The sequence below is a fragment of the Culex pipiens genome, chromosome 1, assembly GCF_016801865.2.
Source record: "Culex pipiens pallens isolate TS chromosome 1, TS_CPP_V2, whole genome shotgun sequence".
Lineage (NCBI taxonomy): Eukaryota > Metazoa > Arthropoda > Insecta > Diptera > Culicidae > Culex > Culex pipiens.
In genome coordinates, this window is record NC_068937.1 from 85,656,829 (window position 1) to 85,727,173 (window position 70,345).

At 40.1% G+C, this 70,345-nt stretch overlaps 6 protein-coding genes and 1 pseudogene across 7 annotated transcripts; 4 read left to right on the plus strand and 3 right to left on the minus strand.

The window, feature by feature from the left end:
- The first annotated feature begins 4,021 nt into the window (after positions 1 to 4,021).
- Positions 4,022 to 5,728, plus strand: LOC120425473 (abscission/NoCut checkpoint regulator). Its single transcript, XM_052706104.1, has 4 exons — positions 4,022 to 4,075; positions 4,463 to 4,595; positions 4,649 to 4,800; positions 4,857 to 5,728. Exons 2-4 carry the CDS (start codon positions 4,548 to 4,550, stop codon positions 5,653 to 5,655), a joined length of 999 nt encoding a protein of 332 aa, XP_052562064.1. The 5' UTR covers positions 4,022 to 4,075; positions 4,463 to 4,547; the 3' UTR covers positions 5,656 to 5,728.
- Position 5,729: 1 nt separating this feature from the next.
- On the minus strand, positions 5,730 to 7,805 carry LOC120425472 (nucleolar protein 56). The gene is made up of 2 exons (XM_039590008.2): positions 7,510 to 7,805; positions 5,730 to 7,376 (listed from the first exon to the last, which is right to left on the minus strand). Exons 1-2 carry the CDS (start codon positions 7,510 to 7,512, stop codon positions 5,865 to 5,867), a joined length of 1,515 nt encoding a protein of 504 aa, XP_039445942.1. The 5' UTR covers positions 7,513 to 7,805; the 3' UTR covers positions 5,730 to 5,864.
- Positions 7,806 to 15,762: 7,957 nt separating this feature from the next.
- LOC120425477 (retinol-binding protein pinta) lies at positions 15,763 to 19,199 on the plus strand. The gene is made up of 5 exons (XM_039590012.2): positions 15,763 to 16,160; positions 18,279 to 18,483; positions 18,541 to 18,662; positions 18,719 to 18,814; positions 18,871 to 19,199. The coding sequence occupies exons 1-5, from the start codon at positions 15,943 to 15,945 to the stop codon at positions 19,070 to 19,072; spliced, it is 843 nt and encodes a 280-aa protein (XP_039445946.1). The 5' UTR covers positions 15,763 to 15,942; the 3' UTR covers positions 19,073 to 19,199.
- A 194-nt stretch (positions 19,200 to 19,393) lies between these two features.
- LOC120425478 (MOB kinase activator-like 1) lies at positions 19,394 to 22,891 on the minus strand. Of its 2 annotated transcripts, none has more exons than XM_039590015.2 (3): positions 22,552 to 22,891; positions 20,836 to 20,996; positions 19,394 to 20,763 (listed from the first exon to the last, which is right to left on the minus strand). In XM_039590015.2, exons 1-3 carry the CDS (start codon positions 22,563 to 22,565, stop codon positions 20,291 to 20,293), a joined length of 648 nt encoding a protein of 215 aa, XP_039445949.1. In that variant the 5' UTR covers positions 22,566 to 22,891; the 3' UTR covers positions 19,394 to 20,290. The 2 variants fall into 2 exon arrangements, with proteins under 2 accessions (XP_039445949.1, XP_039445948.1); XM_039590014.2 differs by lacking the exon at positions 22,552 to 22,891 and adding an exon at positions 21,751 to 22,494.
- On the plus strand, positions 22,786 to 24,466 carry LOC120425497 (nuclear pore complex protein Nup50-like; annotated as a pseudogene).
- A 2,492-nt stretch (positions 24,467 to 26,958) lies between these two features.
- On the plus strand, positions 26,959 to 29,239 carry LOC120425494 (FAST kinase domain-containing protein 4). Its single transcript, XM_039590044.2, has 6 exons — positions 26,959 to 27,149; positions 27,267 to 27,483; positions 27,540 to 27,718; positions 27,775 to 28,834; positions 28,894 to 28,963; positions 29,026 to 29,239. Exons 1-6 carry the CDS (start codon positions 27,147 to 27,149, stop codon positions 29,237 to 29,239), a joined length of 1,743 nt encoding a protein of 580 aa, XP_039445978.1. The 5' UTR covers positions 26,959 to 27,146.
- Positions 29,240 to 29,288: 49 nt separating this feature from the next.
- On the minus strand, positions 29,289 to 42,148 carry LOC120425493 (IQ and ubiquitin-like domain-containing protein). The gene is made up of 9 exons (XM_039590043.2): positions 41,669 to 42,148; positions 41,400 to 41,545; positions 41,186 to 41,248; positions 40,643 to 40,910; positions 34,482 to 34,687; positions 34,277 to 34,417; positions 33,805 to 33,968; positions 29,905 to 30,043; positions 29,289 to 29,849 (listed from the first exon to the last, which is right to left on the minus strand). Exons 1-9 carry the CDS (start codon positions 42,076 to 42,078, stop codon positions 29,305 to 29,307), a joined length of 2,082 nt encoding a protein of 693 aa, XP_039445977.1. The 5' UTR covers positions 42,079 to 42,148; the 3' UTR covers positions 29,289 to 29,304.
- Between the last annotated feature and the right edge of the window lie 28,197 nt (positions 42,149 to 70,345).

A 70,345-nucleotide genomic window follows, 5' to 3' on the forward strand; every position in this document is an offset into this window, starting at 1 on the left:
CCAAAAATGTTTTCAGCGTCATCAATGAGCTTGATTTTGAAAATGTTGAATTGTGATACCCATATTGCCACTCTAATAAAATTCTTGTAAATACTCTGGAATTGGAGATATTCCGGGTTCCACCGGAGAACCTGGAACCGGTTCCAAAGTGACCAGATATGTCCAAAATGGTTTTTAGCGTCATCAATGAGCTTGATCTTGAAAACACTGAATTTTGATACCCATATTGCCACTCTAATAAAATTCTTGCAAATACTCCGTGGTTGGGATATTCCGGGTTTAACCGGAGAACCTGGAACCGGTCCCAAAGTGACCAGATATGTCCAAAATGGTTTTTAGCGTCATCAATTAGCTTGATTTTGAAAATGCTGAATTTTGATACCCATATTGCCACTCTAATAAATTTCTTGAAAATACTCCGTAGTTGGGATATTCCGGGTTCCACCGGAGAACCTGGAACCGGTCCCAAAGTGACCAGATATGTCCAAAATGGTTTTCAGCGTCATCAATGAGCTTGATTTTGAAAATGCTGAATTTTGATACCCATATTGCCACTCTAATAAATTTCTTGAAAATACTCCGTAGTTGGGATATTCCGGGTTCCACCGGAGAACCTGGAACCGGTCCCAAAGTGACCAGATATGTCCAAAATGGTTTTTAGCGTCATCAATTAGCTTGATTTTGAAAATGCTGAATTTTGATACCCATATTGCCACTCTAATAAATTTCTTGAAAATACTCCGTAGTTGGGATATTCCGGGTTCCACCGGAGAACCTGGAATCGGTCCCAATGTGGCCAGATCGGTCCAATATGGTATTGGATATTATAATTGTACTGTAACTTGCGTTATGATAAAATTTTAAACAGATTGTCATTCAACATTCGATCCAACATGCATAAAAACTATAAAATAGAGGGCTGAAAAAAAGTTACCTGGTTGGTTTTGGGAATAACTTAGGGTAAGAGCCTCTGTTTTGGACTTTTAAAAAAGCAAAATAATCTAGAGATCTGTCCGCATCTTTTGCTTCTTGAATTTTGAAAATCCGTCCACAGGGAGCCGAGATACAGCTGTTTGAAGTTGGACTTCGCCTTTTTTCGCTTGCATGGTAGTTTAGGTGTTAAAACGTTTGTATTTATCAGTCGCAATCAAACAGGAAAATTACAATTCTATGATTTTTTCATAAAAACATATTACAAACAAGCACCGCGCGAAGAAACGTCAAACGCAATCTTTCCGTTTCTGTTACTTTTCAGCTGCGTACCGCTTAAGAAAAATCTTTTCGTGACCCTTTCCTTGACCGTTTCTTGGGCGTTTTTTTATATGGAGTTTTGCGTTCCTTCCGATCAGCATACCAGCCTTTAGAATTTAAGAATTTCTAAATTTGCTTTTATTCATTGATTTCTTAATTTTGTTTATAATTGTTGTTAAAAGTTTTTGAATAAACATTTTTAATCGATTTAATTTTAAGTTTTGAATATTTTTAATCTTTTTATTTTTTCCTCGAAAGAACCTCAAGCGCGCACACCGTCAATCGCGCTCATACCGAACTGTCAACTTTTCTTGGGGGGGTCACGAAAAGAACACGCAACATTTCTTGACCGCGTTCCTTCCGATCAGCATACCGTACTTAAAACTGCTGTCCCAATTCGCCCCATGTGTCCCGATTGACCCCAGTTTACGGTACTTCTGATTTTGAGTGTACTGAATCATGATTTAAGATTTAATATATTATTCTTTGGCGTGTACACGCTTACCAGGCGATCGCAATTTTTGTGATGAACGTCGCAAAAAGTAGTTCGCTTCAGCCAACTCAGTTTTTGCGATCAGTTTGTTTTGTTTACATTCGCAATTTTGAGTTGGAGAATGTGAACTCAATTTTGCGATGACCCTTAGCTGTTTTTTGGCATTCTTGTGGTGACGAAATGCTTGGGACTTAGCAAAATTTTCATTTCTGTTTTGACAGGTGAGTAGTGCAAACGAGCTAACAACAAAGAAGTTCCCGGAGAAGATCAAATCGGGAAGAGAACCGTGGAAAAGGGTGGTTCGAGTGGACAATGAACTCAACAAGTTCTCTATCCGACCTATCCTCATCTACGGTTCTCTTTCCGTAACGATCTTCTCCGGTGCAAAGCGAAAAAAACTTAAAAGTGGTCCACCTTCTTGTTTTTTTCAGTGACGGAGTGCAGGTAACGCTGATCGAACATCGACCAACTGGAGGAAAACGGCATCTGCCGAGCGGTGGCGACGGCTACCAGCGGCGAGTCCACCCGCCTCCTACGGCCAGCTCATCCGGCAGCGGGGCGTGTTCTTCTGGGTGGCAAAGGGCCGGATCAATTTGCGGTGTCTGGACAAGACTTGGAGGAATCTTGTGAAGCGCGGGGGAAGTCCGGAAGACGTAGCACCTAGTTGTTCTCGGTCAGACGCGGGTGCATCTAATCGACGTCGAAGCCGGAGCCGGAGTAGATGCTAGAGGAGGGAACGGCACAGTTGTTCATTTGGTGACTGGTCAAAGTACCACAACAATATAAGTACTCGTCGGGCGGAACTGGACCGCTACTCGCAGATGCCGGACAAAACTTCAGCGCAATCGTTCCTAAACCAACAGTGCTAAGAACCTGAAATCCAAACCATTCCAGTAACGGCATTACGGTGCACGTTCCGGGTAGGACAACTCAAGTTCTAATCATATCATATTCCGCAGGTTCCGGTGAAACGACGGATCCGGCCGTATTAAAGGAGAAGGCTGCTGAAGAACTCAAGTCTGCGGCATCGCTCTGGCGAGGAGACCACCACTCCGGAAGCTGTCCCAATTGAGAAGGACGACCTGCTGGAGCGTCTGGAGAAGATCGACACCTCGTCACCCTCGACAAAGACAGCCAGCGCCACCACCACCAAGGAAACCGGCGACGGCAGTTCGGCGGCCACAAATGACGTTGACATGGAAAACGACGATTTGATCCAGCGGCTGGAGGCCATCGAAAATGGGGAAGCGGAAGAATCAGCAGAACGACTTTTATCTGAACGAGGAGCAGGCCAAGTACATCAACCGGGCATGCAAGGCCGCTGAAGGGGGCGTGGGGCGATCCGATGCAGTCACCGTCGGCCAGCGACAAACACGCCGATTCTGCAGACGCCGGACGAAGCGACCGCCGCGGGTGGTGGCGAAAAGGGTTCGCGGTCGACGCGGAGCAAACGCAGCAACAAAATCGGGATATCCCACGCTAAGCCGACTGCAAAGACCTCCGACCACATCGATCTCGACCAGTGCCTCGACATCGTCCAATTAAAACCACCGGAGCGCTGACCTACACACCGGCTCGAGGACAAACCTCTTCTCAAAGTCCAGCAGCGAATGCTCCGATTTCCAACGCGACCCACATTCTTCCGACCACGTCTACCGGATATGCCGTAGGTCCAAGCACCCCCGGTGTTCCTCCACCACACACGATTTTATTTTTATCTGTTTATTTGTCTCTCCCGTTTCCAGCTCGTTCTTCCGGCAAAGCACACATTCCAGCCAGCCCGTTTTTCGGCAACTCGTCCGCGTTCCGGAAAGTCACCCTCCCGGCACTGGTGTGTGCGTCCCAGCCGTGGCCCGCGTTCCGAAGAGTCGCCCTCCCGGTAGTGGATCGTGCGCGTCCCAGCAGCAGCCCGCGTTTCCGCAACTCGACCGTGTTCCGGAGGGCCGTCCTCACGGCAGTAGCTTATTTTTCAATGTAAAATGGTTAAAAAAAACGCTTGAAATAAAGAGTAAACTTTTCAATCAAATCAATTTTCATTATATTACATCAAAAATAGTCCTCCCGGAACCGATTTCCGCATTCCCGGTGATTTTCACCCTACCCAACCCATCTCAATTTTGAGATCGCCTTCTGGATCTCAAAATTGAGATCGAGTTGCTCATCTCAACGTTGAGTGGTTTCACTTTTAGCCGGTTTGCGACATCCATCTCAAAATTGAGATCGCCTGGTTAGCGTGTAGGTCCACAATTAATTTTAAGACAAAGTGAACAAGTTTTGTGAAACGTGTTTGTTATGCTTTGATCTGTTTTTGATGGTTCCGGATTTCAAAACAATTGGTACGTTCGTTTGAACAGCCGGTGCGGCACTGAGTGCCGCACTCGTCGGTGCCAGTTTTGGTTCAATAGAGTTATCTACGTGCGCATGTATTGCGTGTACGTACACGAAAAAGATTGAGGTTAAATTTTGTACCGCCCAGCAAAACAAATGGCATGCTAGAGTGTGCGTGAGATCGGCCTTAGATAACTCTATCGAACGTCATTTGTCAGTGTGCGTGGAACTCGCATGAAACTGAAAAAGATATCGAGTGCGGCACTAGAGTTTCAGTTCCAATATGGCGGCGAAACTCGTGCGGAACTAGCGCGAGTTTCTTCAAAGAAACACTTTGGCAGCTCTGAGTACAGCACTCAGTGCCGAACTAGCCATCAAACGAACGTACCAAATGAGTCATCCACAAACTACCAAAATCATTCGAGCTTTGAATAAAATTTAACAATTTAAAATTTCTTTAGTCTTTCAAGATTTTATGGCTTGTAACGGGTGTACAAAGAAGTTTGGACTGTTCTTGAAAGAGGTAATTTTTTTATCAAAACTGAAATTTCAATATATAAATCGCTTTTTCAACAGAACGGTTGTCCCTCTTGCAAATACTCATTCTGCTCCAAGTGCCTAAAATTCCGCATCAAACTAAATGGCAAAAATAGGGACGTTTGTCTGCGCTGTTTCGAGTTTTCAAAACTGGACACCAATTCAAACGCCATCAAGAATGTGACCGAAAAGTAAGTTTTGTACTGTTCTTGCACACGTTTTTATAACATTTGATTCTACAAAACAGAAATTCGTCAATACTGGATGCAACAAGTGCTGAAACTGTCCAGCTGCCGGAAGTGATACAGCCTGTGAGCAACTCGACTTCGCAGCCGGATGCTGACGATCTTATTCGAGAACGGTTAGCGGCCTTGAAGGATCCCCCAGCCGAGGAGGGAACCGCCAGTTCAAGTCCCGCCACCAACCCAGAATCTTCGCTCACGGATATCGAAAAGAGACTTGCCGCTCTGAAAGGCGTTGAGTACAAGGATTATTCCGAAGCGAATAAAAAGTTCCTGCTGCAAAAGGACAACCGCACCCAGGAGGAGCAAATTCGCGATCTGATGAAACAGTTTGCGGAGGAACAGGAAATACACGAAACGGTCAGCGAGTATCGGCTGGCGGCGGTTGACGACATTGAAAAGCGACTGGCGGCGTTGAAGGGGGAACCGGGCGATAAACCAAAGAAACCGAACGGAATCCCGTCGGACGACGAGGAGGAAACCGAGGAAGAAGCTGCGCGAAAGCTTGCGGTACGGTTCCTCGAGGAGGCCGCAATTGACGCGCAAAATCCGGCCAAGGAAGACGGCGAGGACGAGGACGTTTTGAACAATTTGGACATTCCGAAGCCGTTGGACCCGGCGGAGATCGAGGAGGAGCTGCCGTGGTGTACAATCTGCAACGAGGATGCCGTCGTGCGGTGTCTGAGCTGTGACGGGGATTTGTTCTGCCGCGGGTGCTTCCGCGAGTGCCACGAGGACGACGAAGACTATCGCGCGCATAAAACGAAACCGTACAAGGGGAAGTCGGTTCCCGGAGAGGGCTGATCGTTGCTGTTTATTGATGTTGTTTGTTGTTGATGAATAAATGGATTTCGGATAAAAAGCGCACGAAAACAGACTCTTGCTGGCCAGCAATTAAAGTTTATTAGTCTGTCTCTTGCAAAAGATTACTGCACTCTTGCACTATGCAATCTTATAAAGTATTTATAGGAAAAGATAATATGAAAATTGTACTCAACTCGTACTGCCCTCGCTCACTCGTCCGCCGCTTCCTTGTTCTTGTTTTTCTTCTTCTTCTTCTTTTTCTTGGGCTCACCGTCCGCTTCGGGTTCCTCCTCGGCGATCGTTCCGTTTCCGTTGGCGGTTTCGTTCAGCGTTTCATCGGCGGCATCTCCGTTGTTCTCGGCGTCCTCTTGCTTGCGCTTCTTGTTTTTCTTCTTTTTCTTGGTCCCGTTCTCCGTGCCTGCCGGATTGATGAGGGCGGCCGCCTCCATGGCTTCCTTCATCACCTCTAGGTTCTTGCGCGGCGTTTCACCGGACTCGTAGAACTTGAGCCGATCTTCGACCTGCTGTTTGAGCGCCTCGCCGAACACGTTGCTGGGGCTTTCAGTGAAGCAGTCAATACGGGACGCAATCGAACACTTGTTGGCCAGGAATCGCGAAATGCGACCCTTGTTCTTGGCGTTGGCTCGGCCGATGAACGAAGAGTTGAACAACAGACCGTACTTTGGAGTGTTGCTCTTGGTTTTCAGTGCCCGGAAGAGTGCCTTTTCAGCACCCAGAATTTGCACCGTCGAGGCGGGGTATTTGGCCAGATTGGTAAGACTTCCGGCCTTCGAGATGAGCCTGGCTCCGACCTGGTCGCCAATCAGAGACTGCAGATTCGGGGCAACGTTGCCCATTTTAGAGTGAAGATACGCGGCCAGTTGGTGACGATATTCGGACAAGTGAACGACACGCTTGGCAAACATCTCAATGTTCAACAGGTCAATCACCGAAATGTCCATTCCCATCGACATTTTCGACGCATCGATAATGGCTTGGGCCTTTTCCGAGTCCATGACGATTTCCTCCAGCGCCTCCAGACTTTCCGCAGAGAGTGATTTCCGGTCCTTTACGAAATGGGCAACTTTAGCAAACAGATAATTGTCGGGAACAATTTTGACCAGCTCTGGGAAGTGGTAAGAGTACCACTCACGGATCCGCATAGAAAATGTATTAATATCCTTGTCCAGCTGATCGAGCAGAGCGATCGATTGAATGATCATGTTGTCCGAGCGGTGCACGTTGAACTTGACCTTGCAACGCGAGTAGCTATGGCCAAGACCCAGCTGGGCCACGCCGGCACTCTTGTCCGAGAACCCTTTCACCAGCTTCGGGAAATGGTGCCGAATTCCGCGCAAAATTTCCGGAACGGCTCCAATGTGCGAGCACTGGATCTTGAGGGCTTCGCCCAAGGCCGCACCCAGCTTGGCATCGGCCACCCCCAGCGTAAACTTGTTACTCTTGGACGCCTTCGGCAGGACACTGTCCAGGAACACGGACAAATCATCCGGCACGATTCCTTCCGAAATGGCGTTGACATTCTCCAACGCTGCCACTGCGGTTTTGAACGGCGAAAAGCCCAACAGCTTCACAATGGAATTGAACCGCGACAAGTCGGTCACGGACTGCTCTACCTGGGGCAGCAGCATCGCAATCTCCTCAAACTCCTTCACGCTGAACACCGCGTAACCAGCGGCATGCTCGTAAAGCACGTACAAAGCCTAGGTAAATAAAAAAAAATGAGGTTAGATTTAAGAAAACAGTTTTTCACAAAAACATAAAATTTAACAAAAGGATCAATTGCAAACGATTTGTTATACAATTTACCTCAACAATTAACAAAGAAAAACTTACCATTACAAAAGTCTAAAGAAAAACGTTGTTTTGATATCCGCCACACTCAAAGTCGACCCGGACTCCCTCTAAAAAATCTCCCCGACCAAAAAAACCAACACACTTTTTCGTAGTTAATGGAACCGTCTCGTGGTTTACTGCGTCATTGGAAAGCGAAGTTACAGTGACAAAATCGCGAAAATCGATCGGGAAAGGGCGATCGATCCTTCAACAACACATTTTGGGGCCAAACACAAGACGCGAATGCGAGTTTGTGGGCGATTTTGACAGATCGCACCACGGTAGACACCGGAAGCCCACTGAAAAGGATGTGAGCGAGTGCACGACTAAAAGGGATTGCGTGCAGGCGAAGGAAAGCCAAACATTGTACGCTCATAGAAGATAGCAATTTTTGGAGTTATTTTTACATACTAGAGTAATCTACGTTCGTTTGTATCCAGGTTTTTAAGCGAAGATGGCGTTCGAATGTTGAACGTCCGAAATGTCAAAATCGCGCAGTAGCACCAAAATTAGAAAAAAAAATGTGGCTGTCATGCCATGGCACACTTTTTTCGTAATGTTGGTACCACTGCGTGATTTCGACATTTCGGGCGTTCACCATTCGAACGCCATTTTCGCTTAAAAAGCTGGATTGCGTGCACGTACACGAAAATAATGTGAGGTTACATTTTGTCAGCCAGCTAAATCAAATGATGCACTAGTGTGCGTACGCGAAACGTCATAAAGCTCTATTGATGTAATCTTTATTTATGGCCGCATTATAATACTGTTCTCAAAAATGTCCCAAAGCTAGCGAAAAAGATATAATTTAACTCTAAAATGACGAGTTACTTGTCACTGTCCCGGGGGCAGACGGTAATAACAAAATTCATGCCATTTCAATAACAAATACTGTTAAAATATCAGAAAGTGTTATGGAATCTTCTTGAAAAAGCAATTCTTGCATTAGGGTTGAATAACAGTTCATGTTCAAATTAAATCAAATTATTCGCTCTACAGCATTGCCTTGGCGTTCTCGATTGCGAGATTCCTACTCGAAGCTAGGTGTCCGAAGGTTTGATTGTTGAGGCAATTGCAAACCTCTTTTTACACCTTAGCTTCCATCCACCCCGGGATTCGAACTGACGACCTTTGGATTGTTAGTCCAACTGCCCACCAGCGACTACACCGAGACAGGACCCAGGGAGACGACTCCTACACCTGGACTGAGCTAACGACCTAACCTTTTTTTTAGGTTAGTCCGGGGCCAACATTTACTTCCCGTCCGACGGAAGGCGTGATCAGACAAATCTCATCTCGAAAAATGCCACCGGGACCGTCTGGGATCGAACCCAGGCCGACTGGGTGAGTGGCAATCACGCTTACCCCTACACCACGGTCCCGGCTAACAGTTCATGTTATCATAACCAAATTTGTTATTGGTCTGATATTGGTTGAAAGCCAAAACAACTTTGGAATAACATTTTTTTGTTATTGAAGAATACCTCCAACTGATATTGGGATGATCGGATCAGTTGTTAAAATAACAAAGAATAATAACAAAGATTTGTTCAAAGAATAACTAAAAATGTTATTAGTCTGTTATTACCATAACAATCCAATAACAAAAAAACATACCGATGAATAACAAATCTCGTTATAAATAACATAAAATGTTATTGGCCTACACTCAAAAAACCTTTCACCACAAAGTTGCATGAAAATTCCGGTGGCAGCCAGTTTTTGGTCCGGAACAACGTTTTACATGAGTCATGCAACTTCCGCCATGCATTCATGTCAATTCTGATTGATTTTCACGTTGCTTACACTCACACAAATAAATGTCACGTGAAATTCATGCCTGAAAATTTGGAGGCGTGGCTTGCAGTCAGCTGATGGGGAGTTTGCATGGTAATCATGCCACATCCGCATGGGAACTGGCATGGAAAAAATCCATGTGCCTTTTCATGCAACATTGTGGTGAAAAAATGTTAGTGTGAGTGAGTGAGGGAAGGTTGCATGATTTTCATGTCTGAAAATTTCGGCTCGCTTGCTGGAGGATTCCGATGGATCATCACTGCAGTTTCTTCTCGGCGCTTGACCTGGCATGAAGCGCATTCTGTCAGCTTAGATTTTTTTTTAAAGAGCGTAAATTAGTTCGAGAATGCACACAATTAAATATTTTGCAACGGAGGGTATGTATTTTCTATTTCTAAAAAAATAATTCAACGCTAACTTGTGCGTTTATGTTTTTTCAGGCGACAAGACATCACAATTTTAAAACATGTCGGTCTACGTTGGACATCGGAACGAGCATCAAAAGGTGGAACCAAGCGATCAGGAAAAGCACGACTAAAGTCTCCCCCGTTGCCTGCTGGAGCAGCAACGGACAAACCCACCAAAAAGAGCCAGAAGTTCAGCACCTCTAAGTTTCATGTATCGATCTTCTCCCGGTAGCTGGACTTATTGACTGCGGTGATGAGAGCGACACGTCGCCTTCCCGAGAAGCTGCTGCGGTTTCCTGCTTCCGCAAGTGTTATTTTAGTTGCTAGGTGTAAGTGTAACGGAAGTGATTTGTAAGTGAAACGTTGTATTAGACATTTTGAATGTATTGAAAATAAAAATTTTAAAAACTTTGCAGTGCGTATTATTTAATAAGAAGTATAAGAATAAGAAAACAGGAAGTAAGAAAGGAACAAAAGCCGCAATAAAATTCATGCAGCCTTCACGCGATGATCATGTCAATAGTGCATGAAAGGTCATGCACATCTCACGTGAAATTCATGCTAAATCCACTTGATACGATAGTGAATGACTGCTCGCTCCAGATTTTGCTTCCACCGGAAATTCACGTCAATGTTGCATGATTAACTGTATGGAAAATAATCACATATATTTTCATGCGGCCTTGTGGTGAAAAGTTTTTTGAGTGTAGTATTTTCAAATACACGCAACCCCCGGTGGTTGGTCACTTTTTCGTTAGACACTTTTTTTAGTTTGTACCCCGTTGGTTGGTCAAAGTCAAACTAAAAAGTGACGAACTGTCACTTTTTACACGGCGCTCACGCACACTATCAGAACGAACGTTTGGTAGTGTATGTGAACACCGTGTAAAAGGGGGTGTCAAACTAAAAAGTGACCCGTTCGTTTGACAACAGTTGGTGTCAAACCATCGGGGTTTAAGTGTACATACGCGATTCTATGACAAATTCCGGAATTCCATTTCCCGGAATGGACGTTTTCCGGAATGGACATTATCCGGAACGGACGTTTTCCGGAATGGACGTTATCCGGAATGGACATTATCCGGAATGGATGTTATCCGGAATGAAATTTCCCGGAATGGACGTTTCCCGGAATGGACATTTCCCGGAAAATGAGTTTTTTTTTATATTACCTGATATGAGAATGAATGGAATCTTGCCTACTCGCTCACTTGTGGTTAAAAATTATTTAGTTTGTACCCCGTTGGTTTCATCTAGTCACATTGAAAGAACTCGATATTTTGACAACAATATGAATATAAATACATGAATGATAAAAAGAAAGTGAAATGTTCGGACATGAACAATAGAAGCAAGCGTTGACTATTGAAACAATACTTTATCAACCACCACGAGATGTAACAATGTAGATCGATAGATATTAGACAAACACTAGATGTTTTTAACATTCTTTCAATGTGTTGTTATGTAAGAAATTTCACTTCTTTTGTTAATCATTTGACTTATGTGACTAAATTCTACCAAATTTTACCATAAAGCAGAATGATTATTTTCAAACGAGGGAAAACCTCAAGAAAATAAAAAGCTTTTCTGAAAATCAATCTATAATGTGTCCTGTCAAGAAAATAAATAGCTTGAGTGTATTTATAAAGAATGAAAAACCTCAAGGAAGTACACATTATAGATTGATTTTCAGAAAAGCTTTTTATTTTCTAGAGGTTTTCCCTTCTTTGAAAATAATCATTCTGCTTTATAATAAAATTTGGTAGAATTTAGTCACAAAAGTCAACTGATTAACACAAGAAGGGAAATCTCTTACACGAAATTCCATCACATCGATTAAAGATCGTTTTTTTTTAAAGAAGGGAAAACCTCAAGAAAATACACATTATAGGGGAACTATACCCTTTCTCAGCCTATTTCTATTATCGGCCTATCAGCACTTTGATCATGAATTACAGCTTTCATAAGGTGTTTTTGACTGTCCCAAAGTAATAAATAGCTCAAATAAAAGTGAGCAAGCAACTCTCCATTGTTGATACATCTGAAATATTGATTTAATAGCGGAAAACGGCAAAAGTGATGAGAATTGGTCGAACGGCTTAGAGTGATTAAAATGGGTATATTTCCCCTACTTTGATCTTCTGATAGCTTTTTTTTCTTGAGATTTTCCCTTCTTTAAAAATACACGATCTTTCATCAAAGTAATGGGATTTTATGTAAGAATTTTCCCTTCTTTTGTAAAATTCTACTAAATTTGAACTAGTTTTTCGTTAAGGAACTCTGAACTATAAAGAAGAATGTTTTTTTTTAAAGAAGGGAAATCCTCTAGAAAAAAAAAACTTTCAGAAAATCAATGTATAATAGGTACTTCCTTGAGGTTTTTCATTCTTTAAAAATACACTCAAGCTATTTATTTTCTTGAGGTTTTCCCTTCTTTGAAAATAAACATTCTGCTTTATAGTAAACTCAAAACTAGGTGTCCGAAGGCTAGATTGTTGAGGCAATTGCAAACCTCGTTTTACACCTGAGCTTCCATCCACCCCGGGATTCGAACTGACGACTTTTGGATTGTGAGTTCAACTGCCTACCAGCGACTAAACCGAGACAGGACCCAGAGAGACGACTCTTACACCTGAACTGAGCTATCGACCTAAACTCTAGGTTAAACCGGGGCAAACATTTACTTCCCCGTCCAACGGAAGGCATGATCAGACAAATCTCGTCTCAAAAAATGCCACCACCGGGACCGTCTAGAATCGAACCCAGGCCGACTGGGTGAGAGGCAACTTTGATTGCCCCTACACCACTGTTCCCGGACTCTGCTTTATAGTGCAGAAGCCTTCAATGAAAAACCAGGTAAAATTTAGTTGAATTAACAAGAGAAGGGAAAATTCTTATTTAAAATTCCCATAACTTTGATGAAAGATCGCGTATTTTTAAAGAAGGGAAAACCTCAAAAAAGTACACATTATACATTGAATTTCTGAAAAGTATTTAATTAATTTCTTGAGGTTTGCCCTTCTTTGAATACCAACTAAAAATTGGTAGAATTTATTCACAAAAGTCAACTGACTATCAAAAAAAGGAACAAAAATCTTACATAACAACACATTGAAAGAATGTATAAAACATCCAGTGTTTGTCTAATATCTATCGATCTCCCTCCGTGTACGCACGAGAGCATGCAGCTAGTGCTCAGTGCTCCATCGTTTTTTCGATTTTTTTCGCCGTAATTGATTGTGGTTACCCGCGAGTTTGCTTCTCCAGCATGCCAAAGGCCGGCCGTGGCCGTGGCAGTTCGAGTGCGGCCTCGAAAAACCCGCGAAGTTCGTCTACCGGCCGTGTGCAAAAAGGTAAACAAACCAACGCCGTGTCGACCGCCATCGCGCAGGGGAGCGTGAGCGCAGAAGGCATCGACAAAAAGTTACTTCATCCCGGATATGTTCCAAGATCACCAGTGCGAACCCGTTCGGGTACCTCCGGTGCCACGACTAGTGGCACATCAACATCCGCCAACATTCCCATCAGGAACGAGTTCCAGATGCTGAGCGACGACGAAGAAAACAACAACAACACCGACGGTAGCACCACTACCGACGACGACGACGACGATGGTAGTGCACGGAAAAAAGTGCCGACGCCAAAAAAGAATACTTCTCCAACGGAACGAAGACCACCTCCAATTTTTGTTTTGGACACGTTGGCGGACGATGTTGACGAGTTGCTGGAAGGCCTCGGATATTGTCTGAAAATCGGTAAGTCGGCAGTGCAAGTGATCACACTGAATAAAAAGAACTTCGACCTGGTGTTTGAAGAATTGAAGCGTAGCAACTTCAACTTCTACACATTCAACCCCGAGAAGCCCCCTGTTAAGGTCGTCTTGCAGGGTTATCAAGACCGTCCGATCTCCGACCTGAAGGGTCACCTTTCGGACGCCGGAATAAAACCGCGGGAGATTAAAGTGCTCTCGCGCAAGACAACGGTAACAGGTACACACACACTGTACCTGTTGTACTTCGACCGCGGCACCGTCAAAATCCAAGACCTGCGGCGGACTAAGACGTTGGACGGTTTTTGGGTAAACTGGCGGTTTTACACCAAGAACCCGACGGACGTAGCGCAATGCCACCGTTGCCAGAAATTCGGCCACGGTTCGCGGAACTGCAACCTCCGGCCCCGCTGCGTGAAGTGCGGTGAGTCACACCTCTCGGAGGCGTGCGCACTGCCACGAACAGGCGGACTTGGGGGACAAGGCAGAACAAACCAAGCCGCGCGTAAAGTGCGCGAACTGTGACGGCAACCATACCGGCAATTACCGCGGATGCATCGCGCGCAAGGTCTACCTCGAGGAGCAGGAAAAGAGAAAGAAGAAAGCAGCAGCGTCCCACTCTCCTCAGCGAAGTACGAGCGCAGCCGTTCCTGCAGCTGGACAGCTTACGGTTCCAGCGGAAAACTCAGCGTTCCCTCCTGGTTGGGGGCGTTCGTTCGCCAGCGTGGTCGCTGCCGGTAGCGGCAGTACGGCCCAGCAAGAAGTCACCGGGGAAGATCTCTTCACCCTGCCGGAGTTCTTTGCTCTCGCGGGGGAGATGATGACGCGGTTTCGGAGCTGCCGGAACAAGGCAGAACAATTCTTGGCCCTTGGGGAACTGATGATCAAACACATCTACAAAGGATAAATTAACTGTGATCTAGATATAAGCTTTCTCTTCCTCTATCCCCTTTCCTTTGCAATTTCTGTAAGTTTTTTTTTATAGTTTTTTCTTACTCTTGCTAGTGCCTTAGTTAAAGAAATAATTGTTCCTAAATGGATTATGATGCAACACACAGCTGTAAGGAACTCCAAAACTCTGTTATGCACTTCAAAATAACTCATTGTATCTTGATTATTCACCAATAAAACCGAATTGAAATTGAAAAAAAAAAATAATATCTATCGATCTACATTGTTACATCTCGTGGTGGTTGATAAAGTATTGTTTCAATAGTCAACGCTAGCATCTATTGTTAGTGTCCGAACATTTCACTTTCTTTTTATCATTCATGTATTTATCATTCATATTGTTGTCAAAATATCGAGTTCCTTCAATGTGACTAGGTGAAACCAACGGGGTACAAACTAAATAATTCTTAACCAAAAGTAAGCGAGTAGGCAAGATTCCATTCATTCTCATATCAGGTAATATAAAAAAACTAATTTTCCGGGAAATGACCATTCCGGGAAACGTCCATTCCGGGAAATTTCATTCCGGATAACGTCCATTCCGGATAATGTCCATTCCGGATAACGTCCATTCCGGAAAACGTCCATTCCGGATAATGTCCATTCCGGAAAACGTCCATTCCGGGAAATGGAATTCCGGATTTTGTCATAGAATCACATACGCACGTACACTCAACCCCCGGTGGTTGGTCACTTTTTCGTTTGACACTTTTTTAGTTTGTACCCCGTTGGTTGGTCAAAGTCAAACTAAAAAGTGACGAACTGTCACATTTTACACGGCGCTCACGCACGCTATCAAAACAAATGTTTGGTAGTGTGTGTGAACTCCGTGTAAAAGGGGTGTCAAACTAAAAAGTGACCCCGTTCGTTTGACAACAGTTGGTGTCAAACCATCGGGGTTTGAGTGTAGATAACTCTATAAACTGGTTTTTAACCATAATAGGGTACGACGGTCGCATTTTCTTTAACCCAAATCTATGGTTGAACAGAGTAAACGTGCTTCATGACGAAAACAAACTTTTGAAAAATTGAGCAAACAACGCAAAAAGTCAGATAGAGTTTAGATAACATTTGCTTATATATTAAAACCTTAATTAATAATCTCTAACCTGAATGTTTATGCTTGATATTTAACTATTATGTTTAACTGGGAAAAAAGGGGGAAGCATATTAAGCTTGGCTTACTTCCAGCTTAAACAGTCTAGTTTAGTATATATACTAGCCCACTACTGAACACAAGCACACATACTCTCTCTATCTCTTTCTCAACCCTTCGATTAGTACACAATAGCCCCGTTATCAGTGCTGGGGAATGATAATCTGAACTCAATTTTAGTTGCACAATTCGATAGAAGAAAGGACACTGTCCCGCCGTGCGTTGTCGGTCAGTCAATAATCGCGAGTTTAGTTAAGCGGGTTACACCAGAGCGCAAGCCGTAAGCGGTGCACGATAATCCAGTGGGTTGCTTGGATTAGGAAAGGTGAGGCTTGGCGAGCTGCGCAGCAATGAGGCAAATTTACGTACCGTCGTTATCGGAGGAATTTTACGCGAGTGCCGAGCAGCTGCTGGGAGAAACGGCCGTAAAGAGAACCGAATCGGTGGCGGAAGTTCAACGCTGGGCTGAGCAAAACAATGTACGGATGCACCGCGATGTGCGTATAATCATCTATTTTTTGCGCACCACAAAATATGACCTCGAGAAGACAAAGAACAAGATTCAAAAGTGAGTAACTTCTTAGACGGCTTCAAGTGACTTGTTTTAGTTATAAAATATAACAGTAGGTCGTACAATGCCTTAGCAATTTATGTTAAAATCTCAAAATTAAAATAAAATACAAAATTCGAAAACTGTTTAAAAGTTTGACCTGAGTTAAAAAAAATGATTAAATCAAATCAAATTTTTAGGTTTTATGAATGATGGTACCCACCTGACTAGACTGTAGTGAAACGCTTCACAAAGTGTAGGTCGTGGGCGTTATTGAACTCAAAGTAAAACAATAATAATAAGATAAGATTGAGATCACTTTCGACAATGCTAATGGAGATACCGATTAAACGATTAATCAATAGTGCTCGGGCAATTTTGTGTACGCAGCTTGTTAAAGTATAATGATAACGAAATATGTTATAAATTTCCTGATTTATTCAAGAAACATGTTGCGTCAACCAATATTTCAAGTAGCTGATTTTGTTGTTGCAGCACTTGTTAGATAACTTGGTTCTTAAAAAAAAACATTGTGATTTCTTGGGGCGTTTCTTCAGCCCCTCTGGCTTGCTTCCGCTACCGCTGCTACCCAGTTGAAATTTTTCTTGAACAATAAGGCTTTCTAGTCAGAAATTCACCAACACATTCAAAGTATGTTTACATGGCAGCTGGACGTTTGTTTGCATCAGATTTCCTACCTCTTTCTAGCAAAAATTTTATGTCAGGCGACTTCTAGCGGGTTTTTTTTATTGGCCACACGATATGTCAGCCAATAGAGTTATCTACGTGCGCATGTATTGCGTGTACGTACACGAAAAAAAGTGAGGTTAAATTTTGTACCCGCCAGCAAAACAAATGGTTTGCTAGTGTGTGTGAGATCGGCCTTAGATAGCTCTATCGAGCAATTAAATGTGAGAGTGTGTGCGTGCAACATGGAGTTAAACTTTTCAAAGTGCCATGGTAACCTTCACAGCAACTTCACAGAAAGTTTAACTCCATGTTGCACACACTCTCACTTTTAATTTCTCGATAGAGTTATGTAAGCTCGCTCTCACGCACACTTGCACACCATTTGTTTGGCTGGTGGGTACACAATTTAACCTCAATCTTTTTCGTGTACGTATATACGCAATACATGCGCACGTAGATAACTCTATATACCTCACAGGGCTGTGACAGCTCGAGCTCGATCATTGTTTGCATCAGGACACTGTGACGAGGAATTCGAAATCGAATCGAAAAAATATAGAAAAATTATGAATACAAAGAGACGAGTTGTTCCTTTTAATTCCGCTATATATTGCTTTGCTTAAAAGGAACAACTCTCGATTAAATTTTCAAAAGGCCCTATCTGCATAGGAAACCCATGAGGGATACTACTACTCGTCTCTTTGTATTCATAGTAATGCATTCTGCTAAAACGCTCAACCAAACCACAAAAGAAAAATTCGCTGAAAGGGCAAGGGGTGCTGAATTTAGATAAATCATAAGGCAAGGGTCTTATATTTAAAAGACCTCAAATAACAACACCACACCGAAAACGACGCATGAATTCATTTTATTTTTCAAATACAGTACTTGTTCGGAACCTGGCCTTTGATTGTGACTTGAAATCAAATGGAAATTTAAAAAAAAGTTTATTTTTATTGAACATGGTCCATTAACTCCTCGGTCATTTCAGGTTGTTTTGGAGACGTTTGTCTGATTTTTAACTGGATTACGGCCCAGTTATCGAGCGCTCAGTTAAAAAGCAGCCCCTGCAGTTAAATAACGCCCAGTTACCGAACAAGTACACTCAACCCCCGGTGGTTGGTCACTTTTTCGTTTGACACTTCTTTAGTTTGTACCCCGTTGGTTGGTCAAAGTCAAACTAAAAAGTGACGAACTGTAACTATTTACACGGCGCTCACGCACACTATCAAAACAAAGGTTCAGTAGTGTGTGTGAACTTCGTGTAAAAGGGGTGTCAAACTAAAAAGTGACCCCGTTCGCTTGACAACAGTTGGTGTCAAACCATCGGGGTTTGAGTGTACTGTCATTATTTTTTAAATATTTTTTATTGATTTTTATTTAAGTAATATACAAGGTTATCGTATCAAATAGCGCAACATAATTAAATTACAAAATGATTTTCAGGTACTACACAATTCGCAGCGCACGCACGGAATGGTTCCAAAACCGGGACCCGTTTCTGCCGGAGATGCAGGAGCTGCTCGACATCGGAGTGTTTCTGCCACTGCGCCATAAGGACACCCAAAACCGGCAGGTAGTCATCATCAGGACCGCGGCCCACAGCCCCAAGTACCACACCCAGGACAACGTGTTCAAATTGGACAAAATGGTTGGTCAAACAAATGATTGCAAAAATTACATTCTGATTAACTGAGCGTCACTACAGGTGCTTGATTTGCTGTTGCATTTAGACGAGACCATTTCCGTGTACGGAATCGTGGCCATTTTCGACATGAAGAACGTGACGCTTGGCCATGCCCTGCAGTTAAATCCGTCGTTGATTAAAAGGTATACTTTTTTTTTGATAACAATTAGTAAATCGTTTATTTTTAACTTATTTGTAGAACCGTAGAAAGTTGGGAGAACTATCCGTGTCGGCCCCAGGTTCTGGAATTTGTAAACGCACCTGTCCACGTAAACTTCGTGCTGAATGTATTCAGGTAAACAATTATACATCTGTGAATATTACAGATACTCAAAGCATTCCACATTGCAGGAGTTTCATGAGTGAGAAGATGAAATCCCGGGTGAAAATTTCCAAGCACGAAATAAAGATGGCAGAGTTTGTGAATTTGCCGTCCGATCTCGGCGGAACCGGCGAAAGCTACACCGAGCTAGCACTCCACTGGAAGCGAAAGGTGCAGGAGCATGCCGCGTGGTACGCGGAAACCGAGCAGTATCAGAAGCGGCCGGCGTGATAAAAGTGAAATTACTGTTTGCATTTCTTAGGGGTAAAGTTGTTTGAACATGAACAATTGTATTTGTTTTTTTATTTGTAAATTACGGGGTTTGTCCAATAAATGCTTTAAGGTTTTTTAAAAACGATTTTAATTTATTTATCTACTAGTTGAACCAAAATCTCTCTTTCTATCTGGTGGCGAGATGTAGATGTCTTTTTCGAGATGAGTCCACGGAAGTTTGCGGCGTGGTTTCCTTCACAGTTGACGCATTTAACGCACAAGCGGTTTGATAAAATTTACTTGTTATGGATTTCTTTTAGTTTAGGAAAGTAGACTTTATTGTTTTGCTTTTATTTTTTACAAATTTATAATTCCATTTCATATTTAATTATCAGTCGTCGTACATCAAATCATGCAATTTGATTCGTTTACACTTGTATAAATGTAGCTGTTATTAGTTCGTAATAATGCCTCTGTTGGTGATCTTTGCAGTCATGTAAGGAGCATTTAGAATTTATTGTGGGTGTATTTGTGTGTGTGTTTGTGTGGTTCAGTGATACTTGCCAAAGACCATCTAGTATGAATAAATAGGCAATTATTGTGAGATCACTAGCAAGGCAGGGCAAACCGTTTTGCAGAACGCTTTGAACCTAAAATGCTACTGAAAATGCTATTACTACTACCGCAGGCAGACTACACCTCGAGCAAAGAAGCATGAGTTACAAAGGTTTGAGATTTGAGAGTTTAATCAAAATAGACGCATGACGAAATGAATTGGACTGACACCTTGACGGCACCCTGTTGTTATTGCATTGCGCGCGTGAGCGTGAACTGTTGCTTTACTTTCAAAGTAAGTTCTCCTCCTAGCCGGGATGATCTCGTGTATGTTGTCTCAAATAAATATTTACAAATGTATTGTGAATTGTTGCTGTGTATCTTGCTTAAAGGGTTTTTGTTTCGTATATTCACAAAATAACATTTTTTTATCGCTTTAAAAGTATCGTAAACTAAAAATAACACATTAAATAACTAAACATAAATGTGAAATAGTGGACGAAGTGCTCAATTCTTTCGCGAACCAACGTACAAACATAGGAAATATTTCTGTTGAGTCGAGAAATGAGTAGATGATTGTAAAAACCATGTAAAATATTACAGTATATCGTTTGGGTGATATCGCTAATTAAAAACAATATTCTGATGTTCATGATGTTAGCTCGCGGCTTTGCGGTCGACTTATCGGCCATCTTTCGTGATAAGTTTATCAATCAAATCCTGCAGTGGGGCGAGTTCTCTCCGATCAATGAGATTGAACTCCTGTACAAAATAAATAAAATGCTTGAACGACGTGTTCAAGTGGGCCTCTTCGCTCAGCCGAACTACCTCGGAAAAGTGCTGATGATAAATGTGGGCGTACACCCGGAACAGTCGCTTCAGAATCGTTTTCGCAATTTGAATAAAGTTTTTTGGGAAGGGAACGCCAATCTTCGACGGGAACAGCGTTTCGTCGTCCAGCTGATCCTGCACCCATGTCATCAGGTAATCGATGTACTTGGGCGCACTGCACTTGATCGGTTTCTTCACCGTTTGGCCATCCGCCCAGTGGTACTCGTACTTCGGCCCCGCGGACATGATACTACACGAGTCTTCGGTGCAAAACTCCGTAATCGTTCCGTACAGCATGTTGATCTGGTTGAAAAAGTCCACAGCTAATGAAACGAAAAAAAAAAAAACACAAATTACTCAAAATAACGAAATACCCAACCCACAAAGAAACTTACTGTTGACAGCGACCCACTCATTGAGATCTTCTCCGTCCGGTAGCTGTACGGCATTACGTAGGTTGCCCGATCCGAGCGTGGCAGCGGCATGTTTCATCAAATCATACTGATGGGTGCCCTCGGGAATATTCTTCTTCGGTTTGAAAGTTTTACTGGAACGACTGGACAAATGGGACGTAAAAAACTTGTTGAAATGTTTTTTTTTATTTAATTCAGGGGAAATCCTCTTATGCTTGGCAGGTCTTGGGTTAGAATCTGTTACCATCCAATTCGTTGAATTTTACTGTTTAAAACACTTTTTTGCAAAACTTTTGATAAAAACTTGCTAGCGCACTTCCATTAAGTTAGGTTTTAAATTTAAAAAAAATAAGACTTTCAGTAGCATTCTACCACGTCCCACGAGGTTTTTCAGGATCCTTCGTTGACTGCGGTTTTGTCGGCTTCAAAGCTTCGAGTTCAATCGAGTATGTCCGCGTCCCGTGGACAGATGAACCAGAGCGCTTTGAATTGATCCGAGGTCAGCTTGGAGATCTGGAACGCCTCACAGTATTTGTTCACCATGGCAGCAGACGACAAGAACTCATCCGTTCTTGGCGTACTGCAAGCTTCTTGAGCTTCGTGATGGTCGTCTCAGCCAGCTGGAAGTCTGGGTGGGTGTTGATACGATTGCAAAATTGATACGATTGCGCGTGTGTTTGTGAGAGTGGCCTTCAGAAGGTCGGAGTCGACGTCGTCATCGTCTGTAACCACCTCCTCCTCCTTCTCCTGTGGTTCTTCGGGAGCACGTTTCGGTGGGCTAGGCGGGTTGACCACCCGGACGTTTCCCGCTTCCTCACCGACCACTCCTCGGCGTGGCGGAGGAATCTTTGGTTCGGAAAGAAACTTTGCCGTCTTTCGTGAAAACGTCCTCGTAACAGCCATCGAAGAAGACTCCGGCGTCCGTGCGGCTTCGCCAATAGATCAGTCAGCCACAGAATCGCATTCTTGAGTTTTGGATCGGTCATCTTGAGGACTTTTGAGGGGCGTTGAGAGGGTTTCAAAAAATTTCCAAGCACCTTTTTTATCTCGACGCAAAATGTCGTATTCGTTGCCTTAGTAACAGCAAGACGGATTTGCTTGCTAGACTTTCGGCTTTACATATTGCGTCCGACTTGTTGGGTAGCCGGGAACGAACTGTACTGTGAGTGTTGGTGGTTAGCATGGCATACTACACTTGGAATAGGACATCAAACGTCAATAAATATCTAGGTTTTTAGTTCATAATGACCAATGAAAAACCTTTAGCCATATAGTAATTTGATTATTAAGTTGTGACGAGACGTGCGTTTTAGGTCTTTATGAAAAATAAGTTCAGTTTAAGTCCAGCATATAAAGGTTCGCTCAATGAAAAATAGTTGTAGTAGAAGAAAATAGAATTCCGATACCTAAAAAAACGGACTTCCTTAAAAAAAAGTAATTTCAAGTTTGAATCTAACATAGCACATAGCACCATACAATAAAAAATAACTGAAATGTTCGGGAGGAAATAATTATAAATATAAAAGTAAGAGGAAAATGTAAGTCAACAAAAATAGAAATCTCCCAAAGCCTATTTCTTCCATAATGACCTATTTTCTGCGACATACGGCATACCTTGGCACTGAAGCCGAATAAGTTGCCAGATTAATAATGTTTTGAAAACTTTTATGGGGATTTTGATATATTTGTATTACTTACAACAGGAAACTCATCTTGTCGTCTGCGGAGCGGTGGAACTTTGCAAACTTTTAATATTTTTTCACAGTTCGTCTATCGTTCTTTCTCGAAACCACTATCGGAGTGCTGTGAGAGGACGACGCAGCAACCGAGGGTCAAACTTCGTCGATTCCAAAGATCCCGACGGTGGCAACGAAACAGCAAAATACAAAAACGGATGGACCGCCGATTGTTTTGCTGATTTGGGCTCAACGAATGGGCGTTTTATGAGAAAATGGTGTGAAATTTAAAATAATAATCGCCACAAGTCCAAGACGGTCACTCTCTACTTCTTCTTTGTCGATTCATTGACATTTTTCATTTGACGTGCACGGTAACGAAAAGTTGGTTAATATCGTGTAATTTTCAAATACCAACGGGAAGGGATGCCAGATGAGCACTTCAATCTGTACATTTTTGGCAGACCTTGAAAAAAAAAAACTTTTTGAAGTTTTTGAAGTATTTATACCGAGGGGTGAGACACATGCCCTAATTAATTAAAAATAATCGTTTAGTTAATTAGAATTTACAGTTAGTTGATTAGGATTATCGCTAATCAATTAGCGTATTCCTACCCTTCAAATTTTATCTTGGGCTGACGGACAAACGTCAACAAATCAAAACAAACCAAAAACATCACTCGTGGTTGCGGCCGTAAAGCAAACGTTTGGTAATTTAATTGGCCAACCTGGTTCTGGAACCGAGAACAGCACACCTAGGACCCCCAGAGCTGATTGGAGATCGACGTTAGTATCGGCGGGTAACGAAACCAGACACGTTTCACGGCAATTGGAACGAGGAGGAGGCGGCGGGACGATTTGCCCAGACGTCCGAGGACGAGCTGAAAAAACGCGTCATAAAAACGATGTCGCCGGCACAGATTCCGCGGGCAGCGGTGGATCGTCGTCGGTGTTTGGTGCGTTCAAGGGATTCGCCGGGGTGACGTCGACACCGGCGGTGGATCCTACCGAGGTAGGAGCCAGTCCATTTTCGCTTCTCAGTGGAATCGCAAAATCTACGAATGGGACGTCCTCACTGGAAGCCAGCATCTTTGCCTCGACCGACCCTAGCAAGGTCTTTTCCGGAAGCTCGCCGAAGGAGGACACAGCAGGCTCCGCTGGCAAGGACACCGGGGATGAGAGTATGCGGAGAACGCGAAGGCGCTCATTGTGGCCGTGGCCGCTTGGATTTCGGAGAAGGTCAAGGAGAATCCGGTGTGCAAGCTGACGCCGATCTTCAAGGATCACGAAAAGTATCTGGATGCAATCGAGAAAAGTAGCAGCAAGGTGGACACAAAGGAGTCAACGGCCGCAAAGCCGGGATTCACGTTTTGAAGAGTCGCGCCAGCGACGACTACAAACACGGCCGCGGCACCGACTCCATTCAGCTTCGGGTTTGGCTCGACAAGTTCCACGCCCAGAACTGGCTTCATCTTCGCCAACTTGGCCAAACCCACCGAGGACAGCAAGCCGGTTCACGCCGGTCAAAGAAAAGGACAGCATCTTCTCCAAGCGGTTCAAACTGTTCGGCAAAGCTGACGGCAACTACTCGGACCGTGACATCGGAACTCTGCACATCAAAAAGGTGGACGGAAAGGTACAGGTCGGCCAGATTCTACTCAACATCATTCTGAACGAGGCCGGTGCAGGGGATGGGCAAGAACAACGTCATAATGGTGTGCGTTCCGACGCCGGAGAAGAAGCCACCATCGGTGCTGCTGCCGGTCAAGAACGGCGAGGAGGCCGACGATCTGTATGAAACGCTGAACAAGTACAAACCCAAATAAGTGGTCGGGCCATAGAAAATTTGTTAATGTTTCATTAAATAGGAAATAAATTACTCAATAAATATTTGAAAAAAAAAAACAGGAAAATGTTCTCCTGTAAAAAGCGTTTTTCGGACGTGGTCATATCGCTGTGTCATGTGATCCCACGTTCACTTCCACGACGGTCATTACCACCGCAGAACCTAACCTTCACAGAAAAGACCCGGGCGCATGCTCCGGGACACCATCAGCGAGCGGTTACTTATGATAGACAGTAGTCAATCAGCAAGTAGGTCGCCGAAGACCGAGCGCGACCCAGCTGATGATTAAAGATCTCTAGGCAGTGATGGAGACAACGCCGGATGTAGTACGGGCGGCCAGCATCCAGAGCGAGGGCAAAAAGTCGATTGTCACCGGAACAGAATCGCAGCAGTAGAACTTGAAACTCGCCGTTGGGGATAAAGAGAACGAGGAGACGTGTAAGTGTTTAAGAAGCGGTTGAGTGAGAGTGGCATGACGCCAGACGAACCGACATCGATGACTTGACCAAACAAAAGTTGCAGCAAATGGTTTAAAAACCGGTGAGTAATGGTTTTGACGATCCCCGATGTCGAAAAAGGCGTCCACTTTGGAGCCAGAGTCCATATTGCCCCGTCAAATAGGCCCATCTTGGACTGGACGGTAGAACAGAGATAGACGGGAGTTTGGCCGCGGTAGTAGCTGCTGCATCTTTCCGCGCTCCTCCTACTCTCGTTTGGCCAAAATCTTCATAACTTTCGCCGACAGCTTCTTGTCCTTGGTCTCCTTCTTGTGCAGCACCAACTTGGCCGAGTTTAGTAGGCCTTCATGCCGAAATCCATGCTCCGGCTGTGCCCGGAACAGATTATTTCGAAAATTCAATGTTTTTTCTGTGGTTCAGATCGAAGATAGATACATTTTCAAGCTGTCAAATTGACTTTTCTCAACGACAAGATAACTTTATATAAGATGGGAATGGAATATCAAATCAGCGCTAATCAATTAGCCAGTTGACGAAAATCAGCGCTAATCAATCAGTGTAAAGATGATCGATTAACTGTGTCCTGCCCCTCGATTTATACACTGAGTCTCTCAATCTTTCCGAAAAATGCAAGGAGAGAATGCGAGACGGCGATTAGAAGCCGATAACGCATGACGTTCCGTTAAACACAGAAATTGGTTTTGTGGTGGTTTTTGTGATTAAACGACGCTGTTGCGGCTGGATGATCGTGAGCGCGGGAATAAGATAGAAAAGGAGAATGTCAAACGCGAGTGTGTAAACACGAAAACGTTTTCGGCTATGTTGGGCTCTGAGAGTATCATAACGGAAAAAGAAGAGCAGTGCCCTCGGCAGTGCCAGAGTTTTTTTAAAGGTTCTATAATCTATTATGTCTTATATGTTTATAGGACTCATTTAAAAAAATTGGGGCATGAGTATTCAGGCTTGATAATTGTAGCTGATAGTTTGCTATGTTTACAACACTGCTCAGAACTAGGCTCAGAACCATTTGATGCAGTCTCCAAACATCAGCTGAACCATTATGCGTCGAGTCTCTAGCTGGAAGCAGGTAACAATCTGACCGTATCGATGGTTTTCACGCCAGTATTTATTATACGGGTAAGGCACTTCATGGTTCCAATCCGGATTGGTTCAGCTGCCGGAAGATTTGAGCTCATATGGTCGACAACCGGTTCTAAATACGTGCCTCCGGAAATGCCGCGCGTGGTTCCACTCGGTCTTCTTGTGCGGCCATCGCTAGAACATCTAACAACATCTTAAGCAAAAACATCTGCCCATTCAGAACCTGGACCGGTTCTCGTCCTTCACACACTTACCATTTTGAAAACTAGCGATGGTCCGATGATTCTATTGGCAGCTAATCTAGCTAATCTAGCAGGCATTGAAGCTAGCGCCTTTTGCTTTTTCTAAATATTGCCGCCGGAACTGCTTCCTCAGTCGACCAACACTATACTGCCCATGTTCGCATAAATGTCCCATATGCAAAAACAGCAAGCTGAGAAAAACGCATTAAATCAAATTTTGATGTTTGTCCCATACATAAGGCTACGTGTTAAGTTTTCGCGAAAAAACTGGATTTCCTCCTGATTTCTAGAACAAAGTACTGGATGCTATAGGCTCTTTTGAAAGAGCACACAATTTTGAACAAACCCAGTCACGACGTTCTAGCAGGATTCTAGCAGAGTTCTCACAGAGCTGGATATTCTTACAGCATTCTAGCAGAACTGTTCCACCGTTCTAGCAGGATTCTTGCAGAATATTTCGTGACTGGGAAACTGCATCAATAACTCGAAATCGATGAAAATGCATATGGGACATTTATGCGATCAGGGGCAGTATAGTATAAGTAAAAAAAGTCCCGGTCATCTGCTTCGAAACATCGTGATTGATTCACGCTTGAGTGAAGAAAAACAGGGTGATCGTACTGAAGATTTGACTTTTCAATCATGTGCCCAAATGTCTGTACCAGTGATCTGTACCGTTTGCCGAAACTCTGCCAAAAAGATTACCAACTCCGTACAAGAAACTAATTTTTTCTGAATTAAGAGTGTAAAAATCATAAACAAAAGGAGGCGAAACACGCCGACCAGAAAATTTGACGTTTTGCGAAACCGAAAGGCAATGAGGTAAATCGGCAAAAAAAGTCTTGAAGCGAGCATTGTGAAATTTCTGCGATTTTCGGCGTAGATTCCGGTGCATTGGACCGACGGACGGAAGTAAGCAGCTCTGGATTGTAACGAACTGTAGTGCGTAAACTGATTGGACGGCTTTTACATGGTATGCATGATGTTTTGATGGGCATGTCTTTTCCCCCCGCGACCAGGGGTTAGATTACATAAAAATCACATCACTTGGAAGTCTTGTCATCAAACACGGCTCATTCTTGTCTTGCAGATGTTTGGCATAACCAGAATCAGCCGGGGCATCGGTTTGAGCATATTCAAGCGGAACTTTAGCGCACCGGTTGCGCCTTTTGCTTCTCATGTGGCGCCCGACGGAGACGGGGGTGGCGCCAAGCCGTCGGACCTGCCGGATCCGCAGCAGCCGGTGGCCGCCGGTCGTGCTAGAAAAAGTGCTGCTAAATTGGCTGCGGAGGGTGGTGTGGCCAAAAGTGGGTGCTTTTTTTGAAGATGGTGTTATATGAAGAATAAAACGGTTCTATTTCAGATCCCATCGTGGCTGCCGCGTTTGCATCGTTGTTGCAAGAGGAGAAATCTCTGGAAGGTTCCAAGGGATCGTCCGGGACTGTTAGTGATATCGATGAACGTATTATTAATGCTGGCACCGTAAACGATCTGCTGGGAATTCCGGGACAGTCCAAGATTAACCGGAAGCAGGCATTGAAGGTATGAGTTGATAATATTGTGATCTTATCTCGCTCAGCATGGCCTTTTATCCTCAGATTGTTTCGATTTTGGCCGAATGGAGTTCGATTCAGAAGGTGAAGCTTTCGGAATTTGAGAATGACACCCGCTTTGTCCAGCTGTGCAGTGTGCTGGGAAGGACAAACAATCGCAACAACAACGGCAAAGGCACGGCGAGCGCTCGTACAACACCTTCTACGTCACTCCACGTGGATGATTTGCAGACTGTGCTCGGTGTGACAGCGAACGATGAAGCCGCAAAGTTGATCGCAGGACTGACGATGCCGCAGATGATTAAGGTGATGACCTCGCTGGCACAAAAGAAGAAACGGAGTACGCCTCTGCTTCGGTCACTGGCCTTCAATATAAGCAGCAATGCGACCCGGTTAAACCTGAAAGAGTGTGGCGATTTGCTGTACGCCATGGCAAGCCTCAACTTTCGGGATCCTGTCCTAACTGGTCGAGTATGCGTTGACGCCGAAGCCGAGCTGGCTGGTAATACAGACAAGCCGGCCCCGGTTGGGTCCATTCTGACAAGTTTGAGCATGCTCCGGTATCGCGACACGGCCATTCTGGACTCGCTCTCTGAGTGGATGGTGTCCAACAGTGAAATTTGCAAACCTTCCCACATGAGCGCTCTGTTTCTTTCGTTGGCCACGCTCAACCACGAGCCGTCAAACATGGACGCTGTCAAGACAAAGCTGGTAGCGAATCTTTCGGAGAGTGACTTTATCAAATCTACCGACTGGTTGAACATGGTCTGGTCATTCACGGTGCTAAACTGTGCCTCCAGCAAACATCTGGCGTCGGTGCTTAAGCCTAGCTTTGTCGGGTGCTTAGAGAACGAAAGAAACGGAGAGCTGACTCCGGCTATAAAGATGAAGCTGTTGAACCTCAAGGCTTATGCTGGCATAATTCTGGGTGACGCTTCGGTTTGCAAAGAAATCAACGAAAATGATCCAAAGCTTTTCGTGCCTACCGAAGCGTCCAAAGAAAAGCGAGTGCTTATCGCCGGAATGTTGGACGCCCTCAAGAGTCTACTGCCATCGGAAAGTCACGTCAGCATCAACAAGCGAACACTGATGGGATTTGCCGTTGGTAAGCAATCTGATTAACAATTTCCATCGAAATGATCTCCATACAATCTTGGTTTGCAGATGCTGAATGTGTCCTGGACGCCAAGTGCTTACCGCTGCCCGTAAACAAGGAACATCCAGGGGCGAAAAGGTACCTCCATCAAATCACACAAATCTTCACCCTCCATCTAACCCGCAAACATCCAATTTCAGGATTGCCCTGCTGGTGCACGATTACCACGACATGTGCCAGGGACCGCACACGGCCCTCAACGGTGTTCAAAGCCTCGCCTGCCGACTGCTCCGAGCGGCCGGCTATTCCGTACTATCGGTGCCGTACCACGAGTTCAGCACCGCAGACAAGTTGCTGAAGCGAGTAGAGTATTTGCAGAAGGCGTTCAAAGCTATCGTTAGTGAGAAGCCGTAAGAAAATCCGTATCTAGTTGAATGTTTTACGCAGAGTATAAAATACAGAATGAAAAAAAAAGGAATTTATTTGCACGAACCGTCCAGCCCAACCTTCCACCAAGTGCCCGACTCTACGAAAACTTGATCAATGTCACGAAGCTGCTTGAACGTGTGTTTGCTCAATGCGTGTTTGTTGGTTATTTCTTTGAAAATGCTCGCCTCATAATACCGGTCCAAATGAACAATCCGTAAATGTGCCCGCGCCTCAGATTCCGTCAGGCAGATACAGTTCCACGGACTCCAGTCACTTCGGATGTCCCAACGTACAAGTCGCAGCTCGGCGCGGTTCGTTTCGTTCGATATCGCAGAATGGCCATGCCAAATACGTTCCACGATGTGCTTTATGTCGTTGTCCTGGATTATAAACGCATAAGACGCCAATGCTCCTCGTTTTTTCTCGTCACGACGAATTGACCGCAGAATCGACCTGTAAATTGCAATGTCCACAGCAGGCCCTTGCAGATCCGTGCAGCGTTCACAAATTGATGCGGAAGTTTGGCGAGTGTCGAGTGGGAACTTGGCTAAGACTTTAACACGGCTACACTTCTTGCACAGTCGCGTGTTGGGAGCTGTGAATTAGGAACCCAGTCAGAACGCGACATAAACATCAAAATCAAACTATACCTTTAGCAGGTGACTCGTTCTTGTCGCTGGTAATAATGTCCATTACAAGGGTCAGCTGTCGTTTTCTGAGCAAGTCCAATCCATTCTGATTTACGTTGCAGATCAGCAGTTGGCGCTCTCTTTGAAGAAGCGATTCCAGCTAAAATGCAGTGAAAAAGCACTTTGACTAATATGACAAAGATCAAAGTATCATCAAGCGTTAATAATTTTATTTTTCAGTCCCACATTAAAAAACATCTCCGGAACGGCTGAACCAATTTTAGCTCGCTACTTTTCAAAGGAAGATGATAAGTTGGGCTTAAAAAAATAATAATAATACCAATAAATTTTAAAAACATAGCATAACAAAACATAGAATACACCTACACTGCCCATGTTCACATAAATGTCCCATATGCAAAAACAGCAAGCTGAGAAAAACGCATTTGAAGTTTGTCCCACACAAGTTTTCAAGAAAAAACTGGATTTCCTCCTGATTTCTAGAACAAAGTACTGGATGTTATAGGCTCTTTTGATAGAGCACACGATTTTGAACCAAACTGCACCAATAACTCAAAAGTGATGAAAATGCATATGGGACATTTATGCGATCATGGGCAGTACACTGCCGCTCGAAGCTAGTCCGTCCCATGTAATTTCGTCAATTTTGAGGTAATGATGCAGTTTGTTCAAAATCATGAGTGTGTGTGTGGTCCAATCCAATACCCGCTAACCGGTAGCGAAATTATGGGAAAGTATAGTTTGTATCAGACTTTTGTATATGCCGAATGCTGATACAGCTTATCTCAGTTCCGAGTATTAGGTGGTGATAGCCCTCGCGCTGCTTCCAACGACCCATTTCAGAATGACAGAGCTCTTTGCGGTCCAATTCCGAGGTCGCTGGGCATTGTTCGGCCCCGCCTAAACATAGAAGCAAGCATCTGAAGGAAACTTGATCTATATTTAGACTTCCAATCCCCTCAGGCAAATCAGGGATCAGCGCGTATTTAATAATATAAGAAGAAGAGATAACATGTTTCAACACTACGGATCAATTCACTGCTAGAGTGTAAACCTTCTGATGGCCGACTACTTAGCGTCCCAGACCACCAATCCAAAGGCGTGAGTTCGAATCCCACCTGATTCATTTTAGTTTTTATTCAAATTCCTGATTCCAAATTTCAAAGGTACCGACCGGGATTTTGTTGATCCCTGAACCTTCTGCTTGGGAGACAGAAGCCGTAACCATTAAGCCACGGAGCCGGTTGACCTGCGATGTACCACCAAGTTGTACCAAAAATCAAGAGGCAGTGCGAACTCTGTCTTACTCTGTGGAGCGGCGGTACATATCAAATGAAAACTTGGTTTGCTGATTTGATGGTCTCGGGATCAGGGATCTTTCAACAGGATTCTGAGTTATGTTTTTTGGTTGTAATGGAGTTTTCAACGCGCCGAAGAAATCCACAAAAACATTGATAATTTGAAAATTAGAGTGAAAGCGGAGCTGTTCCGGAATACTTTTACCTGACAACATCCATATCACAGTTTATGGTTTTCAAAATCAAGCTTATTAATGAAGCCTAAAACATGATGAACTAATCTAGCCTATTACGGAACAATTTCGATAAAACCGAACTCATCGATCAAGCTCATTGAAGTTCCCTAAAACTATGTTTAGACTAAGGCTACCAACTCTTGCTGACTAAAAATCCGTATGATCCGTATGATCCCAATAAACGAAATTACACATTTCAATTTGCTATCACAGTGCTTATGACTTGCACGTTTAAAAACATTCACAGAATTAACTGTGATTTATCAAATCTTTATGTGCTTCTATTTTTTTTTTTCGTTGAACGTTTAAAAGTTTACGTAATATCAAGTTTGTTCACGAATAATATCGATCTGAGTGTTTTACGAAAACGCCACTCGAAATGTACTAGCTCTAATCAAGCTCAAATTTGGTGGAGCTATTAATTCTATCAAAACATAAATACAAAAATCCCGATTTTAAACCAAATTGGACCATCCCTTCTTGTTTGGCACCGGCCCAAAGTTTTGCGATTTTTCTATTATTTTCAAAAAACCTGTCTTGGGATCGAAAAATGATAGAGCAAAACTCAACAGATATTTTAAAAGTAAATTGAACGCTGAATCGAATGGCTTCATCTGATTTTCGATTGCAGTCAAACTTAGATGCATGTAATTTTCTCAATATACATGCGATTTAATTTTGAATTAAACTTCACCATCGTGTTCCCTAGACGATTTTACATAAGATTCAGTTTTTCGAGTATTGGGCGAATTGAAATCTCTTGAGATAACGATTTTTTAAGTTTCCAGTTCAGTACCACGCGATGCATTTTGGGACGATGTGCTTGTTCGTTTTTTTTTCTGCAAAAAAGATATGCGTCGCATCTCGCGACGCCCGAGACGCCATTTTTTCCGGGTTCCACCAGAGAACCTGGAACCGGTCCCAAAGTGGTTAGATTGGTCCAAATATTATTTTGATCATCATAAATCAGGTTAAGGCTCTGGAAAGCATCATTCCAGATCGGCCATTTGGCGGCCATGTTTGCTTTAGAGAAAAAAAAAAAAAACATTCAAATCTTGATTCAGATATCAATCAAAAAATGGTATTCTTTGTGTTGTTTGTAGGAGCATTTTACATATCGTGATATTTTTTTCATTTCAATTTACTATTTCTGGACCCAGCGAGTTGTAAACCATTTTTGGGAATTTTTTGTTGTATGAAAACATTGTTCTTGACATCCTAATCTATCATTCTAGGGGTGAGCACCGAAGATTTTTGACAACTTTTCATTTTTTTTTGGGACGACCTGGTGGATAAGCATTTTGAACTGTTTTGCAGATTCTCAAGCTCCAGGTAACTTTTTCACAAAACTCTAAGTGTAAAACAATAGCTGGCTTTCCCAGCTACAGACTATCATCCAGACATACACACACATGTTAAGTTTAAGATGTTCATTTTTCTATAGCCTTTCCTAATTTAAGTGCATTTTTTTATCTTTAACTAATCAGAGGGTGATAAAAAATCATCCGAATCATGCCAATTACGAGAGAAAAGGTCAGCTCTTATTGTGCATAAATTTCCCCAACCATGCATTCATCCGTGCTTGATCCGTGCAAAATGTGTGCCAATTGGCACGTGTGAATGGGTGTGTAATATTGTCTAATTTTCGAATAACACAGTTTCAGACGCGGCTCTGATGGGCTGCTGCTCCCCACAATGCAACCAACCACTCGCGGGTCTAATCAAACCGCTTCGCCAGTCAAATCGGTTGTCTTTGGACTATTTTCCCCGTAATTACACAACTTTTACAGCCTGGCTCGGGGATGACCCCGACACTTTGCCTCCACCATTAGCAGCCGTATAGTAGTTTAGTTCGACCGTCGTCGGTGGTGGCCGGTGCCGATGATGCCGGGCGGTCGCGCCAAACGAAAGCAAAATGATCCATCAATCTATTCCAAATTATGGTGTGAATGTGGCTGAGGTGCACCTTAATAAATCTGCACTAGGGTGACTAGAGGACGTAATCATCACGCTCGCCAAGTCAAACCCATCCAAAAGTTATGAATGAACGAGTAGAAAATAATGAAACAGTTTTAATTCAAAAAAATTATCTAATTTATAAATTATTAGAACGATATTTCAAAGACATCTCTTGAGAGACAAAAACTGAAGTTCTGGCAAATGAAACACTCAATAACCTAATTTTCTCGTCACCCTAGTGTACACCTGCGTGGGGCAGAGAAATTAAGCCAAAGATCAGCTGGTTTAGCTGCTAAGTGGTTGCAAACCGGAAGGAAAAGCCCAATCGATGATTTATAACACACACATTGAGTTGATTTCGTTTTTGGATGTTATTGGATAAACTCTGGGTCAACATTAAGACTCACCTCATCTACCGCCGAATGGTCCTCCTTTGCGATGACGTCCGACAGGTGGTTCAGAACTTTGATTCGGTCCGTACTGCTCAACGTGTCGTCCACCAACTTTCGGTAATAGTTGGCGAGAAAACGTACCCGCTGATTCCTCAGCGTATCCATTTGAATGGTCAAATCTGCACAAGAACAATGAAAAGTGAATAATTTCGCTGCAATTTTTCTTCCCGCACCGCGTGGTGTGGATGCCCCGTGCTGGTGGAAATAATATTTGAGATTTGGTTTTCAAATTTGGTTATTATTTGGTGTTATTATGTTTGGTTAAAACTTTGCCGATGATCAAACAAGCAATTTGAAAAAGAAATTCGACATTCATTAAACTTTCATAATGTTTGAAAAAAGGCGTTATGGAAAAAACGTGTTATTCATCTGAAATTTCCACAAGCTCGAGAGCATCACAGCGGTGGGCCGCGCACATTCCGCTTACTGTTATAGCCGACCCATTTCACAGGGTCGCCTAATTTTTTCAAAATTTGCTCATTGCGAACTTTCTTCGCTTCCTGTTGCAGTAATTGTCGCTGTCGCTCGATGCCGTTTAATAGTTGTACTTCTTTGTCCAGAAGTTGATCTGTTGAGGCAATGAACTGTTAGCATGCACATTTTCACTGTAGGTAAGATTGAGGGCTTCTTACGCATTTCGGCGATTTTTGGAGCGCCGGAGTACTTTTCGCAAATCCGTTTTAGTTCGTTTTCCTTCCACAGCTGAACCTGGGCGTAAAGAGCGTCAAAGTCTTCCTTAGTTTTGGGGAAGGTTTTTACGATGCATTCCTTCCGGTACTCTTCTTGGCGAGCTTTCGAGCGCTTACCTTCGCGGCGCTTCTGTTCTTTTTGGAGACGTCTAAAATAATGAAAACATGTAGATTCGCCTGAAAGGCCGCTTCCCAAGAAGACAATTTCCCAGAAATGTTTATTTTATACCAAAAGATGGGTGAATTTCTATGACCCTCACAATTCTCGTTGAAGTATTGATTTCTTCATATCTTTAATTCTTATGAAAAGAAGAGTGCTTTTATTTTTAATATCTTCAAATCTTATAACAATAACAATTTACTCTTCATTTGGTAAAACAACAACATGAACCATTTCTAGAATGGTTTAATTGTGGGGTATGGGACCATCCATAAATCATGTGCACAGCAAAAAATCCGATGGTAAAATCGCATGCAAAAGCATGCACATCACCTTCGTCAAAATAAACACTTAATATTACACACTGCATGTACATTTTTTGCAAACACAAAAAAAGTTGCAACCGACGGGATTCAAACCCAGCACTAACAGTAAGGACTGGCGCCTTAGCCCACTCGGCCATCAGACCGATGAAAAACTGTAAGGATAAACGCATATATGAGCTTGACATTTCGGTCAAGCAGGTTTCCCATACTGATGGGCTGCAATTTTCAGGGTGTAAAATCACATAAAATTGCATAAAATAATGCAATATTTATCTTACACCCAGGCCTTTTACACGCAGCTGGATTACTACTTTTTTAGCTGTGTGGACACCTTTTTGAGAACTCTAGGCCTCCCCATGTGGACAAATGGGTCCTGAAATTAAGCTTATAATTGTTTACAACGATAAAGCTTATTTTTTGAGTACGATGACCCTTAAACAAATGCCGGGTCCGGTGGAGCAGTGGTTAGCGTGGTAGCCTCTCACCCTAGTATGGCCTGGGTTCAATCCCAGACGGACCCGGTGGCATTTTTCGAGACGAGATTTGCCTGACCACGCCTTCTATCGGATGGGGAAGTAAAACGTCGGTCCATTAGCGTAAAAGAGGTTTTGAGTGACTCACCACACATAACCTTCGGACGCCTAGAAATGAGCAGAAACTTGCAACAGAGACCACAAAAGACCCGGGGGTCGTTAAAGTTTTTACCCTTAAACAGTCAATCTAAGCATGGAATGTTTTCAGTAAAAACACGTCTGTGCGTGTTCTCAACTTAACTCTACAATATGGTAGCAACTATGTACCATGGTTGGGTTTCAGTGGCCAATTTGACGTTATAAGAAATTTTTGATGTTTGAACAAAGTTATGTGGATCTGTTGATGCCAAAAGGTGATGTATTGAAAGCTGTCAATACAAATATGGCGCTCTACACGATTTAGCCAAAAATGCTCGGATCGGGCTCAACATTTTTCTGGGGGTTCCCTGGCCGAAATAATTAGACCCGTATTTTTTTGTTTGGCCATTAGGGTGACCTACGCCGTGTTAGGGTGGTCTGAAAAATGGCCATTTTCGTCGATTTTCGCAAAAACCACTTTTTTCGAAAAATCATAACTTCTCGCCATTTCAACCGATTTCAATTGTCTTATACGCAAATGAAAGGTGATAAGTTGGCCTTTCAAAGAAAAATATCAAAAAGTTTCAAAAATCTAGCCTAACATATGAAAAGGTCGAATGAAACTTTAAAATGCCGTTTTGACGGTGTCTGGACCAAAGAGCCTATGTCTGGAAATATTTTTATCGGATTCCCCGAACATTTTTACATAACATACTAAAAATTGGGAGGAGTTCATTAACAGGATTCCGAGATATGATTTTGACGAATTTTTGTTCAGCCTCCTTTTGCGTGGCAGGCCTAATTTGCGATTTGTGCCCTTTTTCGCCCACTTTACAGAGATCAAAAAGGTCTTAAATAGAAACGAGAAATGGGTTGACACCCTGTAGATGTGCCACCCTGTCTTCCAACCATGTCAAAATTTCTTCGAATAAGTAGCTTAACAACTTTTCCTAAGACACCAACGCTTTAAAAGGTCACTAGTTAGAAGTTAGGGATTGGTAGGTGTGTCACCCTGCATGTCAATAGTTTTAAATAAAAGCCACATTCATATACAACAACTTTTCCTAAGACACCATTTTGCTATGTAACTTCATTATTATGTTAAAAAATAAAATTTCGAAATATCTACCGAAGTACTGGCAGTGTTGGCAAGAAATATAATTTTCAGCACTTATTTTGAAATGCCTCTTTTAAAAACTCTGTATCTTTTTCCAGAAGCAAGATAGGACCATACTTTCTTCGGGAATGTTTTAGAGGACATTCAGGGCTATACTTCTACGGTGTTAGTTTTTAAATTGAGTGAAAAATGAAAATGATAAAAATTAAAATGTAAAAAAGAGGGTTTTCCCATACAAATTTCTATACAAATTTGAATCGCTTTGCGGAAAGCCGAGTCAAACCCAATCGCTCCCAAATTTTGGGGGGTTGTTTGGGGGCCCAAATGGGACCGGAAAATGCCTGTTCTGAAAAATCGATCATGTCGAGCCACCCTACTATACATGTCTGGGTACCAAAATTCGTAATTGAAAGACGCAATTTTGATCACAGGAGGCTGAATTGGCAAAAAAGATAAAAAACGTCAACAACGAAAAAAGGCAGAACGAAGTTTGTCGGGTAACCCGGGCAGACGGTAATAACAAAATTAATAATATTTCAATAACAAATCCTGTTAAAATAACAAAAAGTGTTATTATTTTATCCTGAAGTTCAACTTCAAGAAGAAAAAATAATAACAGTTTCTGATAAAATAACAAAATATGGTATTGAAGTGATATTATATTGAAAATGTTTAATAACACGCTAATAAGAGGAAATGTTATACATTTCAAAAACTATCCTAATAACAAAATTTGTTATTCGTTCGGTATACTGACTTAGAAATAAAATTACCATAAATCGCACAAATGGAAAAGTTTCTAAGTGTCCATAACACAATCTGTTATTATTTTTTCTTTTGTTAAATATGTTTAGATCTTTGGGATAATTTTGTCAAATTTCGTCGGGGTCATTATTTTGGCCATGAAATGGGGTCCTTAAGCTAAAATTATTCTAAAAAGTTGAAATTTTGAAAAAAAAAATTTTTATTTTTTGATATACCTTCTAAAGGACTTTGTTTAAAATGGTTAGAACTATGGGATAATTTTGACCAATTTCGTCAGGGTCATTATTTTGGCCAAGAAATGGGGTCCTAAAGCTAACATTATTCTAAAAAGTTGAAATTTTGAAAGTTGAATTTTTAATTATTTGATATACCCCCTAAGGGACTTTGCTAAAATTGGCTAGAACTATGGGATAATTTTGAACAATTTCGTCGGGATCATTATTTTGGCCATGAAATGGGGTCCTTAAGCTAAAATTATTCTAAAATGTTGAAATTTTGAAAGTTGATTTTTTTAATTATTTGATATACCCCCAAAAGGACTTTGTTTAAAATGGTTAGAACTATGGGATAATTTTGACCAATTTCGTCAGGGTCATTATTTTGGCCATGAAATGGGGTCCTAAAGCTAACATTATTCTAAAAAGTTGAAATTTTGAAAGTTGAATTTTTAATTATTTGATATATCCCCTAAGGGACTTTGTTAAAATTGGCTAGAACTATGGGATAATTTTGACCAATTTCGTCGGGATCATTATTTTGGTCATGAAATGGGGTCCTTAAGCTAAAATTATTGTGAAAAGTTGAAATTTTGAAATTTGATTTTTTTAATTATTTGATATACCTTCTAAAGGACTTTGTTTAAAATGGTTAGAACTATGGGATAATTTTGACCAATTTCGTCAGGGTCATTATTTTGGCCATGAAATGGGGTCCTTAAGCTAAAATTATTCTAATAAGTTGAAATTTTGAAATTGGATTTTTTTAATTATTTGATATACCCCCTAAGGGACTTTGTTAAAATTGGCTAGAACTATGGGATAATTTTGAACAATTTCGTCTGGATCATTATTTTGGTCATGAAATGGGGTCCTTAAGCTAAAATTATTCTGAAAAGTTGAAATTTTGAAATTTGATTTTTTTAATTATTTGATATACCTTCTAAAGGACTTTGTTTAAAATGGTTAGAACTATGGGATAATTTTGACCAATTTCGTCAGGGTCATTATTTTGGCCATGAAATGGGGTCCTTAAGCTAAAATTATTCTAAAAAGTTGAAATTTTGAAAGTTGAATTTTTAATTATTTGATATACCCCCTAAGGGACTTTGTTAAAATTGGCTAGAACTATGGGATAATTTTGACCAATTTCGTCGGGATCATTATTTTGGTCATGAAATGGGGTCCTTAAGCTAAAATTATTCTGAAAAGTTGAAATTTTGAAATTTGATTTTTGTAATTATTTGATATACCTTCTAAAGGACTTTGTTTAAAATGGTTAGAACTATGGGATAATTTTGACCAATTTCGTCAGGGTCATTATTTTGGCCATGAAATGGGGTCCTTAAGCTAAAATTATTCTAAAAAGTTGAAATTTTGAAAGTTGAATTTTTAATTATTTGATATACCCCCTAAGGGACTTTGCTAAAATTGGCTAGAACTATGGGATAATTTTGATCAATTTCAAAGTTGATTTTTTTAATTATTTGATATACCCCCTAAAGGACTTTGTTTAAAATGGTTAGAACTATGGGATAATTTTGACCAATTTCATCGGGGTCATTTATTTCACCATGAAATGGGGTTTCAAGCTAAAATTAATCCGATAAGTTAACTTTTGAGAGTTCTTTTTTTTAAATTTTGTTATATTCCCTAACGGAATTGATTTATTTATTGAGAATTTATGAAGTGTGAATGACAAAAACTGTTATTATTTTCACAGAGCCAGGAAGTCGGAGCTGACGTTGAAGTTCGAGCTGGAGTGAGACCTCGGAGACTGCATCGGATTCATCTAATTTTAAGCAACTTTTACTTGGAGTCGGAATCTGTGAAGTCGGGTATTTTTGGAGAGCTGAAGTCGTCGTTGACGTCATATCCTGCATCCAGAGTCGGAGTTGTCTTCAAAGTATGGATTCAAAGTCGCTTGGAGGTACCCGACTCTGCAGCCCTGACTAGTACAGAGGAGTTATGGCAACTGCAGGTTTATTTGCAAATTACAAATAAACCAAAACAATAACTTTTTTTTGTTATGGAGACATACCAGTTCAATAACATTTTTTGTTATTATGCTGCTCCCCCTTTCCGCACAAAATAACAAATCTTGTTATTCCTTCATGATTCCTTCTGTGTTATTGGTTTGTTATTGCAATAACAACATAATAACAGTTTAAGTTATTCTTCAAACAAATCTTTGTTATTGATTTTTGTTATTTTAACAACTAATCCGATCATCCCAATAACATATTTCGATCTTCTCACAATATCAAAAACTGACCTTCCCAAGTTATTTCCGTCTGCTCGGGAAGGTTTGTATTTAAAAAAAATAATACAACAATTAGCTAGTCATTTGAGGAACAAAAGTTTTTGATTGAAATTGGTCTACTTGCCACAACAATAAATAAAACGCTACCAATCAACTGAAAGGAAATATTAAAAATTCCATGGGAAAAGTCCCCCCGATACGCGGGTAGATACGCAAATTGCAACGATGTGACCGATTTGCCTAGGCACACTCTCTCTTCCGAAAATTGGTGTCTCTCTGCAAAAATGAGAAAAATTGGCCAAGGCGCTTCGGTGGCGATGGCAGAAAAACTGCCATGAAACGATCGCTGAACGATTGCGCCGCAAAAAAAATGTAGGGTTTGAGGGTGGAATTCCGGTAGTTTTTCTTGTAAAGTTAAAGTGATTTGAATATATGTACCAAAATGAAAACGGTTCCCCTAAAATGTTTAATTCAAAACGTAATCGTTAATTAGTAAAATATTTTTGAATTTTGATATTAAAGTTCAATATTCAATCGACAATGTTGAAGCGAGTTCATCTGCTACTGGATTTTATTTATAGTTCAATGACTTAAATTATTTTTAAAATTACAGCCATCTACCTTAAAAAACAGGGAAGTACACTCACCGCCATTCTGCAGCACACTGCTTGATTGCTTTCTCCCACATGTAGCGCCTAAAATTGCGCTGAATTAGTGTTACCTTCCCGATTAGATCGATGCGCTTCGTCATTTCATCGTAGCTCTCGTAGCTTCCGGTGCTCACGGTCCGATCAGTGTACTTTGAGGCATAGGAAAGCTCGGTCGCTTCACCGTAGTTGGTTGTGGCTCGATCGCGGGGTGTAGCAATTTCGATGGCCTTTTCCTCCACGGTTTGCGTATCACGGCTTTGGATTCCTAAAGATTTCGTTAAGCAACCCGAGGATTGGGGTTGAAATTAAAAAGGATTAAAAATGTATCAGCGGGATATCCGGATTCGGACGGTTTTGAATGATTAGATTGTAAGATGCGTTGTGGAATGATGTTGAGAGACTTCTACTTTGCCAAGGAATATTAATTGCAAACTGGGTAGGAACGCAATGTTTTTAGGTATCAGGCAATCAAAGATTTTTTAGCTTCATTCTATAGCGCAAAGGATAGCGATCAATGGTTGAGAAAATTGTTCAAAATACCTGCAAATTTAATTCTTTCAAGAGGAGGGCCAGTCTGGGTGAAGGCATCGTGAAACTCGATTTCTAGAATAAAAAAAATGTGCATAATAATTTTCTGCTAAGCTAGTGAGTTTACAGATGTAATGATCAAGAGAAATGGGAAGATGGCAAAAAAAAAAAAAACACGAAAGAGAAGGAAAACCAAAATGGAAGCAGGAAGATGAATTGATTTTACTTGTGATCTTATCTACATAACCGCCGACGAAAGGTTTAATGATGGCTTGATTTTCGATTTCAACCACAAGGTCACGGCTGGCACTTCCCTCCCCGGACCCGTCAGCTGGCACTCGGACAGTAATTATATCCGGCAGGCTGAAATTGCTGGAAGACAGAGGACAACCGTAATTAGTAATCCCGGCCACTTGTTATTAACTTTGATTGGTTAGGATGCACGAGATCGTTGCCAGGTGTCCTCTTCGACACCTAGTTTGCCGGGGAACTTACTTGTAGTACTGCTGTGGTTCCAATCGGACGTTGGCCAAACAAGCATTTTCGGTTAGTTCCAGGTCCATGTCGATGACCCCGTAATCGTTGTCACATAAGTCAAACAACCGCTGGCTGTCCTTCAGCGGGTTTGTGCTGTTGACTTGCTTTAGGACGAGATATTTTTGCTGAATTTGAAACTTCGTCGAAATGTCTTTTTTAACCTCGTCGATCGTGTAAATGTTCGGATATGCGTGGGTTACTATGTGAAATTTCAAGATACGAAACTTGACGGTAACGTCTTTCAGTATTAGAATTTCATCCTCGTCGTGACTTTTCTGTTGCAATTCGCCATAGTCAACCTCCTGGTCTTCTATGTCATCCGCAGAAGTGGTTACTTCCGGAACCTTAGTGTCTGACTCCTTAGACATCGCTCTAATCGTAGCTCTAAACTGCTGCTTCCGAAAAATAGTGTTTCTCTGATGCCACCAAACTAGTTATATCGATTCTCTGAGTTATGTTGGTTGTTACGGTAGCATAGCTTGGCAACAGCTATGCTGCAGGAATTGGCATAAACTCGACTTGACTTGAAATGAGGGATAAGCAAAACATGGGACCAAAGAGCCTATGTCTGAACATATTTTTTTCCGGATTCCTCGGAAAATTTTACATCTTAACATATAAAAAAATTGGTGAAGTTATGTTTTCAATATTTCGAGATACGATTTTTTGAAATTAAAAACCGTGTTTTCCTAACACGGCGTAGGTCACCCTATCTCGAGCATGGGTAAATAACAAGGGAAATGCGTAATAATACTATTCTCTGGTATTAATACCAAATTTTGGTTTTCCTGGACCCTTTAAAATTTGTCTTAAGGATTATGGAAGAGCAAAATGTGGTATCATACCAATTTAAGGTATTGTTTTGATATTGCAAAATTGCAGAATTTCGAACACCACATTTATTTATTCTTTTGGTATTACAGTATTTATTCAAATTCCTCTGAAACTATGGGAAAATTTTGACCAATAAAATAATTAATTTTGCGCTAAAATGATACCTCAAAGCGAATGCCTTCATTGAAAACCGGAAATTTCAAACTTGATTTTAAACATTTTTGATATACCCTCTAAAGAAATTACTTGAAGTTGTGGAGAATTTTCTAAGTCAGGATGGCACATTTTGGTATTCAAGGTTTTCATCAAATTCCTCTGAAACTATGGGAAATTTATATAAATTTTGTCGAGATAATTAATTTTGCGCTAAAATGACTGAAACCCAAAAATGTTAAACTGATATTAATTTTTTTTTATATATATACCCACTAATATTTTTTTTAAATCGTTGAAATTTCTCTAAGTCGGGATTACCAAATACTTTGAAAAACGAGTCAATCGACAGATTATTGAATTTTGGTGAATTTCAATCCAGTTTCATTTTAATAACACTTATTTTTCAATCTTGTTATTTTTCAGAAGCTTCAAAAACTTCAAGCACAGGTTGTTGATCAATGACAAATGCATTCGATGTGGTGAAGAATATCAATAAGAACAACATGGAACCATCAGGTGAGCAGATTTGGCTGTTGCATATGGATCATTTCCGTTTTTTCACTAACTGCAACTGATACACTAAAAATGTTAAGAAAATACCAAGTTTTGGTATTACTTGTGCAAATACCAGCGACCAAAATGTCTCTTGGTTGCCCAGTAAGGGTTTGTTCAAATATTACGTCCAGTGATTCTCGGAATTTCGGACCCCCCCTCCCCCCTGTCACGCACTTTGCCTATACCTTTAACATGGGCGGTCACAAACCCCAGACCCCCCCCCCCTCCACCTATTCATGGACGTAATTTTTGAACAAACCCTAATAGATGGTAAAATACCATGAAATCATACCAAAATCATATATGTGGAAGACCACAGGAATACCAAAATCAAATTTTCCAGGGCGCGAGAATACCTAAAAATAAAACCATGGCAATACCAAGTTTTTGCATTCAAGCAATGTTCAAAAATCCAGAAGACCTCAACTTGGTATTGAAATGGTTTTATTTTGAGGTATTATTTTACCCTTGGAATAACATAGTTTGGTATTGTTGTGCCCTTCCACATACAAGACTTTGGTATGATTTTATGGTATTTTACCATCTATTACTGGGCAACCAAAGGCACATTTTGGTCCCTGTTATTTGCCCAAGTAATACCAAAATTTGGTATTCCCGTGTTATTTACCCCTGCTCGGGATTGGCAGAACAAAAAAAAATACGGGGTTTATTATTTCGGGGTTTATTATTCGAAAACCATTTAAATTACCATTAGGTTTTGTTATTTATGTTAAATGCCATAAAAAAGAATTTGCAACAAATTGAACAACGTAACAAATGTTACATGCGAGTACAACAGTAGGACACTATTTATTTTTGAGATTACTTCAAAATAAAAGAAATGAAAAATCGAGTCCGGTTAATAACTTTGCAGAAGAGAGAAAAAAAAACAGTTTATGAGGCGTTGTCATGTCATAATTCAACAAAATAAAACAACGTTTAATTAGCGATAATTGCATCGTTTTAAAGTATGCACCTTGGAACCTGGAGTACCCACAATGCTGGCTGACTGCTGCTGCTGCTGACCACCAGTTGCTAGCGTTGTGGTACCATTCCGAGAAAATCCCACGCACCATGACGATGCGGCAAACTGGAGCACAAATCGTTAATTCTGGCCGATATCCGGCTCTTGCACACCATCAGCGGGGAAAGAGTCGGTCTTGTCCAGTGCCGGTAGGTAACAGCTTCCCGTTAGTTGAGCAATTTGTTACTAGCAAGTTGAACACATTTGTACAAGAACCTTTTCTTAAACGCCGTTAAATAATTAAAAATTAAAACCATTTATCACGCGCTGCAAATTCTTACGACTTATACGGCCGCTCGCCATACTTCGGTCAATGCTTTTAGTTTAATATTTTTGCTTTTTCACATTTTTAATCATGGCTCTCATGCCACCATGTGGTGAACAGATTTTAGTTTTTTTTGCTATCCTCATCAAATCAAGGCAAAATATTTTGTAGGAAATTGAACTGGTTAACTAAAGTTTGTTCAAGGTGCTGTAAGTATTTGATACGTTTTTTGCAGTTTTTATCATCACAGTGTTTATTAGTACTCAGTATTTATTTTAAACACAAAGTTCTTAATTACCTTTGATTTATTAATTTATTTGTCAAACATGCTTAGACTACATGGATTTTGAATTGATGCAAACAAAGTATTATGAATTTAACATACGATTTAAGCTGAATAGTTCCCCAACCTGTTTACTTTTCAATCAAGATTGAAATTAAGATTAACTAAGAAAAGCTTCTTTTACTCATAGGTGGCATGACTGGTGTATTTTTTATGCTGCAGCTTCTCATACTTGTGGTTTCCTCTAATGCCGGCTGGAGCAAAAAACTTTCGCTGCATTTTATTGACCTGCCAACAGGTGCATGATATAAATAGATAAATCCAGGGCTAGAATGTGGCGTGCAGGGTATAACATACATGACGAGCGACGGAGTTATTTATAACAAGCATTAATTATGGGAGAAAAGGTGGGTGCGAATATTAGTGCCAGACATGTAATTTGTATGCTTTGTGTAATGCTCTGACCACAATAAAATGCCTTACACGCGACCATACGTGGTCAATCAACAGTTTGCGAAAAAAAAACTTGTTGGGAGTGGTGATAAAGCCATTAACTTCTTGTGTACAACAGTGGTGATAATTGAGACATTCTGAACTGATGAAAGTTGTTGGGACCTCAAAAATAAAAGTCAATTTGCGCTAAGGGTAAAAATTTCGCCTAAATTTCCCCAAATTGACAGCGTTGCCTGAAGAAAATTCAAAGTTTTTTCAAAAGTTCGATCGCTCCAAACTCGTCAAAATAAACTCATCTCCTGTTGGAGGCGTAGTTCTGACAGCGAAACTAATTTTAAAGTTCACGCGAAACGCCGCGTGAAATGAAAGGGTGCGAGACGAAAATTCGTCGAAATATTATCGCTCTGGAGACAAGTTGAATCCAAATATGTGCGGCGAAGCGGAAACAAAGTCCATTTGTGAATGATATACATTCAGCTTATTTCACCTTATTCGTTCTCCGCAAAGTGGCGAGTTTCGCACGAACCGTTCTGAGTATTCGGTTGTAATCTATAAAATTGATATTATATATTTAGTGATTCGAGTTGTTTTATGTGACTTTGTTATAACATATTTTCTATCAATATTTTTAGATGAAAAATGTGGGCTAAAATCGAACTTAGAGTTCCTCTTTCTGATTTGCATGGTGATTGGATAGAATTTCTTAAACTTATTATAAAATTACATGTTTTAAATCAAAATGAAAACTATTTTAAAGGGTAAAACTCAACGAGACAAATGAAATTGGAAAAAAAACATGATATTTTTTTTTCAGACAAAGTTAATGACAAACAAGAGAAGTCAAAGTTTACATAAAGTTGTTCAATTGCGCATGAATTATTTAAAAAAAAAATCGTTATTGAGTGATCAATAAATTGTACTTCCGCCGTATGAACCTTTCCCCGGTGACGATAGTTATCACACAGATTGCCACACAATGATCGACTTTTTAAAATGATCTAACGGGCTTGTGGTGAAAACTGTAACTTCTGTCTATCTCTGTCGTTTCGGAGCAAAACACAGTCAAGCTTCCATCATCCTCGGCTTACTTGCCAGGGACCGTGCGCGTGCTCCCACATTTCTCAGCATGCCGCCCGCTCGACTTTTCTAGAGCACTCGACCATCAAATGTTTCCAAGTTCAGACCCCAACCAACAGCTGAGGCGAGTGCCATACGAATGTTAAACACAATTCCCACAGCGCGCAACCCACTGATGGTAACAACCCAGCCAGTCGGGCAGCGGGTTGACTTCCGAGTTATTCTCTGCGAAATCAGATTTTGTAGAATTTTATACCACCTTTTTACAAATAATTTAAGTGTACAATTTTCTGGGTACCTTGCTATTGAACAAATATCTAAGGGAAAATATTTTGTTTAGCTTTCCTGCAAATATTTTTTGAAAGTACACTGTACTTAGTACAGCCATCCTACAAATTCGGAACAATTTAAAGTTCGCCAAATATTTAAATACAGAAATTCGCGTTACTCGTCATTTTCAATCTTTTAACGACCAAACATAAATTTTATGGTTTGTTTCAAAGTGTTTAGGAAAAATAAATTTGAACTACTCTCAGAGATGTAAATAACTTAAATTTACTTGGAATCATAACTACGCATATTAAAAATTGTTTTTTGTTAAAAGAGTCAACTTACACAGTAGCTTAAAAATATGTAAAATTTTACAAAAACTTGCTTACACTTCATTCGCCTTAACATCAAAACATAAACTTCAAAACACAAATGAAGAAAGGAATCTTCAAAAAACATGTGCTCAAAGAATATAAAAATATGTTGTAAATTCCTAGAGAACTGCACTGCCATTACCAGAACACGACCAAATACGTTTATTACAAATTCCATTTCTAGTCCGCGCGGAACCCTCGCAAATGGCTATAACAGTAGGTGAAATTCGTTTTCTTTTTATTTGAGATCTTTATTTTTTTCTGCCGCGTTTCATAACTTAACATTTAATTGACCAATAAAATTGAAAAAACTTACAGATTCATTTTCATTATCAGTGCACCACCAGTAAGCAGCACTTTTCAATACGTTCAAGTTAATATGGATGAAGGCTGAAAAGGGTGGTGAAGGCAATCAATAGCACCCGTAAGTGGAGCATTTTGACTGTTGGGTACAATATGCGTATTTGCCGCTAATCAAAATTTAAGTGTTCTGTCCCGATTCATGCCCACCGTCTCGGGCGATCATCTGTTGCCAATCGTTTGGCTTAAGGCCATTGCTAACCGGAACAACTAGGTGAAAATTTCACTTTAACTCGAATCTTGGTGTACGCAAATATGCCTTTGCTTTTACCAAACATTGTTATTCCATCGAAAAAATGAAAAAAAAAAAAAAAAAACCATCCGCCTATCGGACGATGTATGGCGTACTCACAAAGTTAGCTCCAACAATCACTTAAAAATAATATTTTTGTTATGGTTGCTGAACATGGCAACAAGTATAGTGTTATGACGGAAGGAAAAAGTAATAAAATATGCTTCACTTTCTTCTCGTTTCTTGTCTATCAAAATTTCACACGTGTTTATCCAAAAAAAAGTGCAACGTACATTGAAGTTATTGCTGTCCCCAATCCAGGCATTCACCTTTCTCTCTTAATTTAAAAACTGTTGCTAGCATAACTTGGCAGTGTCTGCCTCTGAGCTTGTACGACAGTATGGCACTTAGTAGTAACGTTTAACAGAAATGGAAATTTCGATACACAGTAACTGACTGCCGGTGATTGTTTTATTGTGACACAGAGTGTTGAATTGCTATCTTTTCTTTATCCGCTTTGCTCGGCGTCATGGTTGACGTAACGTGAACTTGAATAATTGATCCTTGATGGTAGATAAAAAGCAGTTTCCTTTTCAATGCTTCTCAGCCATTATCAAGTTCGTGTAATTTTGAAATAGACAAAGCCAGTGTAAATTGCCTGTTGTAAAACAATTAGTTTTTTTAGATTGTATATGAGAGTTTGCTTGTCAAAAATGAAATTTATTAAGCTTACATCAGACAAAGCAGATAGCATGTTTCACAGTGGAACCATTGTAACAGCTCTATAAAGATACTATAAATCTTTTTTTTTTAATAAAATATAGCATACTAATTTGGGTGGTAATCAATCTCTCAATGATCTTGCTAAAACTCGTTCCCAAAATCGTGAACAAGCGTTCATGAAATTCGGAACCACGAACAAAGTGTTCAAATTTCATGGTACGTTTTTCAAAATCGTACCATGGAATTTGAACACTTTGTTCGTGGTTCCGAATTTCATGAACGCTTGTTCACGATTTTGGGAACTATTTTTTCTCCGTGTAGGGGCGATATAACGAAGATAGAGGTATAACATAGGAAAAATAGAAGAAAATAATAAATAGATACTTTTTAAGGAACGAAAAGTAATATGATCTTGGATTTGACGTTTTGACGGGGTAAAAGCATAATTCCAGTTTCCTTTTTAAAACAAGCAATGCGCCATGGATTTTCTATGAACATATGACCTTTTGGATAAGTAATCGAGAATTCTGAAATCATTTATACATCAGTTAAAACATGGTTATATGGACTGGGCTTTTTCTAGAAAGGTCTCCTGCCTTTATTTTTTTCCTCAACGATTAGGATGCAAAAAAAAACTGTAATACACTAATTTGCATAGGAAAATCATACAAAAAAGTATTAAAAGAACAGCCTTGATCATACGACTTTTGTTTAAGGTAAAACGGGAAGGCAAGACCATACTGACACAACGACTCGAATTTAATTTAAGTTGAACAGCTTTTTTTCCAGCCGGAGAAAGTCTGGCCTGAATATAAAAAAAAGTTTTTAAGTTGGTGTTGGAAAAATGATTTCAGGGACCGTACAAAAGTTATGGATCAGTATAAAAAAAAAGATTTAAAATCCATCAAGCCTGAAAGGGTTTGATAACGTTCGATTACCCAAAGGTTTCTTAGGAACTTCGGATAATCGAAACATGAACAAAACGTTTTTTTTGTGTTTTGTTTTTCTATTCTCACTTTGAACTTCAAATTCAAGTTCAAGTTTAGAACATTTTCGAGGCAATATCTGAGATCAAAACCTAAACAAGATAAGAAAACAAAATCATTATTCAATTATCCGAAGGAAAATTTGTCTGCAATTTAAATAAGGAATGCAATTTTGAGTGTTTTTGTGCCAAAATGTTTTTTATTTTCATAAACTTGAATGAACATGAACTTTTTTGTTCATTAGTTTATCGGCTATGTTGATTACTAATTGATCTCGGTTTATTTTAGTTTTTGCCTTTTTGGTCAACTAAGTTACGTATTAAAATGTTGTGAAATTGTAAAATGTTTGAATAGTTTATTCACCGTTTTTTCCTACCTCCGAAAGCTTGCTAACGTTTATGGTACGGATAGCAGTTTTGCGAATGTTTAGTTTTATGTACAATTTAATTCATCTGGGTCTCTAGGTGAGACTAACCCCTAGGAGATATAAAAATGTTATGTTCCTTCAGCATAACGACCTTAGCGCAACAGGTTTTTACACCTGAGCCACACAAACCACTCTAATGGTGAACCGGAAGTGTGCAGAAACATCAGTAAACACAATAAAAAGATGGTTATCAGTTCAGACAGTAAACACTTCTATTAATTAGTTTTGCGATAGTGTCGTTGCTTGGCACAACAGGGCACAACAAAAGAAGTGAATGCTTATTGTTGCAGTGCTATAACTTCGCATGGTTCTTTAGATGTTTGGCCAACCAAAAGGGTCACATCGCGTGGAGGTTCGCCGCCTTCTTATTTCGTACAAGAAGTCTCTTTTTGTACACGAATGGAAAGAGAAGACGTGCAAAAGAGATCATCCTAAGGAAGAGGTGCTAATTCCGCCTTCCATCTGTGTGAAATCTAGATACCCTCTCCGGTACAATGGCAAAAATTTTGATTATTCTGCAAATGTGATGGTAACGGTTTCGGCCAAAGATCGTAACACTCCGTGTTGCATGCTTAAGGGTGCGGAATTCTGGGTTATTTTGCATTTAGTTAACGGATATGGAACAATTTTTTGTGCATTGCAAAGTCTCTTGTAGAGAACAAACATATATATATATTTTGTTTAATATTGCAAAAAAAAAACAATTGTTATAGAATTGGGGTAATTCTCTACCAACCCGCACGAAACCGCGAAAAGTTGCCTCGACTCCTCTTCGATTTGCGTGAAACTTTGTCCTAAGAGGAAACTTTTGTCCCTGATCTCGAATCCGAGGTCCGTTTTTTGATATCTCGTGACGGAGGGGCGGTACGACCCCTTCAATTTTTGAACATGCGAAGAAGAGATGTTTTTCAATAAATTGCAGCAGATAGAAATTTTGTGTCAAAGGGACTTTTATGTAAAATTAGACGCCCGATTTGATGGCTTAATCAGAATTCCGAAAAAAACGTAAATCAAAAATCAAATTATTCACTCTACAGTATTGCCTTGGCGTTCTCGTTTGCGAGATTCCTACTCGAAACTAGGTGTCCGAAGGCTTGATTGTTGAGGCAAACCTCTTTTTACACCTTAGCTTCCATCCACCCCGGGATTCCAACTGCCAACCAGCGAATCCACCGAGGCAGGACCCAGGGAGACGACTCCTACACCTGGACTGAGCTATCGACCTAACCCTCTAGGTTAGAGCGGGGCCAACATTTACTTCCCTGTCCGACGGAAGGCGTGATCAGACAAATCTCGTCTCGAAAAATGCCACCAGGACCGATTGGGATCGAACCCAGGCCGACTGGGTGAGAGGCAATCACGCTAACCCCTACACCACGGCCACGGCTTCCGAAAAAACGTATTTTTATTTAAAAAAGTTTTGAAAACTCTGCCATTTTTCGTTACTCAACTGAAATGTTTGAAGCCTATATTTTAAAATTTCGTGTTTTTTCTAACTTTGCAGGGTTATTATTCAGAGTGTAACAATGTTCTACAAAGTTGTAGAGCGGACAATTACACACAAATATATTTATATTAAACATTTTTTAGTGTGTTTTTCGATGAAAAATACGTTTTTTTTCGGAATTCTTCATTCTTCATAAAAGTCCATTTGACACCAAATTTCTATCTCATCACCGTTTCAGCCCCATCAGGGACAAAAGTTACCCCATAGGACAAAGTTTACAAAGTTTGCGCAGAATTACCCATAGACAAAACTGGATCATTTACCCTATTAGGTGGCGTCAAAATTCTTTATAATGTGTTTCAACATCCCTTCCTGTGTGGAAGCGTCGGAAAACATATAGAAAAGGCACTTTGAACTAACGCCCACCGAGGGTTTCCCTTTCCATCGTAAAGCAAATTATAAAATGGATCAATTGAGCATTAGCTAGGTCCATTATTAGTGCAATGTAAATGTTTTCTTACCATTAGTTTTGTGTATTTCTTTTTGATGATCGGTTAAAAACGATGATAATCGGTCGGTTTCGATCAAACATATGCTGAAATCGACTACTTAAAACGAGCAATGTAGAGGAGAACGCAAAGTGTGGAAAGCAACCTGGAATCGCTTTTTTGATCGACTGATTCGTTCGTCAATCTGAAAATTAGGGTAACGAGCATATAATCACTTTTAATAGTTCCTGCAGCGTGCTACTTAAACGTCCGTCCGCCCGCGGGGTTATATGGGCTGCTCTTGGAAGGGTTAAAGTTGCACATCTATATTGTCTGATGAAAGGTTGTCGGTTACTGAATTTCGTGGGATGATCCATATGTAATGCGCTCGTCACTGCAATCAAACAGGCACTCAGTTCGAGCTGGAATAAAAAGTAGATCAAATGAAAAAATGTTTGAAGCCAATGTGCCTTTTGCGGTTAGCTGTAGAGTTCACAGATATTGATATTGATGAACATAAATTTGAACCAATGTATTTTACTGAGAAGAAGCTCATTATAATTTAAATTTTTATGAGGTTATTTTTTTTTACAGATTTGTTAAAAACCTTTAGTGTTCTTTTGCAATACATTTCTTGGATTAGTTTTCAAAAAGCCGTAACAGCCATTGGTGAACAAAGTCCTTTTTGCATCGATATTCAACCTACTTACGAAAAACCAATATCAAAAAAGCTTGAGATTGTTCATCTACACGTCCTTCGAGTACACAGAAAAAAAAGTTGAATTTTGGAATGTTGAAAATTTGATAGGTTGAATATTACCTCTTTTTTTGAGTAATATTACATAAAAAATGTGTAAAAATGTGAACCTGATGAATATTCATCAAAAACTGATGAATATTCATCATTTTCTGGGGTAAAATTAATCATTATTTTTGCCACAAAATCTATCACCATTTCCTGATGAATATTACCATCATTTTTTTTCTGTGTACCCCAAACTTAAAATAAATGAAATTTTGTTTCATTTTTGAGAAAAACGAAAATTAGTGTTAAAGGTCACGGTGGATCTTACGGCTTTTCAAAAAACTCACCCGAGAATTGAATGTATTTTGTCAAAGGCGGCCATTGAAAAGTAGTAAAATTATCAACAATCAAACAATCAATAATAGCACCACATAGTTGCGGGCATTGCAAGTTTGATTTCAAGTTTTTTTCTCCACTTGTTAGGTAATTCTCTGCCAACTCACACAGCAGTTGCCCCGACCCCTCTTCGATTTGCGCGAAACTTTGTCCTAAGGGTTACCCCTTTTGACCCTGATCACGAATTCGAGCTCCATTTTCGATATCTCATTACGGAGGGGCGGTACGACCAAGTCTTTTTTTGAACATTCAACAAAATTTAGTGTCAAAGGTTTGATGGCGTACTCAGAATCCCGAAAAAACAAGGGAGGGTTATTTTTTAGAGTTTAACAATGTTCTACAAAGTTGTAGGGCAGGCAATTACAAAAAATGATGTATTAACATAAGAGGTTTGCTTGTAATCATACACAGAAAAAAAAAGTTGAGTTTTGGAATGTTGAAAATTTGGTAGGTTGAATGTTACCTTTGTTTTTGAGTAATATTACATAAAAAATGTGTAAAATGTGAACCTGATGAATATTCATCAAAAACTGATGAAAATTCATCATTTTCTGGGGTAAAATTAATCATTATTTTTGCCACAAAATCTGTCACCATTTCCTGATGAATATTACCATCATTTTTTTTTCTGTGTAACGCGTTATCTTAATTTTACGAAAAAAAGTTGAATAAAGGATCCCGGAGCACCAAAACTTCTTAGCATGTTGCTCCCAACGATTAATTGCCCAAAAAACAGAAACGTGAGCGGGGGATCCTCATGTTTCTTCCTCCCCTGTGGATTCAGAACTGTATTCTTGTTTGAGCATTCGTGTTCAAACTCAATCCAATTCAACGAATCATCTTTGCGGTTGACTTTACGCAGTTGGCATGGCCGCTTTAACGTTTGTGATGTTTCAAAGCAATCTAATGCATTGGGGCACTGCAAATGTTAATAATGACAAAAGGATGCTAGGCTTCAATCAAGGCATTTTCCAGGATACCCTGCGACAGGGTTAGATTAGAGATTCGATTAGAAATAGTTTGGAAAAAGTTTATTATTTGAGCCACTATGGTCAAAATGCGGAAAAAACTAATTAACCCCGATGGTTTGATAACAATCATTGTTTGATAACAATCATCGGGATTTTAGTGTAGTACATCAATCCAATAGTCGAAGAATTATAAGAATTACTCTCTTAGAACTAAGAAAAATCGAGACAGTGATAGTTGATAACGATTTCATATTTTTTGCTACGATACTTTGCTTTTACACTTATGCAAAATTGAAATTATGAAATTTGTATCAAAGTTTCTGCGAAGCCTAAATCTGTATCGACTGGGCAATAAAATTTGAAACGTCTCGCTTAATTTGTGATCAAAAGTCGAATTTATTAAAATGTGTTTATATTTCAGTACCACGATTCGATCAAAACTTTTTTCTTGCTTTCTCATATTTCACAACAATACAATCATGGGAAAACCTATAAAGAAGATATTCCGCAGTTTGAACAGTCGTAAAATGGCATTTTCAATGAACCGGATCATGTGAGCAGCAATGCGGTAACCATGTGACTGCCAAACCAATTAAATTTAATTTCTGTATAATCAGATCTGATTAAAAATTTGCAACACATGAGCTTTTCACTTAAATCCGACTTAACCTGTTACGTTCTTTACCGGCAATAAGAATGAATGAAATGGGTCGCTTTAATGGGAGGCACTTCTAATGGACCGTTTTGTATGCGGCGCAATGTGACGAAATATTCTGGGATTCGCTTCATTTATGGGATTTACGTGCTTAGCGCATAAATCACCTCACACGGGATTCTCGATTTGTTCCCAGACATTGCGGTTGTACAGTTAGTCAAGTGGGAGTTGAGTCGTAAAATTCGGTTGAATGACTTTGCCAAAACTAAACCTTTTCAAATCGAACTGTTTTGGTTCTAATGAGATGTGTGGTTGTGTTTTTTTTCTGAATCGATTTAATTAAATTGCTTGGCATTCTAATGATCATTTGAGTATCATGAACTATTGTCGAGTTGGTTTCAGTTTGATCAAGATTTTGTATGGTAATTTGCTTTTTTTTCTCAGCTCTAAGCTGATATCAGTAATTACTTCAAATTAACAGCCAAAAGTGACAATACCTACTGGCCCATTTAAACCCTATAAATTTATGATTTGTAATATTGTCCATAATGTTTGGTTGCTGACGTTCTACTTTACGAAGATGATGGCCTGAATTGGTGGCAGTGAAGAAAAGAAACCACCTGCTGTGCAGATGCAACTCACACATGTGTGGAGTAGAGTGACTAGAAAAAAATATTATAAATTATTTTTATACTTCTGGTTTACTAATCCCGTACATGTATAGGTCATCGCAAAAATTATCCGAGTTTTATAAAAAAGTCATTTTTCCGGTTTTCGTCATATTCCCGTTTTTGCGCTCGGCGCGTCAGAAACATAGTTTTTATTTTGAGAAAATCGTATCTCGGAATATTGAAAACATAACTTTACCGTTTTTTGTTATGTTATGTAAAATTTTCCGAGGAATCCAATAAAAATATTTTCCCCTTTGGTCCCGAGACCTTTAAAACAGCATTTTATGTTTTCAATCGACCTTTTCATATGTTAGGCTAGATTTTTGAAAGGCCAACTTACAGCTGAAATCGGATGAAATGGCGGGGAATTATGATTTTTTTTGAAAAACGTTACTTAATCCACCTTTAGGTGGCTGGCATTCATAAAGTAAATACACTACACAGCCTCGAAAAGTGTATAAATAACACTAATTTTTTTTTTATCAAGATGTCTGAGATCCGGCCTCGAAAAAGTGTATTAAAAACACTAAAGTACTTATAACTTTTGATTGGGTTGTCAGATCTTCAATCTTTTGGGCTTATTAGAAAGGTCTTTTGATTACCTATCCAACGATGGGTCGCATGATAGATCCTGACAATTTTTAATCAAATATTCGAGATCCGGCCTAAAAAAAGTGTATAAATAACACTTAAGTGCTCATAACTTTTGATGAGTTTGTCAGATCTTCAATCTTTTGAATGCGTTGGAAAGGTCTTTCAAATACCTTTCTAACAATAAAAAGCATGACGGGTTTTGTTACATCGTTTTTCTAGCATAGCTTTTGAAGTACTTTTCTAAACTTCATAATATCAACTAGGGTCTTGTGGGACCCCAAGACGGATCGAATGAGACCAAAACAGTCCAAATCAGTTTAGCATGTCCGGAGATAATCGTGTGCATATTTTTTGGTGCACAGACTTACAGACATACACACGCACAGACATTTGTTCAGAATTTGATTCTGAGTCGATAGGTATACGTGAAGGGTCTACGAAGTCGAATAAAGAAGTTCACTTTTCGAGTGATTTTATAGCCTTTCCTCATTGAGGTGAGGAAGGCAAAATTGGTTTTTGCGGAAATCGACGAAAATGGCCTTATTTTTACCACCCTGTCACGGCGTAGGTTACCCTTACGGACTAACAAAAAATACGGGTCTAAATATTTCGGCCAACCAGAAAAATGTTGAGCCCGATCGGACAACTTTTTTTTCGAATTATGCTGTTTCTGTGGGGAATGCAAATGCTGTATTAAAAAGTGCTATCTCGGTTCAAACTGTAGTTCTAGTTCACCTCGGTTCACCCCTATTGACGGCATGCAAAAATTAAAACGATTTGAACTAAATCAGTTGTTTTGAATTTTGGTCATGCTGCTGCGATTGCTTGGTGAATAGAAAAAAATGTTTTGAAACATTTTAAAATGTCGGTCACCCAATGCATGCCTCCTATTAAAAGCGCTCTTCAACAATGAAAACCTCCCGGACGTTTGACTCATACCCGCACGAAGAAGTGAATAAATATGCTAGTATGCAATTGTTGAATGGTGGCGAAAAATATATAATTTTAATCCAAATTGCCTGATCGCATTAAACCACACCGAGCCTCCGCTGCAGCCGTCTGTTCCAGAGTCTTCCCAGAGCAGCCAAACTGCTCGCAAACGAACACAATATGGATGGGTGGGCGGATAAAACAGTTTCAATTGGTAGATGAGGCACACTATTCATGAGTTCTACTAATTTGTTCATTTGAAACATTTTCCACGCATTGGCAAAGATGCGGTACGTTGATAAGTTTAACATCGAATACCAGAAGCGCCTGTGGCGGCAAAAATAGCACCTTACACATCGCGCTTGTACAGAGGGTGGTCTGGAAAAAGGAATTGAGTTTATTTTAAAATGTATATTCAAGACAAGTAGAAGCTAAGCGAAAAAATCACAAATTGAAACGATTATCGTAATTTTAATCAATTCGCAATTTGCATTTGTTCAGTATTTTATGAGAACAAAGCAATGTGATTTATCGGATTACAAAGATAAAACTGAACATCTCCAGACAGTAAAAAAAGGTGCAGGTGGTTATGTTACACATGACCAGTATGATAAAGAACTTTTCAAGATGGTTGTTGATATTTTCGATTAGAATGTACGGTCCAAATTTCCCCATGATTCCCTTATAATTAACGTCCTATCGAACCATGGGGACGAAAATTGCAAGTGGAGCTGAAATAGAAATCAATGTGAAATCAATCGACTTTCCCTCACCACTCGAAAGTTACCAAGATGCGGAAATGTTTTTGCAAGGCTGTTTCAACAGCAGACATTAAAACTGCCCTTTTCAGGGCTCTAATTGATTATGAAAAAGTTATTCTAAATTTCCAGAATCAGATTATCGCAGCGGCACAAAAAATGTGCATCGCAGTATTTTATTTATTACTTCCTGCCTAATAAGCAATTTTAATTTAACTGCTTAACTTCAGATTATGGCAACTTTTCATGTCCAGTATCAAAAACCATAAAGTTTGATACCCATATTGCCCCAACTCTGAAACTTATGACTTTGGTCAGTTATCAAGGACGGCTAGCTCAGTCCTTTCCAGGACAAAAGACCATCAACTGAAAAGTAGTCGTAGACCTAGCTACTGACTACTCATCACTCAGGGTCGGCACGAACTACTAGGCGGATTCAGGTAAATGCGGATAGGGTAGGAAAAATCACAGAACCACACTTTTCAACTTAAAAGGTATAATTTTTATTGAAGCGTGTATTTGTGTGTGGGTGTGGGCGTGTAAATGAACTCCGGGACAACGTACCGTACTGCTGCAGCTGGTCCTCAGGCTGAACGCCTTCGGCGTTACCTCTACGATGGCCGGTCATAGGAGCGCCCTCGACTGTGCCGCCGGAACTCCCAAGGGGGGGGGGGGGTCGTTGCAGCCACGTAACGGTTGAAGGCTGTTGTTGCTTCCGGAACGCTTGAGCTGCTGGGCTGGAAACCGCGGTCGGATGTCGAGCGAGCGTTGCTGGACTTCCGCGCGGGCAGGCGTCTTCCCTCTTTGACGAATCGGCAAGCCCCGGAGTCCACCGATGTGGGCTCGCCGAGAGGGGAACCTCCTTGGCGTTTATGGCGCGTTCCGCGCCAGAGGTCTCGATGGTCTTTGACGTAAGACGTGGACAATGGCACCTCCGCACTTCTATGTCCAGGTCGACCGATACCCGTGCGCCGTTGAGGTCCAGCGGAACCTTGACTACCGCCAGGCACTTCCACTTCCGGAAGGCAGATGTGTCCAGTGCAATTGACGACACTGACACGGACACTCAACCGATCGCACGGACGCCTGTTAAGCAAAAGAGGCCGATCTTTGGGATCGGCGAGCCAGGTAGACTTCTCCCTCCTATTTTCCCTGGAGGGAAAACCACCATTTTCCATCCCACCCATTGTGTACCGTCTCGACGCGACGCCGTCAAGAACGGTCTTGTTCGCAGCGGTACGAAAATCCCTTCGCTGCTTTGTAGGGTGTGATGTTGTATGTTGGGGAATTAAATTAAAAAGTAAAGGTTCGTTCAAGAATTGTAACCAACGGTTACAACTCTTATGGTTCGGCAAATGACCCCCCATCGGAACATCCTCTGGCCACTCCGGATTGTGGCCACTACTGCCGAAATGTCAAATTTTATGTTCAGTATCAAAAATCATAAAGTTTGATAGCCACATTGCCCCAACTTTTATGGTTCGGCAAATGTCCCCCAATCGGAACACCCCCCGAGGACTCCGACCACTCCAGTCCAGATGGTGGCATTCGATTCAGCAGTTAATTCTACGTTAAAAATCAAAAAAAGTCTAGTTTATGTTGATTATCAGAGCAGAATCACAGCATTTTCTAAAGAAATATTGAAACAAAATTCTCCACCGTTGTAACGTCGTAGAACAGCAACCGAAACGTTAAATTCGTAGCCCAATATTCATTTTTATGGCAAATTTAACATACTTTCAGAATCTGTAAAAATATTGAGGTTTTTTTCTTTGAAAAAAAAAAGAGACTGGCGTCGTTTTTGGTCATATGGAAGATCCGGACATAATTTTAATTTGAACTGTTATCTTTAAGTGCGCAGAATCTTTCAGTGTTTAAACCAATAAAGGAGCTCCAGCTTCAAAAAAGTATTTGAATATCTGTAATGTTGTCATAACTTGACATAGGGTTGCCAGATCTTCAAACTTTTAGAATCGTTGGGAAGGTCTCTCGATAACCAAACCAACGATGGAGTTGTACATAGTTGTTATGCAGATAAGTGAGATCGGGATCCCAGAATGTGCATCAACATCAATTATAAGTGGAAACAGTTTGAGACAGGGTTGTCAGATATTTAAAAACTTTGAGATATGTCGAAAAGGGGTTCAATGACTTAGTCAACGATGTTTATATATGCCAAAACACATTTATATACCTAACTTTCAAACTGCTTTTCGAAACTTAAAACAATTCAATAGTAGGGCGAAGGAAGCGAAAATCAAACTTATTTACGACTCGGATTTACACTTTTGTCTAGTTTTGTGCTACTTATCAACATTAACAATAAAGAAAGGAAATCAATTAATAAACATATTTTGATTTAAATGTGTTATCAATTTAAATATTCTATCAAAAAAAGTCTCATTCCCAGCTTTCTGGTTCCACCCTGGTGTGCATTTATAATGTATAACTCGTCGCAGCCTACCCAAGTAACCGCGAGGCACTAAATAGCGGCATTAAATCAGCATTATATTGGCATTTAATACCAGCAAATAATGCTTCAAAACATTAAATCAGCACTTTTCCCTTGAGAAATATTTCAAGTGGCGCACAGTGATGCCGATTTAATGCCTCACCGAAAGCTCGAACAAAAAAAAAACTGCTTTATCGACGTCAAGGCTGGGGGAAAAAAAAGGACAGCTAGCTGCTCTCCACACACTTGGTGGTGGGCCTCCTTTGTTTTTATTCTCCTGTTGCGTTTCATGTGTGAGTGTGACACTTTGATGTTATTCTTGCATTTTTCTCGTCGATCTCCAGGATGCGCGCCAGCCAACTGATGTATTCTGAAATGAGTGTTTGTTTTGAAAGTTTTAATCGATGTGGTTGATGCATCGAACATTAAGGAAGACTTTCTTTCTGCTGTTTCGAGTTTCTGGTTCATGAGAAAAACCCGTTGTCATTTTGTTAGACGAAAATTATTGACGAGTCACTCAGCAAATTGCGGCCATCCAGTCAAGTACAGTACAATCAATTACGGAAGGCTTGGGGTTAATAGGGACAAGTAATGGCTAACGGCTAACCTAAACGGTTTTTCCGATGAGTGCTTGGTCCACGGTTGGCAAAATTTCACAACGTGTATCAGACCTCCGAAAAGCAGCTTTTTGCTTGCGAGAAAAGTCATTCAATTTACCAGAGAACTTTTGATAATATCCTTAGTGCTATGGGCATATGTTTTGAAAAATTTGGCTTAATTACAGGCTGCAGTTTTCCACAAAAAAAATTAACAAAAAAAAAACACTTCAGTCAGCGGGAATTGAACCCAGTTCACGCAAAAATAAAACTGTTGCACACTGGGGGAAATGCGCCTTAGCCCGCACGCTTATTGGAACAGTATAACGGGAGAAGGATAAAAGTCAATAACAGCGTGACTGGCTGAAATGTTTCCCGTATGGATGGGTTACTTTGTTGATAAACATCAAATGCTTTGAAGCACATTTTCAAGGTCGTAAATGGTGATTTAATGCCAGTTGTAATGCTGCAAAGTTTTGGTACTTTGAGGCATTCGCAAAGCTTATTTACTACTTCAAAGCATTTGAGTGCTGATTTAGTACTGAATAAATACTTCAATTTAGTGCTTGTGGTTACTTGGGTAAACATAAGGAATCGCAGCGCACTTGTTGCTTACGATACCGTACCAAATTGGGGAAAACTTGTGGATCTCATCAGCTGTACCTTTTGGAAATCAATCACTGATTTATGACTGCTTCCGCCTTGTTAAAATAAAATTCCATCCAACAATGGAACAGCTCTAAATGAGCGGAATTTACTATCGTCCCTAGTTGCCTGTATGACCGACATTAAAAACAATAAACCGACCGACAGAAACTGAGCAGATTTTGCATTACGAATCAGTAGTTGGGGTGGTCTCTGGCACCGCAGACAAGAGCTCTTTCGGACGGTAGAACTCGTTAAAAAAGATTTATTGACTGAAAAGTAAAACAAGTCTAATTGCCACACACATAAACAATAAGATAAAAATCAATTAACACAGAACCGCACACTTCTTCGTTGTTTCGCCATTAAACATTCATGATATAATCGATTGGCATTCCTTTGCAGAGTTACCTGGTTAAAATCTGAGGTACCTGAACAGGTGGGTGGAAGAATCTAGCCGGTTTTAGAGCGTGCCTGATTTTGTTGTATTTGCTAATATGTATGCTTTATCCATAATCTTCCAGCAATTACGAGTAGGTGGTTCTCGCCGTTCGACCATTTTTGTTATAAATAATTCAACGTGCGCTATATATTCCATTGTTTTGCTGTATTTTTCTGTTTTAATCGATACAGTTACTTTTCAATTACGAGTTTCTGAGTTGCATTGAATCTTTTTACATTTTCAATGAGTTGGAAAGTTGAGTGAAGCGGAAGAAATGTTACGTTAAGTGTGGGATAAAAAGTAAGACAAAGATAATATTTTGTTCAGAGAAAAAGATTGGCAAGTCTTTCAAGTTGAAATTATAATAAATAATAATTGACGAGCATATTCTGGAATTCAAATTTAATGTAAAAGGTTTTATTAAATCAGGCATTTTCCATTTTTGTTTGAAGCTTTTAAATCCTCTCTATTCAAAATTCTCAAAAAATAAATTAGAAGACAAAAAATAGTAGCTGATTTAAATATTTTCAAGAAATAACTTGTGCACTCGTTTGGTTATCATTAGGCTTAGTGATTTTTCACGGTAAAAAATGCAATTTTCACGAGGACCACAATTCGAAAACACAAAATTTCCCGGAAATTTCACGGAGCGTGAAAAAATGTTTTCACTTAATATTTCAAAGAAATCTGAAAAAATATTATTTTGTCTCCAAAAATGAAAAAAAAACAATAAATATCAATTTTAAATCTTTTATTTTTTAAATAATAATAGACATAAAGTATCTATTGATGCTTTATATATTTTACTGTTACATGGTACTGTGAAAAAAGTACAACAAATCAATAAAGGCTTTTAAAAATCTGATATGATACGGGTATTTCTAATCCGTGGTTCCAATTATTCAAATTTGTAGAAAACATTAAAGTGACAATTTTTTTAAGACAAAATACAATGTTTGCAATCGATTGTACTAATGTGCATCAGTTTGTTTTTTTTATTTCAGTGAAAATTTATATTTTTAATATTTATATTACATTTTTCAATTGAAAATAAATCACTTAAAACGTTTGTGGATGAAATAATCGTAAAATTTGTTTTTTTGCGGAAATTGTGGAATTTCACGAATTTTACGCTCTCCACGAAATCGTGAAAATTCATTAACCCTAGTTATCATTTAGAATACATTGTTTTTACGTTTATTTTGCATTTGGTTAAACGTTATATTTTTTACTTCCAAATTTTGTACATTTTCCTTAGGTTTGGAAGTCAGTTTGTTTTTTTTTTAACTCTCACTCCTCTCACTCACTCGAAACTTAAAATATAATTTTAAATGACCTTAATGAAACTAAGTTAAGGGTTTGTTAAAAAAATACGATCAGGTTTTTTGACCCCCCTCTTCCTGAAACAAACTGGGTATGTACCTCTCCCCCCAAGTATGGACGTAATTTTTGAAAGAACATTAAAATGCAGTAAATTGTTGTATACAACCTTCCGGGACCATCCATAAATCACATGGACACATTTTTGGAACCCTCGCTTATTTTAAAAAATACATCTCCATTTAAATGCAACCAGCTGGTTAATGATGTCAAAAATCCAGTTCCAGTGATTTGTTTTTGTACACGGAGGTATTCCGTAACTTTGTATTTACAATTCAACTTCAAAGCTCATAGGGTAATGCATCGCAACATTATCAGTGTCCAAATTTTAACAACATCAGCTATCCATTGATTTTTGTGTATCGTCGATTGTGGATGAATAGCTTCTGAGCTTGATTTCGTTACCCTGCAATACAAATTTTATTGGGGATGTCCGTTTAGTATAATCATATAATTATGTGTTTCGCTATCTTGCTGTTCACTGATTATCTTATTTTGAACCTCGTTTTGAACCGTTCTCGGATCGTAGAACGACGCAAACATTTTGCAATCCTCTAACTGTGCAAAAGTTCGACTGGTCTGGCTGAGTCGAAGTTTGGCTGCTGGGCGTTCTAAGACAGCTCGGAACACCATAATAGAGCTGTGATTGGGGTGCAACAGGCATTTCCGATGTTACTTTAATTTACTTGGAGAAAAATCAGCCCACCACGTACTATTGCTTAAGCCGGTTCGGTTTATCTATCAGGTTACGTTCTTCCCGGGCTCGTTTGGCTAATTAGGAAAATTGCAGCCTTAGTATGGAGAGTTACCCAACTTCCGCTAGTAGGTTTATAGGCGGCTCTTTCGCGCGCACTCGTTTAGACAAGAATTGCACAAATTTAGTTCTGATCTGCGGACTGCGGACCTCTGAAACGGTAAACATTGAGTGAAATCAAATAATAATTTTATTGCGTTCAGCTTCCCTTTCCCTCACAATTTCTATGCGCGAACTACCGCGCTTGCTTGGAATGCTTTTGCTGGCTAGTTATTGTGCCCATGTTCACAAATTCACTATGCAATTATTTTATTGTTTATATTCAGTGAAGAGACTTTAAGTTTTGAAAGCATTTTACTATACCAACCGAGGAACGGCGACAGTAACAACGACAACGACTGCCGGTTCAATCGGCAAGGAAAATGTGTGCGATTTATGATAGTTTTATAAGGGTGCCCATTGAAGAAAAGCGATGCGAGCGTTGTGTATTTGGCTTAGAGTGGTACAAAACAGAGGTGAAATATTAAACAATTGCCAAGCCGTTAAATTTAATAAATTCCAGAGTTTTTTTTGATTAGGTCCTATAAACATATGAAAGACAATGGTTTATTGGTCCTTTTCAAAAAAAACTCTGGAATTGGTCTTGTTATAAAATTTGTTTTGAACCGTTATATCCCAATTATTTTTTTGAACTTTTGTCACACGTTCAACACAAAGTGCTGACATAATCTGAACCACTCTAAGCCTCTCATCTGGAAAACTCTTCCGAAGTTCGCGCTACCTTTTTCTCAGATGCTTAATTAATATGACCACCGGCGGATGACACATGAATGGACATGGTCAATGGACGATTCAAACTGCCATTTGGTATTGGCATTAACGTTTTATGTGCCCTTATTACCATGCAATCCACCTGGCGCATGCAAAACGGCACGATTGAAAATGACTTTTGGTTTGTTCATCTACCAGAGTGTTCATTTTGGTGTTAAACGAAGTAGTTGTGTTTATATGTTTAGAAAAATATTATTATTATTATTATTATATTTTATTATTGACACTTCACCGTAATTTGGCAATCGTGTCATTCAAAAAATGAGTTTACTGCTTATAAATACATAGCAAATAAGATTTGATTTTTTCAAAGCTAAAGTAAAGCAATAAGCTTTGTTGTTTTTATCTGTGAAGCTAGCGAGTCAATTTGAGCATTTGACAGAAATTTTTTGGGTGCTTTTCAGTTAGATCATTTCAATATTAAAAATATTGTTCAATTTTCAGTTCAATCATTTTTGTTCATCAAAATTAGCTCTTTAAATCATGTATTAAATTTTAAAAATATAGGAAGTGGGGATGCAAGTTAAGTCACATCAATCTGGAATCATTTGCACACCTGAAGATGACTGCCTTTTTAAAGTACAGGTGGAAAGACACAATAAGCCAGAGATGATTCTCACGGAAACTATCACTGAAGTGGCGACGAGTGATGGGTGTAACTCAGATGTTAATAAATCTTGTGCTGCCGCTCTATGCTTCCGCTTAAGCTCCGACTAAGCTCGGCGGATGACAATTCATCCCTTGCGCATGCGCCGGGTTGGCATTTTTGTGCCATCTTGTGACGTAGGTAGGCATACTTTCGTTGGCTTAAACTTCTTTGCATTGTTGTGGTGGTGCCCAGTGCTGTCATGGTCATTGAATTTTAAATTTGTCATTGTTTTCGCAATATTTTTTGTCTGATAAATAAATTCATTTCTTTGATGTGCATTTTTGGGTGACTTGGAGATAGAAGAAAAAAGTGGAAGAGACTCTAAATGAGCGACCCAATTACCAGCACTTTAATCTTGTGGTCGGATAAATATTCATGCACAAAAAACGTTTGTGATGCCGCGCGAGTGTTAATGGGTGGGAGAGAGCATCATATTAAACAATATAAATTCTTGAAAAATGTAGTGTAGTTTTCTATTAATTAACTGGAAAACATAAAAATGATGACACTGTATCTGTTTCAATTTTGAACTCAAAAAGGCAGTTGTCAATCTCTTTCAAAGTTTACGTCGCTCCCCTTCAAAATCGTCCCGAAACATTAAAGGACGAAAAGTTTTTTTTTTCAAAACACTTAAATTTTCTAATGAAATTTAGAAGATTAATCAAGAGAAAACAATTTGATATGCATTTTCCTGCATTGAAAATTTTATCTATTTTGAGTTTTTGTGAAATTCCGATGCACATCGTATTTTTTTTGCTCCCCCCTTCGATTTTGGTAGGATACATAAACATAAAAAAAATATTTGCAACGAAAAACAAACTAACAAACGAAACTTGAAGCTATATGCCATTTTGCAATAATTATTGAAAAAAATCACGATTCGGTCCGTAGTAAAGTGTTTTTTAATTCCAAAACGCAGGTATTTCTGGGGACTCCAAAGTTAATATTTCCCACGAATCATTTTTTTGTATTTTTTTGTAAGTTAGTGTTTTAAAACCAAATATTTTAAGATCTTTCTATGTCAACATGTTCGGAAGGAATTACTGAACAAGATGTCGTACTTACTCAGTTTTGTTTTTGCTTGTTGTATATTGTGCAACCACCAATACTTTAGGGCACTCCATTTGTGGTCCATTTGTGCACTTAGCTACGCATCAGTATCCGTTATCATTTTAACCTAAAAGCAGTTCGGAACCTAATGGAATCACGCTTCGTAAAAACGTTGCCACCTTTTTCACTTGTCTGCATTCAGCTGGAATGTTGAAAAAAGGCTTACATGAATAATTGCAGGCAGCCCCAAACATCCATCCATATGTACCATCATACAAAAATTGCATTTTTCTGTGGCGCTCGTGCTCGGTCCTATTTTCCTGTTCGCCATAGAGAATTGCCCAATTTCCACAGGCACTTGCGCGTGCGGTGCAGAACGTGTACCTTTTTTGCCAGCTGGCCCGAATTCTCCGCTTCCGGTTTGCGCCGATGCGGGCGTATGTCGGACCTTTTTGCCATAGTTTACTCAATTATCAAAGCAGTTACAGAAATTCATAAAAAAAATAATAGGAACTCACCTCACGTTCGGAAGCATAAAGGAAAAGAAAACTCGAAATCTGATTAATGACATATAAAATTACACGCGTATCGGTAATTGCCGCCGCCGCGGCCGCCAAGAAGTGTGTGGGCAAAATTGGATTTTTATTTGGGTTTGAACCCACTCCCCCGCGTTGAAATAGTGATAAAAGGATAGAAATTCCCGCTCCACTGGTGACTCTGTTGTATAGTGCGTCAGTTTTGCACTCTAAAGATCATTAGCTCAAATCTTGAAGTAGAAGCGATGCTTGTAATTCAGAATTTCGAGAGGCTCATGTTTTCGGAATCCATTTATTAAAATATTATAAGATTGAAAAAAAAACTAGATGAACATTTGAAATAAAATCACATCAAATTCTCAACATCACCAAAATAACTTATTCGGGTTTCCAGCTGAAGACATAAAGAGAGCGGGAGAGAGAGACAGAGAGAGAGAGAGAGAGGGAGATAAAAAGTACGTGAGAGAGAGGGAGAGAGAGAGAGAGAATCTCATTGCAGCGTGATGCCTTTGACTTTGAATATACAACGTTTTAGAGCACGCTGGATTAGTTACGTTCTTTTTTTTATCTGCTTGAGCGGCGGCGCTTACACTGATAAGCATATACGAAGCGGAAAAAGTGGTGTAAAAATGAGAAATAAGAGAAACACTGTTAGGTTGACGTCGTGATGTTGTACATGCCAAGCTAAGCCAAGTCCCATGCTGGATCGGTTCGACTGTAAAAGTTAGAGTGGATGAAGAGAAAAAGAGAAAGAGAGGATGGAACTCAAATCGAAGATATTTGCGCTGTCCTAAAAAAAGTTAGCTTAGATCTGTTTTTTTATTCAAAAATTAAAAATGGTTTTCTGTACATTTTTAAGCATGTTTTGAAAATTATGCCGCGAACCACCCAGTACTGGAGTTGATCCTTAAAACTGTTTTTTCGTAACTTGAATTTCACTCAAATATTTTTTGATTCCGGGTATTTACCAATGCGAAAAACCAACCGGATAATACATATTCCATTCTAATGAGAAATGGCTTTTGCTGAAAACGCGGAATACTTGATTTGGTATATTTAAAATTGAATTTAAAAAAAAAATGATTTTAAATTGATTCCGACCTTGTTCTTACATGACCTTATTGCTCGATTGGAACCCCGGATTTGACGATTGGATTTGACAGTTCGATTGGAACCCTGAGAGTGACATTTCGCCTCTCCATATATTGCAGATTGCAGCGATTTTTAGACAATCGTGCAACTTGTGGAAAGCTCTATACAATAGTGCACACCTCAAACTACAGCAGAAAAAAACTGTCTAAGACACACACCCTAGTTCGAAACTGTTCTAAAGTGTTCGAAAGCAACAAAGCTCAGTCGAGACACGCACCACTCTAGGCGAGCGGGGGGGAGAAGGGGTAGGATTTCAAGTGTGCAAATATTTGGTGTGCAGTTATGATTTGCAAGGGTGGAGAATTTGGTGCAAAGTGTGCAATAGGCTCTCTAGTTCGAACTCAACCCAATTACGAGTCATCTCTGCGATACGGCTTTACGCAGTAGGCCTGGCAGCTTTAACGCTTGTGATGTTTCAATGCATTCTGAAGCAAAGGCACACTACAAATGTTAATAAATGACAAGAAGAGTGCTAGGCGTCATCTAACCTAAGGCACTCTCCAGGATCCCTTCGAAAGATAGGCTGCGCAAGGGTCTGATTAGTAACGCAAAAAATTGGATTTGTTGACCCCCGCCCCCCCCCCCCCTCGTATCAAACTTTCCATATAATAATTTTAAAATTTTTGTATTGAGCGTAACACGGCCTCCGACCCCCCCACAACTGCGTTACGTAATAAAAGAACGCTCCCAAACTAAAAAGTGACGAACTGTCACTTTTTACACGGCGCTCACGCACACTATCAAAACAAACGTTTGATAGTGTGTGTGAACTCCGTGTAAAAGGGGTGTCAAACTAAAAATTGACCCCGTTCGTTTGACAACAGTTGGTGTCAAACTATCGAGGTTTGAGTGTATATCCCTCTCACACCTTATGTCAATGTCCATCGGAGTAAGCAAGTTACACACACTGTTTACATTTGTTTATAAAATCTAATTAAAAAAATAAGTCGTATAATTTAAGTCCATGAATACCATTTTAATAGTTCTGGATAACTGTACAAAAAATTTAGAGTTTGGGTCGTTCAACGTCAACAAGTACAAGTAATCTTAAAGAGGTATCTCGCTACACAGTTTCTGAGTTTGTCAAAAAAGTAATCAATTTAGGATTTGCTAAGTTTCCTATTACATGAGGGATTTTTATAATTGATTGCTAAAAATTTACAACTTATTTCTTTTTACTTGAAGAAGTAAAAGCAAAAACATTCTTTCCAGATATTTATAACCTTCAAGACGGATTGCAAATAACAGTCAGTAAGTCAGTTCATCCTACGGTAGCCATATTTACACTTAGAATTTTAGAGCGCCTGCCGCGGGATTTGAACCAGCAACCTCTGGATTGTAATTCCAGCGCGCGGTCCGATTGATCCACACGGGTATACATATCGAATCAAAAACCGAACAAATGTATTTGTGTGTATGTGTTTATAATTGGGTGCCCAGAATATGGGATTATTTTTGAAAACCTCGCTCCACAAGCTGATTATTGTTCCTTGAGCTATTTTAGGACTGTGGGCCAAGTAAGAGCAAAATCGTATAGCATTTACCCATTGATACTCGGAGGTGAAGTTTGTAACTCATGCCAAATATGAGCCCTCAATGACAAAGGGAAGTGGGGTAAACGTACATTGCAGTTTGCGGTCTAAAAGCCATAACAATCTTAAGTGCTTTCGAAAGGTCTTTGAAGCCCTGAAAGATTGGTTTGGCTATTTCTTATAGCTTTTGCAAATTACTGTTAAAAATGAAAATTTTTAAACCCCAATATCTTTTTGAAACAACCCGTAACACCCATACTCCCATAGGTCAAAGGTTAAGGAATTTCATGGACGCCTACGGAATTAACTTTTTGGCCAATCGAAGTTTTTCCCATAGTTATCTTTTGCTAGGCGTATTTGACGGCACATTTTGGTCTCAATTTTGACATATTCAAATCTTTAGGGAATGCATCGTAAGTTTAAAGTATGCGAGTTGTAAATTTTATAGAAAAATGCCATGTCAAAATATTTGTTTTAACAATGTGTTAAACTAGGGGTGAAACGGTTATTCGTATAATTTATATAGCATTTCGACGTCGTCGTGTTATCTTGTCGCACCCGCCATTTCGACGTTCCGAGAAAAAACGCGTTTTAATGTTTGACCTTGAATAAAAGAAAACTAGAGCACGCAATGTAAACAATAACAAACACGTTTAGCTGAACATTCTGTGCATTGTTTGGATGTATTTGGTTGCTGGAGTCCCGAGTTATAATTACAAATGTTTACGGTATTCTAACTTGTACGTGCGTCAAACGCATCCTGATCTGAAATCCCTTTGGCCAATTGTCACGCTTACATCAATTGGGTCCTAAAATTAAGCTTAAATTTGTGATATTATTGTTCACAAAGATAAAGCTTGTTTTTTTGAGTACAATGACCCTTTGAACGACCGCAAAGGATTTGAAATGGATTTTTAATTCAATTTTGAAAAAAATAACTTC

Coding starts and splice junctions, on each gene's coding strand:
- LOC120425493 (XM_039590043.2), bottom strand. CDS start 42,078: ATGTCTAAGGAGTCAGACACTAAGGTTCCGGAAGTAACCACTTCTGCG. Junction 34,688..40,642: donor CAGTGTGCTGCAGAATGGCG/GTGAGTGTACTT, acceptor TCATTATTTTAG/ACGTCTCCAAAAAGAACAGA. Junction 30,044..33,804: donor ACCATTCGGCGGTAGATGAG/GTGAGTCTTAAT, acceptor ACTGCATTTTAG/CTGGAATCGCTTCTTCAAAG.
- LOC120425477 (XM_039590012.2), top strand. CDS start 15,943: ATGAGGCAAATTTACGTACCGTCGTTATCGGAGGAATTTTACGCGAGT. Junction 16,161..18,278: donor ACAAAGAACAAGATTCAAAA/GTGAGTAACTTC, acceptor AATGATTTTCAG/GTACTACACAATTCGCAGCG. Junction 18,815..18,870: donor TTCGTGCTGAATGTATTCAG/GTAAACAATTAT, acceptor TCCACATTGCAG/GAGTTTCATGAGTGAGAAGA.
- LOC120425473 (XM_052706104.1), top strand. CDS start 4,548: ATGGCTTGTAACGGGTGTACAAAGAAGTTTGGACTGTTCTTGAAAGAG. Junction 4,596..4,648: donor TTGGACTGTTCTTGAAAGAG/GTAATTTTTTTA, acceptor CTTTTTCAACAG/AACGGTTGTCCCTCTTGCAA. Junction 4,801..4,856: donor ATCAAGAATGTGACCGAAAA/GTAAGTTTTGTA, acceptor TCTACAAAACAG/AAATTCGTCAATACTGGATG.
- LOC120425478 (XM_039590014.2), bottom strand. CDS start 21,839: ATGACCGATCCAAAACTCAAGAATGCGATTCTGTGGCTGACTGATCTA. Junction 20,997..21,750: donor CGGAGTCTTCTTCGATGGCT/GTTACGAGGACG, acceptor CCATTTGTCCAG/TCGTTCCAGTAAAACTTTCA. Junction 20,764..20,835: donor TGAGTGGGTCGCTGTCAACA/GTAAGTTTCTTT, acceptor TCGTTTCATTAG/CTGTGGACTTTTTCAACCAG.
- LOC120425494 (XM_039590044.2), top strand. Junction 27,484..27,539: donor GGAGGGTGGTGTGGCCAAAA/GTGGGTGCTTTT, acceptor GTTCTATTTCAG/ATCCCATCGTGGCTGCCGCG. Junction 28,835..28,893: donor ACTGATGGGATTTGCCGTTG/GTAAGCAATCTG, acceptor CTTGGTTTGCAG/ATGCTGAATGTGTCCTGGAC.